This window comes from Mauremys mutica, chromosome 13 (genome assembly GCF_020497125.1).
Source record: "Mauremys mutica isolate MM-2020 ecotype Southern chromosome 13, ASM2049712v1, whole genome shotgun sequence".
Classification (NCBI taxonomy): domain Eukaryota; kingdom Metazoa; phylum Chordata; order Testudines; family Geoemydidae; genus Mauremys; species Mauremys mutica.
The window spans coordinates 42,511,314-42,583,402 of NC_059084.1; the positions used below are offsets into that span (position 1 = coordinate 42,511,314).

Below are 72,089 nucleotides of genomic sequence, written 5' to 3' on the forward strand. Positions count from 1 at the left end.
TTACTATAGAGAGGTTCAAGGGCATGGAGAGAGGAATCCCCTGTCATCTAGTGAAAAGGTTCCTCCAGGCCAGGGGAGAGGCACATTTCCAGGGCGTGGCACTTAGGGGAAGATTACACAGCAGCTAATTGGGCTTCTCTGTGTTCTACTGAAAAATGTGAGACTTCAGACCGTTGGGCTTATGATCTGGCCTCTTCATATTGGGGTGATACAAAGGAAAACAGCAGACAAGGGGACATGACAAAACTGTGAGTCTTAAGGCTGGTATATGCAGAGGAGTGTAAGGGCGACAGGTGACTGGTCTCCACTTGTGCGGCCAATGGGTGTTTGGCAGTTAATTTCCTCAAGCCACTCTGAAAATCCCTGTCACAGCTCACAGTCTGGAGCAAGAGTCTATTTTATTGCCCCACATTCTGCAGCACCCACATCCCCTTGTTTCTGCTCTAATTGCACAGTATTCTGCAGAGTCACTTACAGGTCTCTCCACAGTGCCAAGCCCATCCCTGGTGACTCTACATGAAATCAGTTTATTTGTACCCAGGATACATTAGGTCGATTCTGTTGAGTTGTTCTCTACTCACTCGCCTGCTAATGCTTGCGGGAGATAATCACATCTCTATGGCCCTCATCGGCATTTCATGGTGGATTCCCACTTGGTCCAATAGTCTGATTTCTTTGGTTGCTATCAATAGCTGAACTCCTGGTCTGCTGTTATGTCCTTTGCACAGCAGGCAGAAGCTAAATGCAGTGGCAAGGCCAGGGACTTCAATGTGTCCCAAAAAAGCATCTTTAGGGACAGGACAATTCCTGGCCTTAGGGTCCCTGGACATTTGAAAGGAAATGAGGTCTCAGTTCACACCCCATTCCCATGTGAATGCTACAGACAGCGCAGAGTACTTTGGCATGGGGTAGCTCTGAAGATAAGCTATGAAATCCCTACTTTCATCTCCAAGTTCTCTCTTCAACTCCAGAGGCAGTGGTTCTGTGTCATTCCTGCTTCTGACCTCTGTGAAAAGGGAAGATTTGTGTCTCAGGGAGTGCACTAGACATAAATCTAGAAGAACTTGATTCAGTCCCAGGTTTTTAGCACCTAACTCCCATGGGCCTTGGCTCATTGATTTGCCACTGGCATATGTAGTGACTTTGGGCAATAGCCAATACTTAATGCATCACAGTAAGACTAGAAGTAACCTGACCCATTTACAATCTATAAATTTTGTGTCCCTAATCCAGCAATCAACTTCTACACTTTTCACTCACCCCAATAAGGTTATTCCTCATCTATTCAGCATAACAATCTTTCACCTCAACTAAGCAATCCAGTCATGCTACCTCTTCAATCCACCACTTCAAGGAAAAATTGCAAGAATGAGTAAGCCTCAGGGCACATCCTGAAGGTCAAGAGATTTGGGCTGTAGCATGAGAAGGCAATTCCAGTGTCAATGAACTACCACCTATTTTTGCAAGTGTCTCAGCAAATAATAATGACCTGGTGTTCAATGAGCATCACTATTGAAATATATAGCACAGCATTGCACCAAAGGAAACTTCAAAGGAGTTGGAGTTTTAAATTCATAATTATTGAGTGTTTGGACAAGAAGCTACAATTGTATGGTACCTCCCATAAGGCTTTATGGAAATATGCTTAGAATGTGTTTTATGCTACATATGCCATGTAACATATGTCAAAGGTTATGATCTACTGACCGCATTAATCCTATTAGTATGCATGTATCATTTTTGTATTCAAGTTATGAATGTTATAAATGTTGGCTATGTACTGGCTTGATTTCTAAATAACCTTGGTAGAGCATTTGGTCAGTTCCTGGAGAAAGGAATGCTGAAATTAAGTACCTAATCGAGAAACACTTAAAGGACAATGGATTTTGAAGTGCTCCAATCCACATAAGAAGTTGACTTAAGGACCTTCAAGGTAGCATGTAAAGAATGGATGCTACCAGTAAAAACTGTGAGTCATGCATGGACATGTGACTTGCCCAGGTGACTCCTAAACTCCATCTTGGAGCTGGACTTTGCATAAGGGTGAGGAGGGGGTCTCCACCCACAAAAGAAAGTCTATTTAAACCCCTTGGAGACCCCTCCATTTTGTCTCCAGATGGCTAAAGAGAGAGCCTCCCAACCCCCCAGGATACTTGGAAGCAACTGGATCAAAGGGCAGTGACAGCAAGGAGTGTAAGTGATTGCTGGACCCAGGCTAAAAGGAGATTAGTCTGAAAAAGGGAGCATTCTGGAACCGGTGAGGATCTTATCTGTATTCAGTTTGATTAGACATAGATTTGCGTATTTTATTTTATTTTGCTCTGTAACTTACTTTGTTCTGTCTGTTACTACAGGGAACCACTTAAATCCTACTTTCTGTATTTAATAAATTCAGAATATGTATTAATACCTGGGGGAACAAACAACTGTGCCTCTCTCTCTATCAGTGTTATAGAGGGCGAACAATTTAGGAGTTTATCCTTTATAAGCTTTATACTTTGTATAACAGATTTAAATAGGATTAGACCCCTTTGGGAGTTTGGCGTCTGAGTGTAAAAGACAGGCAAACTTCTGTTAGCTGCTTCCAGGTAAACCTGCAGCTTTGGGGCAAGTAATTCAGCCCCTAGGTCTTTGTTGGAGCAGACAGGAGTGTCTGGCTCTGGCAGTACAGGGTGCTGGTGCCACAAGTGGACAGGGAAGGCAGGGGTAGAAGTAGTCTTGGCACATAGGGTGGCAGCTTCCAAAGGGGTTTCTGTGATCCAACCCATTACAACTATGATTTAGACCAATTGGGAAGCTTTTTTTTTAAAGAAAACTCATTGTATGCAATGAGGCAAAGAAACATTAATATAATGTATTAATTTAAAAATGCTCAAAGCTCCCAGGCAGTGCAAGTAATGAAGTTCTTGTAAAAGAGAAATTGAGTAAGAAATATTCAATGAAATAACAACAAATAAAAAATAGTCACTGGAAAATCATGAGTTGGACATCAGCAGTCATAGACATAAAAAGAGGCATGATAAATTTGCATTGATTTTTCTCTATCTATCTATCTATCTATCTATCTATCTATCTATCTATCTATCTATCTACATAATCTTATTTTATCTATTGTATATGTAGTACAGAAAACCATGCACATACAAGGTTTAATAAATATTAATTAATGATAAAAACAGCAGCCAGCTTTGGAGATCTCGACACATTTGTATACTTGTGTGGATGAGAGATGAATGGCTACATACAAAGGTACACGTTGAAGTGAATGGCTAATTCCCAATTGTTATGATTAAAAGGTTAGCTGAACCTCTTCTCCCCGCTCTGATCTCTTACTTCAAACTCTCTGGTCTAAGCATTGTGCCTATCTCTGTCTTAGGGTGGAATCTTGTGATTCTCCATCTCTCAAATTGGGTCCGAACCGTGATTTCTTCAACTGTGTTTGGTACCTGCATTCTTCCCACAGGAGCTGTGACAAGTAGTAAGTTGAGTGACTAGACGTCTTCAACATGCAAAGTGTAATTTATTTACCACAATAGGAACAAAGCACAAGAAAAGAGAAAATATGAGCACTTCCAGATGGATCACTGCAGTAGTTTTGTGGAATCAAAATTTAGCCTTATTATTCAGACCTAGTTTAGGAACCATTTTAAAACCTTTCCACCATAGGAAGAACAATACAGTATTTATTTATTTTAAAAAATTTAAATAAATAACAATAATACATACAGTTATATAAGGCTCTAGGTGCCCTAACACATCATATGTGACACAATAAAATCCCATCAGCATTAAAATCATCACTTAGACACCGGCAGAAACTTTTTTTCAATTCTTTATCAATGGAGATAGCAAAACTTGAAGTCACTCAGAAAACCCCATCAAGATGATTCTGACATTGACACCTTGAATAGGTGACCAAATAAATGGATACCACCATTTAGTCAGACATACTCCACCCTCCCAAGTCCCTCCCTCCCCCCCAAAAAGCCACATGAAACAAAGAACCAACTCAACGAATGAATCAACAAAATAAAAAAAATGGAAACGAAACAAGCAAACACACATGCCAAAACTCTCATATCCCAGGCTACAGGAGCCCTATAAATCCCTATGATAGATAGATAGGTGCATATGTAGATAGATTCTGATCTTATGTACACCGGTGTAATCTTATTCTAACTCATTTGACTTCAGTGAAGCTAGTCCAGATTTCATGATTTCATCAACATATTGCACCCTATGCTCTCCAAGAAACAATTTTGTCATCAGTTGATTATATCTACAAAGAAACTCAGAATGAAAATAAAGTCAAGTTGCATTGATGGACATTTTAATTCTTGGTGAATAAACTCCACACAACCAGTTTCTTCAATGCAGCTTTGATTTCCTTGTTCCTCATGCTGTAGATGATGGGATTCATCACCGGAGGAACCAGGGAATAGAGAACACCCACCACAAGGCCCAGACCTGATGCTGAGCTGGAGGTAGGTTTCAAGTAGGCAAAGATGCAAGTGAAAACCATCAAAGAGACCACAGTGAGGTGAGGCAGGCAGGTGGAGAAGGCTTTATGCCGGCCCTGCTCAGAGGGGATTCTCAGCACTGTTTTGAAGATCTAAACATAAGACACAATTATAAAAACAAAGCAGTTTAACGCTAAAAACACACCTAAGGCAATACCCCAAACTTCACTGAGGTACAAATCAGAACAGGTGAGCTTGAGTAGTTGGGGGATTTCACAGAAGAACTGGTTGATGTCATCAGACTGACAGAAGGGTAACCTGAAGGTGTTGCCAGTGTGCAGGGCAGAGTAGACAATACCAGTAATCCAGGCACTGGCTGCCATCTGGACACAAGCTCTCCTGTTCATCACTCTCTCATAGTACAGTGGTTGGCAGATGGCGACATATCGGTCGTATGCCATGATGGTGAGTAAGGCAAGATCAGTTGCAGCGAAGAGGAGAAAGAGAAAGACTTGGGTGACACATCCAGGATAAGAAATCACCCTGGTGTTCATGAGGGAGTTGGCCATGGACTTGGGGATGGTAACAGAGATGGAGCCAAAATCTAGGATGGACAGATTCACCAGGAAGAAGTACATGGGGGTTTGAAGATGGGGGTTGAGGGCTACGGCTGTGATGATGAGAAGATTCCCCATCAGGGCTGCCAGGTAAATCAGCAAGAACACCACAAAATGCAAAATCTGCAGCTCCCGAACATCAGAGAATCCCAGAAGAAGGAACTCATTCAGGGTGGTTTGGTTGGACATTTTCTTTCTCAGTTCATTGTGTGATGGCTGTGGAGGGAAGGAGAAAGACAGTGGGGGAATTACAGTAACAGAGGGAGTGGCCCTGATTTCCTAAAGCAATATGAAATGAGTGTCAACAATGCACAGTATTCATCACTGCTATTTGCTAGCAGTGGTGACTTTTCGCATGAATGTAAATTGACGAAGCTCCCTTAAAGTCAATGAAGCTGCAGCAGTTTGCACCATCTGAAGATCCGGCTCAGGATGCAATTTAATAAAATACTGTGTGAAGGATGGAGCAAAGAACAATCTCAATGTAACAATTCTAGCCAAGAGGCATCCCCTACTGCTACAAGCAGCAGTCTCTGGACTTGGGCAACACTGCCTGTTATCCTCTTTTCGTGGAAATACGAGATGGACTTGGCATTGTGTATGACAGCTCGCCTGTAACGATTTCACTGCAACGCCACGTAGATGGCCAGCTGCCTGAAAATGTATTGATTTATGACACCAGATCCTGACTGCATTTCCATCTCTGTGTACCGATGGGCTAGCAGCATCGCTCTGCTACCTCTCTGCTGTGTCATTTGCCTCTGTCACTTTATGGGTCTGGGGGTCAGTGGCCATTAGGAGACTTGGGTTCTGTTCTTGGCTCTGCTGCTGACCTGCTCTGTGACCTTGGTCCAGTCACTTCCCCTCCCTGTGCCTCTGTTTCCCCTCCATCCATTTCTCTGTCTTGTCTTCTTGGACTTTGAGTTCTGTGGGGGATGAGCTGTGTCTTATTATATCTATGTTCACTGTCCCCGTTTACAGCATTTGTGTTTAGCGGGAAGCACTGTGGGACAGCGGATATGGCACTAGAGCAGAATATCTCAGTTCTAATCCCATTGACATGGTCTATGTCCTTGGGCAGGGATAAGAGAGACAGGCTTTGGCTGGGGACTTCAATTCACTGTTCTCTCTCTTTAATACCCATGATGTTTCCTGCCAACTTTGCTGTTTACTAAGTTTTACCATTCAACAAGTGTCCCTTTGAAACAGAAATAAACACAGTTGCAATAGAGTGACTGGGTTCAAATTGTACAATTATTGGACTATATCAGTGTTCCTACCCCCCTTGAAATCTACATGTTCAATCTGGTGAATTCAGACATTTTCAGTTTAAATTATTTCAAAGGAAAACTAGATTTTAAACTGATACATGCTCCAAGGAAGTCTCTGCTATTCTTGAAAAACAATCTATGTACTGGAAAAGTCCAAACATTTTTATTTTTAAATCAGTGACAATGTTTCTGTTTTAAGCAGTTTACCTGAAATTTGTCTGGTTCTCAATGAACAAAAAGAAAAAAAGTTTTGGTTTTCAAAATTTCTATGAAAAGTCAACTATTGTTTCCTGGGCGGGGTGGCTTTGGCTGGGGGCTTTAGCTGTCTCTACCTAAGTCTAAAGGTGCCTACATGTATAACGCATATTCTGTGGGTATCAACTTTGCTCTCTACACAGTTTTACCATCCTGCAAGTAACAGTATGAAACAGCAATTAAACACGATTCCAATATAGCGAATGGGTTTGTAATTGTGGTGTTATTGGAGAATATTAATGTTAGCATGCTGGCTTAATTATAGATTTCCAATCTGGGCTAAATTTTCAATCTGTTTCCAATCTGTTTGTTTTCATTCTAAGTTTCCAGTGCATTTAAATTATTCCAAAGGAAAACTGGATTTTCAATTGAAAACATTTTCCTACGAAGTCTTTGCTATCCATAAAAAACAATATATGTATTGGCAAAATCAAAACTTGTATTTTTTCAAAAAAACAATGATTTTTTCCCAGATTTCTTCAGTTTTTAACAGCAATTGTTTGGTTCTTGATACACAAAAGTAAAAAACTGCTTTGGTTTCCACGATTTCTTAGAAAAATAAGCTCTAGATGTTTATTAAATGATTGTAAAATACTTACAGTTTCAATGTAATTCATAGTTCTATTATAATATTATCTCCAGTATATTAAAACCCAAATCTATTAACTGAAATAGAAAACTTACAGTGTTGGTCTTTGTGGAATGTGGAATGTTTCCCAGCCTGAGAAGCATTTGATAGTCCACTGTCAGGATTCTCAGTCATTGTCTGTTTCTCTATCGCTCAATAATGCCCCCACCACTGTGTTATCCAGCAGCTGTTTCCCTGCCCCGTCACCATATTCCCTCAGAGGCTGGGTCTCTGCAGTTCCGGACAGTCAGGGACCTACTCCACAGATGACCACTCCTTGCTCCCCTCCTGGGACAGACTTGGTTGAGAGATGAATTACTAAATAGGATGGGGGACTGAAAGCCCTTCCAACTCTAGAGCTGATCCTGGGTTATGTAGAATTCAGATATGATCACAGCGCAGGATGTACCTGCCCTGGGGTTAAATAGCTGAATCTGGTCCCCAGAGATGTAAGTGCAGCTCTAATCTCACCTTGGGATGAAACCACCCTGATAACCAGCCCTAACCAAACCTAATCCCCAGAGGAGGAAATGGCCCACCCTGAATCTCATATGATGGCAGCATCCCTGGAAGGACTCTTGGCCAGGAACAAGATAGGGCTGAATGACAAGTGGCATCCCAAGGAGACTGCAGACTAAAATAGGTATTTGAAGCACAGACATGTGACCTACAATATCTCAGAGTCTAGTGGCCCCAGAGCCCCAGCTGGCCTGGAATAGACTGTTCCTTCAATAATGCCACATAAACAGCTCTTGGAGAGCAGAGATGTTTTTCTCTGCATTTCATCAGCAGCTCTTGGGATGCAGCCACCACAGGGAGCCACAGCTCCGGCTGCCCTGGCTGCTTGATGTTGGTCACTAGGAACTAGCCAGAGGCAAACACTAAAAGCTCCTAGCTAAGGCCTAAACTGTTATTAATTGATACAGTTCCATTGAGTTCTGAGTAGTAGGGCTGTTTACGCCAAGTGGAGATGTGACCCTTTGATTTCCACACAGCAACTTTGATTTAAACTAGCTGGCGATGAGATGCAGATGAACTATGTAGTTTTCACCAGCGTGGGGAATTAGGCCTCATTAACTCCAGTGGAGCTACTGGGGATTTACACCAGCTGGTAATCTGGCCCATTCTTCAGTTTCAAATACATACGCTTTGCCTGGGAATCTGAAGAGGAGACAAAAGATAACCAGTCTGCACATTCTTAACTCTTTGCCCCAGTGGAATTCAATTCAAGAATGGAACTTTCAATGTCTAAGGAGCATTTCTTTCCCACTGGGGAGAGAACTTTGGAGGAATTCAGTGTTGCTTTGATTTTCTGAATCTGATTTTCAATTTCTAAAATGGATGAATGGACCCACTTTCTTTCTTTCTTTCTTTCTTTCTTTCTTTCTTTCTTTCTTTCTTTCTTTCTTTCTTTCTTTCTTAACAATTATATGGTTTCTTTCTCCAAACATCACTAAAATAAAAGACTCATTAGGCTGAAGATGCAATGCTATATGACATCTTAAAAATGTTTATTTCACACTGATTGTAGGTATGACAGAGAGACTGAACAATGACGAAGGGTCAGATCCTCATCTGGTGTAAATCAATTGTAGCTCCATTGGTGTTAAGGAGTAAAATCCACATACCACCCCCACACAAACCTTGCGTAAAACTGCCATAATGCAGTTAGAGTCAATGAGACCAGATCTCTGGATGCTGTAAATTGGCATAGTGGTATGGAGCTATTTCAGTTGATGTGAACTCAGTATCTGTACCATGATGCCTGGTTTTATGTTTGTTCCAGTATATTAGATTCTCATTGCTTAGAAACTCTATCCCATTTTAATTACCATAAAATATTCTGTATCAAAGGGGTAGCCGTGTTAGTCTGGATCTGTAAAAGCAGCAAAGAGTCCTGTGGTACCTTATAGACTAACAGATGTTTTGGATCATAAGCGCTCGTGGGTGAATACCCACTTCGTCACATGCATAAGGTGCCACAGGACTCTTTGCTGATAAAATATTCTAAAATCTTGAGATTATAGTTCATAGAGAGAAATCTGTGAGATGTGCTCCTTGTTGGTAAATTGGCTGCTAAATATATAGACACTAGGTCTGGGGCCCAAAGGTAAAATGACAGTGATGGTGAGAGATGAGAGACCAGAAAAATGCCCAGTTTGAGACACCCAGCCAGAGGAAGGACCTACTCCGGCTGGAGGAGGGCCACCTTAGAGGCACCCCCGGAGAGAGTGGGGAGAAGTGATGCCGTGTTTGTAAAAAACTGGGTTCTATCTCCCCAAATTGTCCCATCTGTCCACCAATGGTGAGAGCAATCCTGGAGCAGCAGCATTCCCCTCAACCTTATGTAGTTATCTTTGTGACTGGTTCAGGGTCTCTGCACATTCAGGCAGTTGTAGGTGCATCAGTCAAACCCAAAGCAGTTTTCCTTCTCAGACCTATTGTCTCAAGCTTTCTGTAGATTCTGGGAGGTGGAGTTAACATAGAGGTCATTTAATGACCTGCGAGAAACAGAAGGTCTGATTATCTAATTGTCTGGTTAGGAACCCCGATATGTAAAATGATTATGCACTGAGGGCACATGAAAACATTAAACAATTTTATTAGAACATTTAGTAAAGATACAAACACTCCAAATTACATTAAAAGACAACAGTAATGTGAAATTAAGCTGATCATTTGCATCATCTCTTAAATAGTATCCCACCCTTTCTTGGGGTTCTGGGGGTCAGAGAGAAAAAAGATGTGAAAGGGTGTGAAAAGATCAGTTAAGGGAACTCTTAGAGGGCTTACTCCTTCACCCTCCCACTTCCCTTGTCCTTGTGTGAACAGAGAACAACAATACCTGAAGTCTGAAGGTGCAAACAATTTGATGTCTATTGGGTTGAACTTCCAGCAAGTTTAAATCCAGGTTCCTTTTTCCTTATTTTGGAATCACAACTTACTTCCTGTTTGTGCCTAATTTATATTACAATATTCTCAGCTATACCTTAACCAAACATTTTACTGAAATCTATCTAACCAATCCTAACAGATTGTAACATAATTCTCTAACCAATTATATCCCACTACCCTAATTAGAAATGAGGGTATCACAACCACAACTATTGAGAAGATTCAGAGGGGTGTTATTCTGGATCTAATGAAGTGGGTATTCACCCATGAAAGCTTATGCTGTTAGTCTATAAGGTTCCAGAGGACTCTTTGTAGCTCTTGAGAAGTGATTTCTTCCCAGACATGATGCTATGAAACTAACCATAAGATTAGAAGGGACCTCAGGAAGTCATCTAGTTTGGACTCTGAGGATGTGACCGTACCTTCCCAGCTTATGGCTGCTTCTGCTGCTTAGCCAAAGGCCTTAGCCTAAGAACCAGGCCTAGTACTATCCTCGTGAGTGAAGGCCCATACACAGGAGGACTGTGATTTTGATTCTTTGTTTTATACCCCTCTAACTATCTAAGTGATAAAAATAAACCTAAGTTCTTAAAGCCCCACCCCTTCTGTCCCGCCTCCCCCATCAGTCAGGGGACAAGGATCAGGGTGGGTTGGATGGGGGGGGTTCTGAGGGGAGCAGTCAGGGTGTGAGAAGTTGGAGGGGGCGGGGGCCAGGCTGCTTGGGGAGGCACAGGTTTCGCTTCCCATCCCTCCATACCATTTCACAACCCCAATGTGGCCCTTGGGCCAAAAGGTTTGCCCACCCCTCTCATAAAGACTATAATCAGGTTCCTTCATATGGGTCTTCTCCTGAAATTAAAATAACTATAATTTCAGATTGAAGGTTTAGAATCTCAAAGCTGCCTCAGGGATTAAACATGCCTAAATCCCTTGAAAATTTGAGCATTTAGATACCTAAGAAAGCTTGGAAGGTTTTAGAGAGGCAAAACACACAGCTGGCCTGCAAAACAAATCTGTTAGAAGTTTGCTTTCCTCCTTGAGCACAGGAACCTTCCCATTAACCTCTTAATGGTGCTTTTCAACTCAGTGTTCCTCAGGGTGTAGATCATTGGGTTCAGCATTGGAGTGAGCACTGTGTACAGCATAGACACTGCCTTGTCCACTATGCTGGTCATAGATGAAGACAAAAGGCATATGAAGACTATTTTGATGACTATGGGGACATCGCATTAGAAACCGTCTAGTGTGTTGGGTGCGCAGAAGGGCAGTTGGATGATCAGTGCAAGCTGGACAATAGAATGGACAAAGCCACCCAGCCATGCCCTTGCCCCCAGCCCCATGCACATACTTCTGTTCGTGATAGACAGGTAGTGCAATGGCTTATAAATGGCCACATACCGATCAGCCGCCATCACTACTAGGAAGAAGACCACAGTGCCCCCGATGAAGTGGAAGAAGAACATCTGGATCAGACACCCATTGAATGAGATGGTTTTGTGCTGGTACAAGAGGTCCTTTAGCATCTTGGGGGCAGTCACCGAGGACTAACTGAGGTCCAGGAAAGCCAAGTTGGCCAACAGGAGGTATATGGGTGTGTGGATGTGAGGGTCAGCGATCACGTTGGTGATGATGATGATGATGAGGTTCCCAAGGCATGTAGTCCCATAGACTAGGAAGAAGACCAGAAAGAGGAAGTGCTAGAGCTCAGTGCTCTAAGAGATGCCCCCAGAATAAATTCTGTCGTTGGGCTGGTGAGATTCTCCTGTTCTGTTTAGGGTTATACTTATATATATAAACTATACCTGCAGGCAGGACATTGATGAGAATGATGAACTCCTTGACGTTCTTGCTGTTAAATTACTGGTAACCACTCACAACCTTAACAAAGTTTTTGTTTTGTGCATTATTTTGCTTAGGAATTCCCTTTCTGATTGGGAAAGCACACACAAAAAAAAACAATAGTGTAACTTCAGTGGAAAAGTGTAGATGGTTAATTAGGTACCTATGACCCCCTATTTGTGGTGGCTCACATGCTAGGTGAGTGTATGAACTACTGGGCGGTAGCGTCCCAGGCCCATTGTCTTTCATAATGGCACTTCATAGTGATTCTTAGTATTTGTGACAGAAAACTGGTGAGAATGATTCTGTAGCCTGGTGGTTAAGGTCGTCATGGGGATACTCAAAATCAAATCCTTTCTCCTGTCTATCTTTAAGTATTTACACAAAATAGCAGAGCTTTAAGAGTGGAGATTGAGTAAACCCCAGACCCCAATATCCCATAACCCAGACCATGCTCCTCTGTTATGGAAGACCTAAATTCAAACCCTTTCTCTGTATTAGGGAAAAAGGGAAATAAAACCCAGTTGTCCCACCCCACAGGTAAGTCTGCAAACCACTAAGCTTCAGCTTATAACAGAGGCACCACCTTCCCGAACTCTTTTGAAATTTTTGATCCAGCAACAACTTCTGAAAAATATGTTCACTTGCTTTTTTGTATTACTATTCTTCAGTTACTGGTAACAACTGTCAGTCATAACTCCTGCTTGGCAATGTTTTTGTTTCTTGTTGTCATTTTTTCTTTAGGAATTCCCTTCTTTCCACCACCACTGTGAAGTCAACTGCTCCTGGAAACTCAGACAGGAGACGAAATCCTAGGCACTTTAAGAAATTACACATTGCTGCATTCCTTTCACCTTTCTCTCTCGTGTTGGTCATAGTCAGAGATCTCTACTCAAAGTAAAATCATCAGATGATTCCTATACTCTAACCGTATGTAAATTCAACAGTGCTAGGAGGTTTGTGTGTGCAGAGATGCTAGCACTGAATCTAGAAGCATTTGTATAACTTGTGGCACATGGAATGGGTGAGGATGTTGTGAATACCGTCCGTCATTCTCACTAATCAGAACTTATTGATGCATGTCTTCATCTATGTATAATGTATTTCCTAGACAGAGTCAACAAAATCACTGTCCAATAAAGAGTAAAGCACAGTGGAGTGCATGAACCATGATAAATAAATCCCCTTTAGATGGATGAGTGAGGCTGTGTCTACACTACAAGCTATGCCACTGCAGTGTAGATGCTTACTACAGTCAAAGAAAGGGATTTTCCATCACTGTAGTAAATGTACCCTCTTGAGACTCGGTATCTACATTGATAGAAGAATTCTTCCATCAACCATGGTGTGGCTATAGTGGGGGTTAGGTTGATCTAACTATGTCACACAGAGCATGACCACTTTCACAGCTCTGAATGATGTAGCTAGGCTGACCTCCATTTTAGGTATACAAGGCGTAAGACTCTCCCAGAATGCATGTTTCATTATTTCAGAATGAAGCCAAAGGGGGAGGGTTAAGGTTGTTTGGCTCTTTGGAACTGATCATTTTAATTCTTTCAAATACTGGGTTTCTTTTTAAGTTCTAACTTAACACTGAATTTCTCTTTATCCACCATGACTTCAATCTGTCAATGACTTTTTTTTTCTCCTTTTCCTTTGGAATTAATGCTGGGACTTACAGAAGAGCCAGATTGTTAAAGATCTTTAGGTGCCTAGTGGGATTTTCAAAAGAGCCTAGGTGTCTAATTTACAACAAAATCATTGTGTTTTAGGGACCTAGGATGGGATTCACAAAGGTATTTAGATTAGGGTGACCAGACGTCCCGATTTTATCGGGACTGTCCCGATATTTGCTTGTTTGTCCCGCGTCCCGACCAATGTTAGGTCGGGACACTGGACAAACAAGCAAAGGCTCCGGAGCCCAAAGGGCTCGCGCCCTCCCCTGCCCCGACTCCGCCCCCTACTTCCCCCATTGGATCCTTCCCCAAATCCTCGCCCCCATCCCCGCCCCCTCGCTGCCCCACTGTCTCCCTCCCCAAATCCCCGCCTCTTTCCAAGCATGCCATGCCCAGGAGACTCAGGGGAGTGCGGGGCCGGGGTCAGTGTGAGTCTGGCCTGGCCCCGAGCAGGCAGGACTCGGGCGCGGTACCTGGAGGGAGAGTAGGGGGGCGGCCCGTGGGACTAGGTGGCGGCTGTTCTCCCCACCTGGGCAGGGGACTCGGGAGCAACCGCTGCTGCAGCTCCCACTGCTGTGGGGGGAGGAAGTGGCCAAGCACGTGGCGCTCAGCGGCTGCGGCTTTGGTGCCCGGGCCCGAACCCCCCGAGCCCGGGCCTGCTGCGGGGCAGCGCGCACACTGCACTCAGCCCCTGGCCAGTCGCGTCTGGCCTGGCTGCCCGGCTGGTGCAATCCTGTGTGCGGAGGCATCGGCAGCCCAGTCCCGTTCGTTCCCCTGCAGGACCCGAGCGGGATGCGGGGGGCTGGGGCCTGCTGCCCCCACTCCGAGGCCACCCGCAGGATTGCACCAGCTGGGCAGCCAGCCCAGACGCGAGTGGCCAGGGGCTGGGTATGCGCAGCGTGCGCGCTGGGTCCCCGCAGCAGGCCCGGGCTCAGGGGGTTCGTGGGCGCCAGAGCCGCAGCTGCCGAGCTTGGCCAGCGGCCGCTTCCTCCCCCCGCGGCAGTGGGAGCTGCAGCAGCGGCTGCTCCCGAGTCCTGCTGCCCAGGTGGGGAGAACAGCCGCTGCCTGGCCCCGCAGGCCACTCCGTACTCTCCCTCCAGGTACCGCGCCTGAGTCCTGCCTGCTCGGGGCCAGGCTGGACTCACACTCACCCCAGCCCCGCGCTCCCCTGAGTCTCCCGGGCCTCCCTCCAGCGCTTGCGGAGGGAGGAGGAATCGGGGGTGGGGGATTTTTTTTTTTTTGCTCTGCCCCCGCCCCCCCCCCCGCGTCCCGATATTTGACTTGGGTGATCTGGTCACCCTAATTTAGATGCATTTTCAAAAGTGCCTAAAGGCCAAGTTTTTAAAAGTACTTAGGCATTGAAAAAGGCAGATAGGTGCCTAGTGGAATTTTCAGAAACACCTAAGCAGGTTAGACACCTAATTCTTGTTGAAATCAATGGAAGGTATTTCTGCTATCTGCATCTTTCGGTGCATAAATACTTTTGAAAATCTGTCCCTTTTAAATTTTTGAAAATCCCACTTTAGGTCTAATGGAAGGGACTGAGCGCCAGTGACTGATCCCAGACCCAACTCTGTGAAATCAGGGTAAAGATTGGCACCGAATGCCCAGTTTTTCAAAGCAGCCTAAGGGTGTCAGACATCCACTCCTTTAAAATCTAGGGCTAAACTCAGCAGTGCTGAGAACAAGCAGTGTAGACCATGAACTTTCAATGAGAATTAGGCTCCTAAGGATATATGTACACTGAAGCTTGGTGCAAGGTAGCACATTAAGATTATCAGTGTGGATGTTGCAGTGCGGGATCTAAAGTCCACCTGACTCTCCTGGGTCTGAGCTCGGGTAGCAAATGTTAGGATATGGGACCTGGGCTCTTAAATCATGAAGATAACTTGGAACAATTTACCCTTAGACTGAGGTATGTCGGGCTTCCAGGCTAAGATTTCCAAAGCTGGTTAGAGGAGTCAGGGACCCAATTCCCAGTACAAGCAGCTGAACATTGAACTCCACCAGGGAGCATTAATCTTAGTCAATAAAAGCCAGATTTGTAAAGGTATTTAGGTTCCAGATGATGCAGATAGGTGTTTAGTGGGGTTTCAAAAGCACCTCTGCAACCAAACATTGAAATCTATGGGAGTTAGGCACTTATGACATCTCCACTGGGCTCCTGTGTACATCTTTGGGTGTCTAAATATCTTAAGTATCAGAGGGGTAGCCGTGTTAGTCTGGATCTGTAAAAGCAGCAAAGAATCCTGTGGCGCCTTAAGGAAACTACAATGCATTGGTGACCTTCCAGAAAACACCATCCTATCCTCCATGGATGTAGAGGCTCTCTACACAAACATCCCTCACACAGATGGAATACAAGCTGTCAGGAACAGTATCCCTGATGATGCCACAGCACAACTGGTTGCTGAGCTCTGTGCCTTTATCCTCACACACAACTATTTCATATTTGATGACAATATATATCTCCAGATCAGTGAAACCGCTATGGGCACCCGCATGGCCCCGCAATATGCCAATATTTTTATGGCCGACCTGGAAGAACGCTTCCTCAACTCCCGTCCACTCACCCCCCTTTTCTACCTATGCTACATTGATGACATCTTCATCATCTGGACCCATGGGAAGGAGACTCTGGAAAAATTCCATCAACCTCAGCCTGGACCAATCTACACGGGAGGTCCACCTTGTACATACCACGGTGCAAATAAGTGATGGTCACATTAACACCACCCTATACCGAAAACCTACCGACCACTATGCCTACCTTCATGCCTCCAGCTTCCATCCCGGGCACACCACAAGATCCATTGTCTACAGCCAAGCACTGAGGTACAACCGCATCTGCTCTAACCCCTCAGACAGAGACCAACACCTACAAAATCTCCACCAAGCATTCTCAAAACTACAGTACCCGCACGAGGAAATAAGGAGACAGATCAACAGAGCCAGACGTGTACCCAGAAGCCTCCTACTGCAAGACAAACCCAAGAAAGAAACCAACAGGACTCCACTGGCCATCACATACAGTCCCCAGCTAAAACCGCTCCAATGCATCATCAGGGATCTACAACCCATCCTGGACAATGATCCCACACTTTCACAGGCCTTGGGTGGCAGGCCAGTCCTCGCCCACAGACAACCTGCCAACCTGAAGCATATTCTGACCAGTAACTGCACACCGCACCATAGTAACTCTAGCTCAGTAACCAATCCATGCAACAAACCTCGATGCCAACTCTGCCCACATATCTACACCAGTGACACCATCACAGGACCTAACCAGATCAGCCACACCATCACTGGTTCATTCACCTGCACGTCCACCAATGTAATATACGCCATCATATGCCAGCAATGCCCCTCTGCTATGTACATCGGCCAAACTGGACAGTCTCTAAGGAAAAGGATAAATGGACACAAATCAAATATTAGGAATGGCAATATACAAAAACCTGCAGGAGAACACTTCAACAACCCTGGCCACACAATAGCAGATCTTAAGGTGGCCATCCTACAGCAAAAAAACTTCAGGACCAGACTTCAAAGAGAAACTGCTGAGCTTCAGTTCATCTGCTAATTTGACACCATCAGCTCAGGATTAAACAAAGACTGTGAATGGCTTGCCAACTACAGAACCAGTTTCTCCTCCCTTGGTTTTCACACCTCTACTGCTAGAACAGGGCCTCATCCTCCCTGATTGAACTAACCTCATTATCTCTAGCTTGCTTCTTGCATATATATATATATATATATATATATATATACCTGCCCCTGGAAATTTCCACTACTTGCATCTGAAGAAGTGGGTATTCACCCACGAAAGCTCATGCTGCAAAACGTCTGTTAGTCTATAAGGTGCCACAGGATTCTTTGCTGCTTTTAAATATCTTAAAAAAACCTGGCCCTAATTCCTAAAATGCACAGAACATCTCAGTAACTGAGGATCCAGTTGCCAATTAAAATCCTGATGTATTTGAACAATTGTCCCATATTAAACAAATGCTGGCAAACAAGCACATCCAGGTGGAGGCAACAGGGCTCCACTTCTCCTGCTACAGAATACAGAGAGGGAAAGGATGTGACTCTCTATGCAGGCCAGCTTTACATGGAGGATTCTTATTAGCAGCTTCTATCCCCTGACTCCACTGGTCTTGGTGAATTTACACTCTGCAGCCATTGCACAGACCTGGGAAGCAAACTCTCATTCCCATCCTCCCATGGGAACCATCCCTGCCCCAAAGCAGCAGATATTTCATGGCTTCAGTTAAAGTCTTCTCCTTAGTGGGGAAAGTTGGTCCAAAGGTTTGAGCACTAGGCTGGGACTTGGCAAACCAGCATTCAGTTCCTTGCTCCTCCATTTGCATCCTGTGTTTGACTGGCCTGGTACTGAGTCACTCTGCCCCACTTCCCTGTTGGACACTGTCCCTCCAAACAGCACCTGCCACTTGCCAGTGGAAGTTGTGCCTGGTATTTAGATGGCCAAGGATGCTCAACGGCTGTGTGCTATGAGGTACACAACAGCTACTTGTTTCAAAAGAATTACTGCCAAAACTCATACACCTGGCACAAGATACTCACGTAAATCAGCTTCACACAGAGCACTAAGTGAGACATCAGGAATGTTGCTAAGGGCCCAGCATTTGCTGGGTCAATCAGTATCAGTCCTATCCTCTCAGCAGATGAGGAAGGATGATCGAGTCCTTAGTATAGCAGCCTGCCACTGCTGAGATGCAGGTTTCATTCCCTGTACTGTCACACGTGCCCTGTCTAGCCTTACAGGAATCACTTACAGCACGTTTTTAAAGGTGTTCGGCCTTCTTAAGGCAGCTGAGCACTTCTGAAAATCCCACTGGGCACCTGTTAACATTTCAGGGGTCTGACCATCTTTAGAAGCCTGCCCTTAACCTCTCTGTGCTTCAGTTTGCCATCCCAATGGGAATAATGCTACTTCCTTAACTCACTGGACAGTATTAAGACAACTACTTTAAATATCTTGAGATTCTCACATACTGCAGCTATGGGGCTGATAGAAAGACTTTAAATACATGATTCCAACTACAAAGGCTGAGATTTTCCTGGGTCTCTAGGGGACTGGGATGCCAAATTACCAGTAAATTGAATGGGGGTGGGGCATTCACCTCCTAGAGTTGGCTTTGAAAATCTCAGCCAAAGTGACTATGGGTCACTTGTTTCTGTCTTTTTAAAGCCATTCCTGTGGCTATGCAAAGCACATTGCTAGTATTCCCAGCCAGGATCCCAGTGTCTGAGAATGTTTTCATCAATATTTTAAAATTTATGATTAAAAATTGCAAAAAAAAAGTTGGAAATTTCAAAAGTTTTAATGAAACTGCTGTTAGGATCCTCGGCCAGCTCCAAAGCTAAAGTACCATCTGCTAAAACCAGATCTGAATGACTAGTTTTTTTTAACTCTTCAGTCTAACAGATAACGGTATATGATTTACCTCTATTTGACATTGGTGAGGCCTCATCTGGAGAACTCTGCCCAGCTTTGGGCCCCACACTACCAGAAGGATGTGGACAAATTGGAAAGAATCCTATGGGGGGCAACAGAAGTGAGTAGGGGGCTGGGGCACATGACTTATGAGGAGAGGCTGAGGGAACTGGGATTGTTTAGTCTGCAGAAGAGAAGAATGAGGGGGGATTTGATAGCTATTTTCAACTACCTGAAAGCAAATTTCAAAGAGGATGGATCTAGACTGCTCTCAGTGGTAGCAGATGACAGAACAAGGAGTCATGATTTCAAGTTGCAGTGGGGGAGGTTAAGGTTGGATATTAGAAAAAACTTTTTCAGTAGGAGGTTGGTGAAGCACTGTAATGGGTTACCTAGGGAGGTGGTGGAATCTCCTTTCTTCAAGGTTTTTAATTTCAGGCATGACAAAGCCCTGGCTGGGATGATTTAGTTGGGAATTGGTCCTGCTTTGAGCAGGGGCTTGGGCTAGATACCTCCTGAGGTCCCTTCCAACCCTGATATTCTAGGATCACTTTGACAGACTTTTCCTAGTGAGCCACAGTTTCGCTTTACATAATGATCAAGGGGTGGAAAAGAGGTTTCTGTGCAGCTGAATTTCGTTGAATTTATGTCAGACTTCTGGGATATTACTGTATTACTGATTATATGCTAAATGGCCTAGTGTCTTTATTATTAGTAGTAGTAGTAGTAGTAGTAGTTTTAAAAATAACTACAAGTTATATCTTGCTAGGTTGGAAGAGGCTATTTTGATGAGGAAGGATTCCTGTTGTTTCCCGAAGAATATCTGACTTGTAATACGAGGCCACATCTGGATCCCAGTGTAGTCACTGGGGTTTAGCCTTTCACTTCAAAGAGATCAGGAATTGGACAATGGCTTGGAAATGAAGACTCAGTTTTTTCTAATGTCACCCTAGAGAAAGTCAGTGTGACAGAGATGTAAGGGTAAAATTTCCCGTGTTATCTGTACTAGCGCCAAATCAGAGAAGTTCCATTGACATCAACATTTTAAAGCCAAAGAAGTTGTGGCCAAAGATTAGGGGCTAAACTCAGTATTGCTACCTCTGCAAGTGAAGTGTAAAAGTATTATTAGGTAGGCCAAACAATAGAACAAGAGCACTTCACAGTGTGAACCCATGGCACAGAGATGGGGGCCTATTGAACAGCGGGGTTCTGTTCTGTGCAAGGAGGGGCTGACCGTGGCCAGAAGTAAGAAGGACTTGCTGAGAGGAAGTTAGACTCTGCCCAGGTGGAAACACTGATGGATTTCCTTTTCCCAGAAGGGGTGAGACAAGAGCAAGGGAGGGGACATCTCAGGACACTGTTCTGGTCAAATAATATCTAAGACACAAGAGCTTTAAAAGTAAAGTTACTGTATTTAAGAAATCCTTTAGCTCAGCCTGTATTCCCTGTTTTGCAGCTACATTGTCCTTGAAAGGGTTAAACTAGATGCCTAAAGTCACCACAATCTAGGTGGAGCTTTGGGCGGCGGAGGATGTGTGTGAAAGCTGCTGGGGGGGTTGGAAGAACTCCGAAACTTTTTTTGAGGTCCAGGGCAGATGGATGGTGAAAAAGCTACACCCCTGAATGACTCAGCCCCACTTGTGGACAGTGCTATGTTGACAGGAACCACTTTTTCTGCCAACATAGCTACTGCTGCTTGGGAAAGTGGATTAACTACGCCAATGGAAGAAGCTCTCCTGTCATTGTAGAAGCATCTTAACTTCAGCACTAAAGTGCTGCATCGGGGCACCTATGCCGATGCAGAGTTTTAAGTGTAGACTTGCAGTTAGGTACCTGTTAGAGGGTGTGGCTTAGCACACACCTGTCTGATCAGCATCTCCCATAGTTTAGTTAGGTGCCTCCCTACAAAGCATACTGGCTTAGCTGGATCCCATTCTTCAGTGTCTGTCTCTCCCTCTTCATTTAGAGGAGCCTGGGCACCTTACTCAGGGTTTGCAAATCCCGGTGATTTTCTAGGTGCCCAAAGATTAAGTGCTGAGATGTTCAGAGCTGCAACACAAAATGGCCAACTTTCTAAATGTTTTTGGGTGCCTTGTGGGATTTCCAAAAGCTGCTAGGTACTCAACACCCTTGAAAACTATGAGTTTTCAGTACCTCAGTCCTTTTGAAAATCCTTTTTGGCATCTAAAAACCTTTGATATTGTGGCACCCAAGTCCTTTTGTGAATCTATCCGTGAGTGTCTGAAATCCCCTAAGAGGCTTTGAACATATAAGCCTGGACAATTAGAGAGAGATCCAAAACCTTCCCAATATTGAGTGCTTTGGAAACTTCATCTGGGTATTACCAATGGCTCCTTTCTTAGTAATGGGCAGAACACAGACTCCAGTATCAAATACACATGAGCTTTGGGCATTCAAAATTCAGGACAGAAAAGTGAAGGTAAACTTTCCTGCTGCAAGTTCTGGAGGAACCAACTAGGGCAGAGTTCTTCTTGACCTGCTCCGCACAAACAGGGAAGAATTTGAAGGGTAGGCAAAAGTGCATAGGAACGTGGGAGCACAGAATGGAGAGGAGGTGACCAGCCCTCTGCGGAGAAAGGAGAGGTTCAGGACCATTTTGAAAAGCTGCATGAGCACATGAAGCCAGATGTGCTGCATCCAAGGGTGCTAAAGGAGATGGCGAATGTGATTGTAGAGCTATTGGCCATTATATTTGAAAATTTGTGGTGATCCAGGGAGGTCCTGTATCAATGGAAAAACCTCCCCACCCCCCAGGATACGTGGAAGCAACCGGAACAAAGGGCAGTGACTGCAAGGGGTGTGAGTGATTGCTGGACCCAGGCTAAAAGTTAGTCTATAAAAGGGAGCATTCTGGAACTGGTGAGGCTCATATCTGTATTCAGTTTGATTAGCCAAAGAATTGCACATTTTATTTTATTTTCCTCTGTAACTTACTTTGTTCTGTCTGTTACTACAGGGAACCACTGAAATCCTACTTTCTGTATTTAATAAAATCAGAGTATGTATTAATACCTGGGGGAGCAAACAACTGTGCATATCTCTCTATCAGTGTTATAGAGGGCGAACAATTTATGAAACTGATATATTTGGGTTTAGACCCCATTGGGAGTTGGACGTCTGAGTGTTAAAGACAGGAACACTTTTGTTAGCTGCTTTCAGGTAAACCTGCAGCTTTGGGGCAAGTAATTCAGCCCCTGGGTCTTTGTTGGAGCAGACGGGAGTATCTGGCTCTGGCAGGACAGGGTGCTGGGGCCCTGAGCTGGCAGGGAAGGCGGGGTAGAGGTAGTTTTGGCACATCGGGTGGCAGCTCCCAAGGGAGTATCTGTGATCCAACCCATCACAACTATGATTTAGCCCAACTGAGTAGCTTTGTTTTTAAGATAACTCATTGTATCCAATCAGGCAAAGAAATGGAGCATGTTATAATGTATTACTTTAAAATGGCTCAAAGCTCCCAAGCAGTGCAAGTAATGAAATTCTTGTAAAAGAGTAATGGAGTAAGAAATATTCAAAGAAATAACAACAAATAATAAATATTCACAGGAAAATCATGAGTTGGACATCAACAGTCATAGACAGAAAAAGAGGCACAATAAATTGGCATTGATTTTTCATGATCTATCTAATCTATCTCTCTATCTATTTACATGATCTTTTTTTATCTATTGTATATGTAATATACACAACCATGAACAAACATGGTTTAATAAATATTAATTAATAATAATAACAGCAATCAGCTTTGGAGATCTAGACACATTTGGATACTTGTGTGAATGAGAGACTAATGGCTCCATACAAAGCTACACGTTGAAGTGAATGGCTATATCCCAATTGTTATGATTAAAAGGTTAGCTCAACCTCTTCTTCCCACGTTGGTCCCTTGCGTCAAACTCTCTGGTCTAAGTTTTGTGCCTATCCCTGTCTTAGAGTGGAATCATGTGATTCTCCATCTCTCAAACTCAGTCCCAACCGTGATTTCTCCAACTGCGTTTGGGGCCTGCAGTTCTTCCCACGGGTGCTGAAACATACAAACCAGTAGTATGTTGAGTGAATAATTGTCTTCACCTTGAAATGTATTACCGGTATTTATTTATCACAGTAGGAACAAAGCATTACATAAGAGAAAATATGAGCACTTCCAGATGGATCACTGCAGTAGTTTGGTGGAATCAATTTTGGCTTTATTATTCAGACTTAGTTTGTCTTTAGGAACCATTTTAATACCTTTCTCTTCCAAATACCTTTCCACCATAGGAAGAACAATACAGTATTTATTTATTTTAATAAATTTAAATAAATAAAAATAATGCATACAGTCATATAAGGCTCTAGGTGCCCTAACACATCATGCATGACACAATAAAATCCCATCAGCATTAAAATCATCACTTGAACAGACACCTGCAGAAACTTTTTTTCAATTCTTCATCAATGGGAAAAGCAAAACTTCAGGTCTCTGAGAAAACTCTATCAAGGTGATTATGACATTGACAGCTTGAATAGATGACAAAACAAATGGATACCACCATTTACTCAAACATACTCCACTCTCCCAAGTTCCTCCCTCCCCCAAAAAAGCCACCTGAAACAAAGAAACAAGTCAACCAATGAATCGACAAAATCAAACAAAATGAAAAAGAAACAAGCAAACACACAAGCCAAAACTCTCATATCCCAGGCTACAGGAGCCCTATAAATCCCTATGATAGATAGTTAGGTGCCTACGTAGATAGATTCTGATCTTATGTACACTGGTGGAATCTTATACTAACTCGTTTGACTTCAGTGAAGCTAGTCCAGATTTTGTGATTTCATAAACAGATTCCACCCTATGTTCTCAAAGAGACAATTTTGTCATCTGTTGATTATATCTACAAAGAGACTCAGAATGAAATCACAGTCAAGTTGCAGGGATGGACATTTTAACTCTTGGTGACTAACCTCCACACAATCAGTTTCTTCAATACAGCTTTGATCTCCTTGTTCCTCATGCTGTAGATGATCGGATTCATCACTGGAGGCACCAGGGAATAGAGAACACCCACCAAAAGGTCCAGACCTGATGCTGAGCTGGAGGTGGGTTTCAGGTAGGCAAAGATGCCAGTGAAAAGGAACAAAGAGACCACAGTGAGGTGAGGAAGGCAGGTGGAGAACGCTTTATGCCGGCCCTCCTCAGAAGGGATTCTCCTCACAGTTTTGAAGATCTGAACATAAGACACAATTATAAAAACAAAGCAGTTTAACGCTAAAAACACACCTAAGGCAATAACCCCAACTTCACTTAGGTATGAGTCAGAGCAGGTGAGCTTGAGTAGTTGGGGGATTTCACAGAAGAACTGTTTGATGATATTGGACTGGCAGAAGGGTAACCTGAAGGTGCTTCCAGTGTGCAGGGCAGAGTAGACAATACCAGTAATCCAAGCACTGGCTGCCATTTGGACACAAGCTCTCCTGTTCATTATGCTCTCATAGTGCAGTGGTTGGCAGATGGCGACATATCGGTCGTATGCCATGATGGTGAGCAAGGCAAGATCAGTTGCAGCGAAGAGGATAAAGAGAAAGACTTGGGTGACACATCCAGGATAATAAATCATCCTGGTGTTCATGAGAGAATTGGCCATGGATTTGGGGATGGTAACGGAGATGGAGCCGAAGTCTAGGATGGACAGATTCACCAGGAATAAATACATGGGGGTTTGAAGATGGGTGTTGAGGGGTACGGCTGTGATGATGAGAACATTCCCCATCAAGGCTGTCAGGTAAATCACCAGGAACACCACAAAGTGCAAAATCTGCAGCTCTCGAATATCAGAGAATCCCAGGAGAAGGAACTCGGTCAGGGTGGTTTGGTTGGACATTTTCTTTCTCAGTTCATTGTGTGATGGCTGTGGAGGGAAGGACAAAGACAGTGGGGGAATTACAGTGACAGAGGGAGTGGCCCTGATTTCCCACAACAATATGATGTGAGTGTCAACAATGCACAGCATTGGTCACTGCTATTAACTAGGAGTGGTGAGTTTTCACATGAATTTAAATTGGTGCAGTTCCCTTAAGGTCAATGGAGCTGCATCAGTTTGCACCATCTGAAGATCTGGATCATGATGTGGCTTAATAAAATGTTGTCTGAAGGATGGAGCAAAGTACAATCCCAGTACAACAATTCTAGCCAAGATGGATCCCCTATTGCTACAAACAGCAGGCTCTGCACTTGGGCAAGAAACTAAAATGCTAAAATGCCAACACTACCTGATATCCTCTTTTCGTCGAAATACGAGATGGACTTGGCTCTGCAACTGACCTGCTCTGTGACCTTGGGCCAGTCACTTCCCCTCCCCTCTTTTTCTCCTCCATCCATTTCTCTGCCTTGTCTTCTTGGACTGTGAGTTCTGTGGGGGATGGGCTGTGTCTTATTATATGGATGTTGACTGCCCCAATTTACAAAATATGTGTTTAGCGGGCAGCACTTTGGGGCAGCGGATATGGTGCTAGAGCAGAATATCTCAGTTCTAATCCCATTGACGTGCTCTATGTCCTTGGGCAGGTATAAGAGAGACAGGCTTTGGCTGGGGTCTTCAATTCACTGTTCTCTATCTAAGGGGAAAGTATGTATAATACGTATGATGTTTCCTGCCAACTTTGCTGCTTACGAAGTTTTACCATTCGACAAGTGTCCCTTTGAAACAGAAATAAACACAGTAGCAACAGAGTGACTGGGTTCAAATTGTACAATTATTGGACTATATCAGTGTTCCTACCCCCCTTGAAAACTAGATGTTCAAACTGGTGTATTCAGACATTTTCAGTTTAAATTATTTAAAAGGAAAACTGGATTTTAAACTGATACATGCTCCAAGGTAGTCTCTGCTATTCTTGAAAAACAACCTATGTACTGGAAAAGTCCAAACATTTTTTTTTTATTCAGTGACAATGTTTCTGTTTTCAGCAGTTTACCTGAAATTGTCTGGTTCTCAACGAACAAAAAGAAAAAAAGTTTTTGTTTTCACAATTTCTATGAAAAGTCAACTATTGTTTCCTTGGCGGGGTGGCTTTGGCTGGGGGCTTTAGCTGTCTCTGCCTAAGTCTAAAGGTGCCTACATGTATAATGCATATTCTGTGGGTATCAATTTTGCTATTTACCATTTTGCAACTAACTGTATGAAACAGCAATTAAACCCGATTCCAATAGAGTGAATCCGTTTGTAATAGTGGTGTTATTGGAGAATATTAATGTTAGCACGCTGGCTTAATTATAGATTTCCAATCTGGGCTAAATTTTCAATCTCTTTCCAATCTGTTTGTTTTCAATCTAAGATTCCAATCTCTTTAAATTATTCCAAAGGAAAACTGGATTTTCATTTGAAAACATTTTTCTACAAACTTTTTCCTATACCTTAAAATACAACATATGTATTTGCAAAATCAAAACTTTTTTAAAAAAAATAGTGATTTTTCCCCAGAATTGAAAAAATTCAATGATTTTTTCCCCAGATTTCAGCAGTTTTTAACAGCAAATGTTTGGTTCTTGATGCACAAAACTAAAAAATATTTTGGTTTCAACAATTGCTATAAAACAATTTCTGTTAAGAAAAAATTAGCTCTAGATGTTTTATTAAATGATTGTAAAAGACTTACAGTTTCAATGTAATTCATATTTCTATCATTACATTTCCTCCAATATATTAAACCCCAAACATATTAACTGAAATAGCAAACTTACAATGTTTGTCTTTGTGGAATGTGGAATGTTTCCCAGCCTGAGAAGCATTTGATAGTCCACTGCCAGAACTCTCAGTCATTGTCTGTCTCTATATCTCTCAATAATGCCCCCACCACTGTGTTATCCAGCAGCTGTTTCCCTCCCCGTCACCATATTCCCTCAGAGGCTGGGTCTCTGCGGTTCCCGACAGACAGGGACCCACTTCACAGACGACCACTCCCTTCTTCCCTCCTGGGGCAGGCTTGGTTGAGAGGTGAAGGACTAAACAGGATGGGGGATTGAAAGCCTCTCCCAACTCTAGAGCTGATCCTGGGTTGTGTGGGATTCAGGTATGATCACAGCCCAGGATGTACCTGCCCTGGGGTTAAATAGCTGAATCTGGTCTCCAGGGATGTAAGCCCAGCTCAGATCTCACCTTGGGAAGAAACCACCCTGATAACCAGCCCTAACCAATCCTAACCCCCCAGAGGAGGAAATGGCCCACTCTGAATCTCATAGGATGGCAGCATCCCTGGAAGGACTCTTGGCCAGAAACAAAGCAGGGCTGAATGACAAGTGGCATCCCAAGGAGACTGCAGAATAAAATATGTATTTGATGCACAGACATGTGACCTACAATAGCTCAGAGCCCAGTGGCACCAGAGCCCCAGCTGGTCTGGAATAACCTGTTCCTTCAATAACGCCACATAAACAGCTCTTGGAGAGCAGAGATGTTTTTCTCCTGCATTTCATCAGCAACTCTTGGGATGAAGCCAACACAGGAAGCCACAGCTCAGGCTGCCTTGGCTGTTTGATGTTGATTACTAAGAAGCAGCCAGAGGCAAACAATAAAAACTCCTAGCTATGGCCTAAATTGTTATTAATTGATACAGTTCCATTGAGTTCCAAGTAATTAGGGCTGTTTACGCCAAGTGGAGATATGAACCTTTAATTTACACTAGCTGGGGATGAGATGCAGAAGGACTATGTAGTTTTCACCAGCTGGGGAATTAGGCCTCATTAACTCCAATGGAGCTACTGGGGATTTACACCAGCAGGCGATCTGGCCCATTCTTCAGTTTCAAATACATATTCTTTGTCTGTGAATCTGAAGAAGAGACTAAAGTTCCTAACCAGTCTGCATGTTCTTAACTCTTTGCCCCATGGGATTAATTTCAAGAATGGAACTTTTAATGGCTAAGAAGCATTTCTTTCCCACTGGAAAGAAAACTTTGGAGGAATTCAGTGTTGCTTTGATTTTCCGTATCTGATTTTCAATTTATATCTGGATGAATGGACCGACATTCTTTCTTTCTTTCTTTCTTTCTTTCTTTCTTTCTTTCTCAGCAATTATATGGTTTCTTTCTGCAGACATCACTAAAATAGAAGACTCATTAGGGTGAAGGTGCAATGCTACATTACGTCTTAAAAATGTTTATTTCACACTGATTGTAGGTATGACAGAGAGACTGAACAATGACGAAGGGTCAGATCCTCATCTGGTATAAATCAATTGCAGCTCCATGTGGTGATTTTCAGGAAAGGACTGTATTCCTAAGAGCCCAATAACACCTTATTTCAATGTGACTAGTTTCGTCTGTGAAGATGTGACCATTCCTTCCCAACTTATGGCTGCTTCTGCTGCTTAGGCAAAGGCCGTAGCCTAAGAAACAGGCCTCATACTATCCTAGTGAGTGAAGGACCATACTCAAGCAGACTGTGATTTTGATCCTTTGTTTTATACCCCTCTAACTAGCTAAGTGATAAAAATAAACACAAATTCTTAAAATAAATGCCTTTACAGACAGGCCTGAACATCTATATCCTAACAAGAACTAACTTGGCAGTGTCGAGACCTGCGTTGATTCCCTTCATCCTCTGGGGACTTCTGTAATTTTGGGCAAATCATTTAATCTCTTTCTTCCTCAATTCCCCTTCTGTATAACAGGGACAATGGCATTTGCCTACTACACAAGGGTGTTGTGAGGACTATGGGTTGTGCAGTGCTCAGATACTCTGTTATGGAGGCCATATACGTACATAAAATTGAATGAATAAAAATCTTGGCCAACAATTCTATCTCATAGAGCAGAGGTGGGCAAACTATGGCCTGCGGGCCACATCTGGCCTGCGGAACCAACCTGCCTGGTCCTTGAGCTCCCAGCTGTGGAGGCTAGCCCCCAGCCCCTCCCTTGCTGTTCCCCCTCCCCCACAGTCAGGGGACAAGGAGCAGGGTGGGTTGGATTGGGGGATTCTGAGGGGAGCAGTCAGGGAGAGAGAAGTCAGAGGGGGAGGGGGCCAGGCTGCTTGGGAAGGCACAGGTTTCCCTACACAGCCCTCCATACTGTTTCACAACCCGAATGTCGACTTGGGCCAAAAAGTTTGCCCACCCCTGTCATAAAGACTATAATTAGGTTCTTTCATGTGGGTCTTCTCCTGAAATTAAAATAAATATAATTTCAGATTGAAGGTTTAGAATCTCAAATCTGGCTAAGGAACTAAACAGGCCTAAATCCCATGAAAATTTGATCATCTAGATACCTAAGAAGGCTTGGAAGTATTTAGAAAAGCAAAACATGCAGCTGGCCTGCAACACAAATCTGTTAGAAGTTTGCTTTCCTCCTTGAGCACAGGAACCTTCCCATTAACCTTCTGATGGCGCTTTTCAACTCAGTGTTCCTCAGGGTGTAGATTATTGGGTTCAGCATTGGAGTGACCACAGTGTAGAGCACAAACACTGCCTTGTCCACTGTGAATTTCTGGAAAGACTGGTCATAGATGAAGACACAAGGAGTGTGCAGAGCAGTTTGATGACTTGGGGGACATCGCATTAGAAACTGTCTAGTGTTTTGGGTCCACAGAAGGGCAATTGGATGATCAGGGCAAACTGGATAATAGAATGGACAAAGCCACCCAGCCATGACCTTGTCCCCAGCCGCATGCACATACTTCTGTTCGTGATAGCCAGGTAGTGCAATGGCTTATAGATGGCCACATACCGATCAGCTGCCATTACTACTGGGGAGAAGACCACAGTGCCCCCGATGAAGTGGAAGAAGAACATTTGGGTCAGACACCCTGTGACGGGTCTGGTACCCCAGCACCCCCTAGTGGCAGGGGCGAGCTGGGGCCTAGCGCCGCGCCACTCCCTTCTCCTTCGGTCTGCCCTGGTAACCGGCGTATTAGGGCCTACTGGCCAGAGTTCATGTAAACACCCCCTCTCGGAGCGGGGTAGCACGGCCTAGGGGCCGGAGTCCAACAACACCCCCTTCGGAGCGGGGTAGCATGGCCTAGTGGCCGGAGTCCTACAACCCCCCCCTTCGGGGCGGGGTAGCACGGCCTAGTGGCCGGAGTCCTACAACCCCCCCCCTTCGGGGCGGGGTAGCACGGCCTAGTGGCCGGAGTCCTACAACCCCCTCTTCGGGGCGGGGTAGCACGGCCTAGCGGCCGGAGTCCAACAACACCCCCTTCGGAGCGGGGTAGCACGGCCTAGCGGCCAGAGTCCTACAACACCCCCTTCAGAGCGGGGTATAAGGGGTGGGGGTGGGGGAACTCGGGCCCGCCCTCTCCACCGAGCCCCGACCCAGGGCTCTGTTTGTGGCAAGCTCTCCTTGCCACCCACTCGGCGGGGATCCGCCCGCAACACGCCGAGCGGTACTGCAGCTTTAAGGCTGTCAGTCTCTACAATCCCCTGGGTCACTTCCTACCCTGTCTAGCCGGACGTCGGCGTTGTGGGAGCGGTCCCCCCGTAGGTCCCCTCCGGCAGGCGTCCTTCCCCGGGGTCTCCGGTACGGCCTCTGCTCGGCTGACGTCCCGGTCCAGGCTCACTGGCTCTCCTCCTGCAGGAGCTGACGGTCTGCGTCCTTCTCCCCCGGTGGTCAGCCCCGACTGAGCAGACCTGAAGGCTTTTATACCGGTCTGCCAGTTGGAGCATGCCCAGCAGAGCTTCCTGGGTGTGGCTTCCTCTGCTATCAAAGAAGGGTTAACCCCTGCTGTACCGGTGCGGGGCTGTCCCGCCCCGTCACACACCCACTGCATGAGATGGTTTTATGCTGGTACAGGAGGTCCTTTAGCATCTTGGGGGCAGTCACCGAGGACTCACTGATGTCCAGGAAAGCCAAGTTGGCCTACAGGAGGTATATGGGCATGTGGAGGTGAGGGTCAGAGATCACGGTGATGATGATGATGAGGTTCCCAAGGCATGTAGTCCCATATACTAGGAAGAAGACCAGAAAGAGGAAGTGCTAGAGCTCAGTGCTCTGAGAGATGCCCCCCAAATGTTTGGAAATTTTTGATCCAGCAACAACTTATGAAAAATACGTTCACTTGCTTTTTTGTATTACTATTCTTCAATTACTTGTAACAACTGTCAATCTTAACTCCAGCTTGGCAACGTTTCTTGTTGTCGTTTTTTCCTTTAGGAATTCCCTTCTTTCCCCCATCACTGTGAAGTGACTGTGAGCATTTCCATTCTTTCAAATAGTGGGTTTCTTTTTAAGTTCAGTCTTAACACTGAATTTCCCTGAAACTCTATGTCCCATTATCCACCATGACTTCCATCTGTCAATGACTTTCTTGTCCCTTTCCTTAGGAATTAATGCTGGGACTTACAGCAGAGCCGGATTGTTAAACTTCTTTAGGTGCCTAGTGGGATTTTCAAAAGAGCCTAGGTATCTAATATACAATGACATCATTCTGTTTTACGGACTTAGACTGGGATTCACAAAGGTATTTAGATGCATTTTCAAAAGTGCTTAATGGCCAAGTTTTAAAAAGCATTTAGGCTTCAAAAAACGCAGATAGGTGCCTAGTGGAATTTCCAGAAACACCTAAGCAGGTTAGACACCTACTTTTTCTTAAAAGCAATGGAAGTTAGGCATGTATGAAGTTTAGGCATTTTTGAAAATCCCACTTGGACCCTATCTGCATCTTTAGGTGCATAAATACTTTTGAAAATCTGGCCCTTTTAAATTTTTGAAAATCCCACTTTAGGTCTAATGGAAGAGACTGAGAGCCAGGGACTGATCCCAGACCCGATTCTGTGAAATCAGGGTAAGGTTTGGCACCAAATCCCCAGTTTTTCAAAGCAGCCTAAGGGTGTCAGACATCCACTCCTTTTGAAAATCCAGGGCTAAACCCAGCAGTGCTGAGAACAAGCAGGGTAGACCATGAACTTTCAATGAAAATTAGGCTCCTAAGGGTATATCTACACTGCAGCTTGGAGCAAACTAGCACATTGACATTATCAGTGTGGATGTTGCAGTGTGGGTCTCAAGCCCACCTGACTCTCCTGGGTCTGAGCTCGGGTGGCTAATGTTAGGAGATGCGACCTGGGCTCCTAAATCATGAAGATAGCTTGGAACAATGTACCCTTAGGCTGAGATATGTCGGGCTTCCAGGCTAAGATTTCCAAAGCTGTTTAGAGGAGTCAGGCACCAAATTCCCAGTACAAGCAGCTGAACATTGAACTCCACCAGGGAGCATAAATCTTAGTTAATAGGAGCCAGATTTGTAAAGGTATTTAGGTTCCAGATGATGCAGATAGGTGCTTAGTGGGGTTTCAGAAGCACCTCTGCACCCAACACTTAAATCTCTTGGAGTTAGGCACTTATGAAATCTCCACTACGCTCCTATGTGCATCTTTGGGTGTCTAAATGTCTTAAAATAACCTGGCCCTAATTCCTGAAATGCACAGAACATCTCAGTAACTGAGGATCCAGTTGCCAATTAAAGTCCTGTTGTATTTGCACAATTGTCCCATGTCAAACAAATGCTGACAAACAAACACAGCCAGGTGGAGGCAACATGGCTCCACTTCTCCTGCTACCGAATACAGAGAGGGAAAGGATGTGACTCTCTATGCAGGCCGACTTTACTTGAAGGATTCTTATTATCAGCTTCTATCCCCTGACTCCACTGGTCTTGGTGAGTTTATGGTCCGCAGCCATTGCACAGACCTGGGAAGCAAATTCCCATTACCATCCGCCCGTGGGATCCATCCTTGCCCCAAAGCAGCAGATATTTCATTGCTTCGTTTAAAGTCTTCTACTTAGTGGGGAAGGGTGGGCCAATGGTTAGAGCACTAGGCTGGGACTTGGCAAACCAGCATTCAGTTCCTTGCTCCTCCATTTGCATCCTGTGTTTGACTGGCCTGGTACTGAGTCACTCTGCCCAACTTCCCTGTTGGACACTGTCCCTCCAAACAGCACCTGCCACTCGCCAGTGGAAGTTGTGCCTGGTACTTAGATGCCGAAGGATGCTCGATGGCTGTGTGTTATGAGGTACACACCAGCTACTTGTTCCAAAAGAATTACAGCCAAAACACATACACCTGGCACATGATACTCACGGAAATCAGCTTCACACAGAGCACTGGGTGAGACATCAGGAATGTTGCTAAGGGCCGAGTATGTGCTGGGTCAATCAGCCTCAGCCCTATCCTCTCAGCAGATGAGGAAGGATGATCGAGTCCTTAGGATAGCAGCCTGCCACTGCAGAGATGCAGGTTTCATTCCCTGCGCTGTCACACATGCCCTGTCCGACCTTACACACGTCACTTATAGCACATTTTTAAAGGTGTTTGGGCTTCTTAAGGCAGCTGAGCACTCCTGAATATCCCACTGGGCACCTGTCTACATTTTTGGGGTCTGAGCACCTTTAGAAGCCTGTCCCTTATCCTCTCTGTGCCTCAGATTCCCATCCCAATGGGGATAATGCTGCTTCCTTACCTCACTGGACTGTATTAAGATAATTACTTTAAATATCTTGAGATTCTCATGTACTGCAGCTTGTGGAGCTGCTAGAAATACTTTAAATACCTGATTCCAAATACAAAGGCTGAGATTTTCCTTTGTCTCTAGGGGACTGAGATGCCAAATTCCCATTAAAATGAATGGGGGTTGGGGGTTCACCTCCTAGAGCTGGCTTTGAAAATCTCAGACAAAGTGACTGTGGGTCACTTTGTTTGTGTCCATTTAACGCCATTTGTGGCTATGCAAAGCACATTGCTAATATTCCCAGCCTGGATACCAGTGTCTGAGAATGTTTTCATCTATATTTTAAAATGTATGATTAAAAAGTTTTAATGAAACTGCAGTTAGGTTCCTCGGTCAGCTCTAAAGCTAAAATATCATCTGCTAAAACCAGATCTGAAGGACCAGATTGTTTTCTGTACTCTTCAGTCTAAAAGATAACGGTATATCATTCCCCTCTATTTGACATTGGTGAGGCCTCATCTGGAGAACTGTGCCCAGTTTTCGGCCCCAAACTACAAAAAGGATGTGGAAAAATTGGAAACAGTCCAGTGGAGGGCAACAAAAATGAGTAGGAGACTGGGGCACATGACTTATGAGGAGAGGCTAAGGTAACTGGGATTGTTTAGTCTTCAGAAGAGAAGAATGAGGGGGGATTTGGTAGCTGCTTTCAACTACCTGAAAGGGGGTTCCAAAGAGGATGGATCTAAACTGTTCTCAGTGGTACCTGATGAAAGAACAAGGAGTAATGGTTTCAAGTTGCAGTGGGGGAGGTTTAGGTTGGATATTAGGAAAAACTTTTTCACTATAATGGCGGTGAAACAATGCAATGGGTTACCTAGGGAGGTGGTGGAATCTCCTTTCTTAGAGGTTTTTAAGATTCAGCAGAACATTTGGGTCAGACACCCATTGAATGAGTTGGTTTTGCACTGGTACAGGAGGTCCTTTAGCATCTTGGGGGCAGGGTCAGGCTTGACAAAGCCCTAGCTGAGATGATTTATTTGGGGATTGGTCCTACTTTGAGCAGGGGTTGGACTAGATAACCTCCTGAGGTCCCTTCCAACCCTGATATTCTACTATCACTTTGACAGGGTTTTCCGAGTGTGCCATAGGTTTGATTTCCACAATGACCAAGGTCATTCAAAATCTAGGACCGAACAGTGAAGGGAAATTTTTCCTGCTGCAAGTGCTGGAGGAACCAACTAGGGGCAGATTTCTTCTTGACCTGCTGCTCACAAACAGGGAAGAGTTAGTAGGGGAAGCAAAAATGGATGGGAACCAGGGAGGCAGTGACCATGAGATGGTCGAGTCAGGATCCTGACTCCAAGAAGAAAGGAAAGCAGCAGAATACGGACACTGGACTTCAGAAAAGCAGACTTTGACTCCCTCAGGGAACTGATGGGCAGGATCCCCTGGGAGAATAATACGAGGGGTAAAGGAGTCCAGGAGAGCTGGCTGTATTTTAAAGAATCCTTATTGAGGTTTCAGGAAGAAACCATCCCGATGTGTAGAAAGAATAGTAAATATGGCAGGCAACCAGCTTGGCTTAACAGTGAAATCCTTGCTGATCTTCAACACAAAAAAGAAGCTTACAAGAATTGGAAGCTTGGACAAATGACCAAGTAGAAGAATAAAACTATTGCTCAGGCATGCAGGAGTGAAAACAAGAAGGCCAAATCACACTTGGAGTTGCAGCTAGCAAGGGATGTTAAGAGTAACAAGATTGTTTTCTTCAGGTATTTTAGAAACAAGAAGAAGGTCAGGGAAAGTGTGAGCCCCTTACTGAATGTAGGAGGCAACCCAGTGAGAGAGGATACTCAATGCTCAATGCTCAATGCTTTTTTTGCCTATGTCTTCACAAACAAGGTCAGCTCCCAGACTACTCCACTGGGCAGCACAGTATGGAGAGGAGGTGACCATCCCTCTGTGGAGAAAGAAGAGGTTCTGGACCATTTTGAAAAGCTGGACGAGCACATGGAGCCAGATCTGCTGCATCCGAGGGTGCTAACGAAGTTGGCGGATGTGATTGTAGAGCCATTGGCCATTATCTTTGAAAAATCATGGCAATCGGGGGAGGTCCCAGATGACTGGAAAAAGGCTAATGTAGTGCCCATCTTTAAAAACAGGAAGAAGGAGGATCCGGGGAACTACAGGCTAGTCAGCCTCACCTCAGTCTCTGGAAAAATCATGAAGCAGGTGCTCAAGGAATCAATTTTGAAGCACTTAGAGGAGAGGAAAGTGATCAGGAACAGTCAGCATGGATTCACCATGGGCAAGTCATGCCTGACTAACCTAATTGCCTTCTAAGAGTGTTGCAATAAATAAAGCCAAGTCCGTCAGTCTGTTCCAGTGGAGCGCCCCAAGCGGGGGTTTTTCACGTCCTTTTATTATAATGGTTACATAAATCATTCTATTATGCGCATGTGCAACCCCAATCCAACTCCTCGACCCCTCCCCGATTGGTGCTCTATGCATTGCGTGTTCCAGTGGTACACACCTGGTCGGCGCTTAATCTGTGTGTCTTCTGATCGAGTGTGGGGGGGTGGGAACCACTTCAGCCGCTCTAAATTCGGGGTCGGTTTTCCAACCCCCTTAGTGCTTGAGAAGTGTAAAGTTCCTACATAAGAGGAGATAACTGGGTCTGTGGATGAGCGGAAATCAGTGCATGTTTTGTTATTCCTTGACTTTAGCAAAGCTTTTGATACGGTCTAGCACAGTATTCTTGCCAGCAAGTTAAAGAAGTATGGACTGGATGAATGGACTATAAGATGGATAGAAAGCTGGCCAGATCATCGGGCCCAATCGGTAGTGATCAGTGGTTCCTTGTCTAATTGGCAGCCCTGGATACCCCTCCATTTTGTCTTCAGCTGGCTAAAGAGAGAGCCTCCCCCACCACCCAAGATACATGGAAGCAACTGGAACAAAGGGCAGTGACTGCAAGGGCTATGAGTGATTGCTGGACCCAGGCTAAAAGTTCGTCTATAAAAGGGAGCATTCTGGAACTGGTGAGGCTCATATCTGTATTCAGTTTGATTAGACAAAGAATTGCACATTTTATTTTATTTTGCTCTGTGACTTACTTTGTTCTGCCTGTTACTACAGGGAGCCACTTAATTCCTACTTTCTGTATTTAATAAAATCAGAGTATGTATTAATACCTGGGCAGGAAACAACTGTGCATAAATCTCTATCAGTGTTGTAGAGGGCGAACAATTTATTAAACTGATTTATTTGGGTTTAGACCCCGTTGGGAGTTGGGCGTCTGAGAGTTAAAGACGGGAACATTCTGTTAGCTGCTTTCAGGTAAACCTGCAGGTTTGGGGCAAGTAATTCAGCCCCTGGGTCTTTGTTGAAGCAGACAGGAGTCTCTGGCTCCGGCAGGACAGGGTGCTGGGGCCCCGAGCTGACAGGGAAGGCAGGGATAGAAGTAGCCTTGGCACATCGGGTGGCAGCTCCCAAGGGGGTTTCTGCGATCCAACCCATCACAACTATGATTTAGACGAACTGAGTAGATTTGTTTTTAAGAAAATTCATTGTATCAAATCAGGCAAAGAAACAGAGCATGTTATAATGTATTAATTTAAAATGGCTCAAAGCTCCCAAGCAGTGCATGTAATAAAGTTCTTGTAAGAGTAATGGAGTTAGAAATATTCAAAGAAATAACAACAAATAATGAATAGTCACAGGAAAAGCATGAGTTGGAGATCAACAGTCACAGATAGAAAAAGAGGCACGATGAATTGGCACTGATTTTTTCATGATCTATCTATCTATCTATCTATCTATCTATCTATCTATCTATCTATCTATCTATCTATCTACCTTCATGATCTTATTTTATCTATTGTATATGTAATGCACAAAACCATGCACAAACATGGTTTAATAAATATTAATTAATAATAATAACAGCAACCAGCTTTGGAGATCTAGACAAATTAGGATAGTTGTGTAGATGAGAGACGAATGGCTCCATACAAAGCTACACATTGAAGTGAATGGCTATATCCCAATTGTTATGATTAAAAGATTAGCTAAACCTCCCCACTCTGGTCTCTTACTTCAAACCCTCTGGTCTAAGCTCTGTGCCTATCCTTGTCTTAGGGTGGAATCATGTGATTCCCCATCTCTCAAACTGGGTCCCAACCATGATTTCTCCAACTGTGTTTGGTACTTGCAGTTCTTCCCACAGGAGCTGTCACCAGCAGAAAGTTGAGTGACTAGACATCTTCAACATGCAAAATGTAATTTATTTACCACAATAGGAACAAAGCACAAGATAAGAGAAAATATGAGCACTTCCAGATGGATCACTGCAGTAGTTTGGTGTAATCAAAATTTAACCTTATTTTTTAGACTTAGTTTGTCTTTAGGAATCATTTAAATACCTTTCTCTTCCAAATACCTTTCCACCATAGGAAGAACAATACAGTATTTATTTATTTAAATAAATAACAATAAAGCATACAGTTATATACGGCTCTAGGTGCCCTAACACATCATACATGACACAAAAAAAACCCATCAGCATTAAAATCATCACTTGAACAGACACTGGCAGAAACTTTTTTTCAATTCTTCCTCAATGGGGAAAGCAAAACTTCAAGTATCTCAGAAAACCCCATCAAGGTGATTCTGACATTGACAGCTTGAATAGATGACAAAACAAATGGATATCAACATTTAGTCAGACATAATCCACCCTCCCAAGCTCATCCCTCTCCCCAAAAAAGCCACCTGAAACAAAGAAACAAGTCAATGAATGAATCAAAAAAATCAAACAAAATGAAAAAGAAACAAGCAAACACTTAAGCCAAACCTCTCATACCCCAGGCTACAGGAGCCCTATAAATCCCTATGATAGATAGATAGGTGCCTACGTAGATAGATTCTGATCTTATGTACACTGGTGTAATCTTATACTAACACATATGACTTCAGTGAAGCTAGTCCAGATTTTGTGATTTCATAAAGAGATTCCACCCTATGTTCTCAAAGAGACAATTTTGTCATCTGTTGATTATATCTACAAAGAAACTCAGAATGAAATCACATTCAAGTTGCAGGGATGGACATTTAAACTCTTGGTGAATAACCGTCACACAATCAGTTTCTTCAACGCAGCTTTGATCTCCTTGTTCCTCATGCTGTAGATGATCGGATTCATCACTGGAGGCACCAGGGAATAGAGAACACCCACCACAAGGTCCAGACCTGATGCTGAGCTGGAGGTGGGTTTCAGGTAGGCAAAGATGACAGTGAAAATCAACAAAGAGACCACAGTGAGGTGAGGCAGGCAGGTGGAGAAGGCTTTATGCCGGCCCTGCTCAGAAGGGATTCTTAGCACAGTTTTGAAAATCTGAACATAAGACACAATTATAAAAACAAAGCAGTTTAATCCTAAAAACACACCTAAGGCAAGAGCCCAAACTTCACTGAGGTATGAGTCAGAGCAGGTGAGCTTGAGTAGTTGGGGGATTTCACAGAAGAACTGGTTGATAACATTAGACTGGCAGAAGGGTAACCTGAAGGTATTGCCAGTGTGCAGGGCAGAGTAGACAATACAAGTAATCCAGGCACTGGCTGCCATTTGGACACAAGCTCTCCTGTTCATCACTCTCTCATAGTGCAGTGGTTGGCAGATGGCGACATATCGGTCGTATGCCATGATGGTGAGTAAGGCAAGATCAGTTGCAGCGAAGAGGAAAAAGAGAAAGACTTGGGCAACACATCCAGGATAAGAAATCACCCTGGTGTTCATGAGGGAGTTGGCCATGGATTTGGGGATAGTAACGGAGATGGAGCCAAAGTCTAGGATAGACAGATTCACCAGGAAGAAGTACATGGGGGTTTGAAGATGGGGGTTGAGGGCTATGGCTGTGATGATGAGAAGATTCCCCATCAGGGCTGCCAGGTAAATCACCAGGAACACCACAAAGTGCATAATCTGCAGCTCCCGAACGTCAGAGAATCCCAGAAGAAGGAACTCGGTCAGGGTGGTTTGGTTGGACATTTTCTTTCTCAGTTCATTGTGTGATGGCTGCAGAGGGAAGGATAAAGACAGTGGGGAATTATAGAGACAGAGGGAGTGGCCCTGATTTCCGGCAACAATATTATGTGAGTGTCAACAATGCACAGCATTCGTCACTGCTATTAACTACGAGTGGTTTCTTATCATATGAATGTAAATTGGCGCAGCTCCCTTAAAGTCAATGGAGCTTCATCAGTTTGCACCATCTGAAGATCTGGCTCAAAATGTTTTGGTTTCCACAAAATCTATAAAAAATATTTTTTCTGCTAAGAAAAGAAAATATGAGCTCTAGATGTTTTATTAAATGATTTTAAAAGTCTCAGAGTTTCAATTTAATTCATAGTTCCTATTATTATTACATTTCCTCCAGTATATTAAACCCCAAACATATTAACTGAAATAGCAAACTTACGGTGCTGGTCTTTGTGGAATGTTTCCCAGCCTGAGAAGCATTTGATAGTCCACTGCCAGGATTCTCAGTCATTGTCTGTCTCTATGTCGCTCAATAATGCCCCCACCACTGTGTTATCCAGCAGCTGTTTCCCTGCCCCGTCACCATATTCCCTCAGAGGTTGGGTCTCTGCGGTTCCCGATAGACAGGGACCCACTCCACAGATGACCACTCTCTGCTCTCCTGCTCGGGCAGGCTTGCTTGAGAGGTAAAGGACTAAATAGGATGGGGGATTGAAAGCCCCTCCCAACTCTTGAGCTGATCCTGGGTTGTGAGGGATTCAGGTATGATCACAGCCCAGCACGTACCTGCCCTGGGGTTAAATAGCTCAATCTGATCTCGGCTCTGGAAGTAACCACCTTGATCACCAGCCCTAACCAAACCTAACTGCCCAAAGGAGGAAATGACTCATCCTGAATCTCAGATGTTGGCATCATCCCTGGAAGGACTATTGGCCAGGAACAAGGCAGGGCTGAATGACAAGTGGCATCCCAAGGAGACTGAAGAATAAAATATATGTTTGAAGCACAGACATGTGACCTACAATAGCTCAGATCTCAATTGCACCAGAGACTCAGCTGGCCTGGAATAGCCTGTTCCTTCAATAACACCACATAAACAGCTCTTGGAGAGCAGAGATGTTTTGCTCTGCATTTTATCAGCAGCTTTTGGGATGCAGCCACCACAGGGAGCCACAGCTCAGGCTACCCTGGCTGTTTGATGTTGGTCACTAAGAAGCAGCCAGAGGCAAACACTAAAAGATCCTAGCTAAGGCCTAAACTGGTGTAAATTGATACAGTTCCATTGAGTTCTGAGCAGTTTCAAATTCATATTCTTTGCCTGTGAATCTGAAGAGGAGATAAAAGTTCCTAACCAGTCTGCATGTTCTTAACTCTTTTCCCCCATGGGATTAAATTCAAGAATAGAACTTTTAATGGCTAAGCAGCATTTCTTTTCCCCTGGGGAGAGAACTTTGGAGGATTTCAGTGTTGCTTTGATTTTCTGTATCTGATTTTCAATTTCTATTTGCATGAATGGAACCACTTTCTTTCTTTCTTTCTTTCTTTCTTTCTTTCTCAACAATTATATGGTTTCTTTCTGCTGACATCACTAAAATAAAAGACTTATTAGGCTGAAGATGCAATGCTATATGACATATGTTTATTTCACACTGATTGTAGGTATGACAGAGAGACTGAACAATGACGAAGGGTCAGATCCTCATCTGATGAAAATCAATTGTAGCTCCATTTGCGTTAAGGGATCAAATCCGCACAGCATCTACTCCGGCTGGAGGAGGGCCACCTTAGAGGCACCCCCGTCGAGAGTGGGGAAAAGTGAGGCCGTGTTTGTAAAAAACTGGGTTCTAGCTCCCCAAATTGTCCACCAATGGTGAGAGCAATCCTGGAGCAGCAGCCTGCCCCTCAACCTTTTGTAGTTATCTTTGTGACTGGTTCAGGGTCTCTGAGCATTCAGGCAGCTGTAGCTGCATCAGTCAAACTCAAAGCAGTTTCCCTTCTCAGAGCTATTGTCTCCAGCTTTCTATAGATTCTGGGAGGTGAGGTTAACATAGAGGTCATTGGGTGGTACTTGATGACCTGTGATAAACAGAAGGTCTGATTGTCTAATTGTCTGGTTAGGAATCCCGATATGTAGAATGATGATTCACTGAGGGCAAATGAAAACATTAAAGAATTTTATTAGAACATTTAGTAAAGATACAAAGACTCCAAATTACATAAAAGACATCCGAAGAAGTGGGCTGTAGCCCACGACAGCTTATGCTCAAATAAATGTGTTACTCTCTAAGGTGCCACAAGTACTCCTGTTCTTTTTGCGGATACAGACTAATGCGGCTGCTGCTCTGAAACCTGTCATAAAAAGACAGCAGTAATGTGAAATTAAACTGACCTTTTGCATCATCTCTTACATAGAATCACACCCTTTCTTGGGGTTCTGGTGGTTAGAGAGAAAAGGGATGAGAAAAGTGTGAAAGGATCAGATTAGGGAACTCTTGGAAGACTTACTCCTTCACCCTCCCACTTCCCTGGTCCTTCTTATGTGAACAGGGAACAACAATATCTGAAGTGTGAAGGTGCAAACAATTGGCCTGCAACACAAATCTGTTAGAAGTTCGCTTTTGTCCTTCAGCACAGGAACCTTCCCATTAAGACACAAGGCCCAAAATACAAACTCACCACTGTGATTTGAGCTGTGCAGGTGGACAGGGGTTTGTGTTTCCCTTCCATGACATGTGTCCTTATCTTGACCAGGAGGATGGTGTGGATATGAGCAATGCAATGAAGGCTCCGGTGGTGACAAGCCCATTGTTGGAAACCATCAGCAACTCCATCATGTATGTGTCTGTGCAGGCCAGTTTGATGACTTAGGGGACATAGCAGTAGAAACTGTCTAGTGTGTTGTGTTCACAGAAGGACAGTTGGATGATCAGTGGAAGCTGGAAAATGGAATGGACAAAGCCACCCGTCCATGCCCCTGCCCAGGGGAGGCAGCTTATATGGGCTCGAGGTGCTTAAGCACCAGGAATATTCAAGGCTGAGGACTCTGCTCCACCAATATTTGGAGTTGGGTTTCTCCCCTGCCACCGCCTCAGAGCTTCCCTGCCTGAAAGAAAACAGCCAGTGCCTCTGTCCTTTGTTTGTGCTGCTTCTGCCTAAGGCTATAGAGATCAGTGGCCAGCAGCCTCTTGGAGCACTGAGGGAGGGGAAGAGGGAGAGAGGAGGAGGAAGGAGGCACACAGGTGCTTGGGAGCTCTCTCCCCCACCCCACCCCCGGCACCCAGGGGCAGCAGCAGGAGTGGGGAGGCCACACATGATGGCAACCCCCCGCCCCGGTGTGACGAACTGGGAATGTTCTTAATGTTTTCTCTGAATACTGTGTGGGTGCCTCAGTTTCCCCTATGCATTTCTCAGGGATCTAGATGGTGGGATAAGGGGGTGTGATTGTTGTAGAGCCCTAGAGGGCCAGTGTGATGCTGTCTGCACAGAGAATGGCCGAAACCCTGTCTGTGGGCAACTGATGGCCTGGGCCGCTCTCCTGCAAGCTGCCAACTGAAGGTGTTGGAGAACAAAGAGATCAGGTGGCCTCCTAATGCCTGGAAAAGAGACAAAGGCCAGAGGAGGGAGTGTCAGTGCCTGTGCAGACTTCCGGGAAGTGCATCGTGTGGAAGGGGATGCTGGGATGCTTTGGAACTACTCCATACAAAGCCAGTCAGGACTCTGGGGGAGCCTCCTCTCTCTGAGTAGACTGTCTCCAGGGCAAGAAGCTTACACCTTCCTGGGTCTGACCTCAGAGCATTCAGCATGCCCTTCCACATCATGCACTTTCAGCAGTGAGTCTGCCCAGGCAGGTCCTGGGGCAACCAGAGGTCCCTGCACCCCAGCTCTGCAGTTAGACGTAACTCTCAGCCAGCTGGTAAAAACAGAAGGTTTATTAGACGACAGGATCACAGTCTAAAACAGAGCTTGTAGGTACAGAAAACAGGACTCCTCAGTCAGGTCCATCTTGGGGGGTGGGGAGCCCAGACCCAAGTTCTGGGCCTCTCCCCATTTCCCCAGCCAGCTCCAAACTGACAATCCCCCCTCTAACCTTTGTGTCTTTTCCGGACAAGGAGGCCACCTGATCTCTTTGTCCCCAACACCTTCAGTTGGAACCTTGCAGGGGAAACTGAGGCACCCACATAGTATTCAGAGAAAACATTAAGAACATTCCCACTTTGTCACAACAGGTGCAACAAAATTTAATACTGTATATTGAAGCAGGCAAGTGCTGCTTCTGACTTTCCACGTTTAATTGACCCTTGTAACCTTGTGGTGCCAACGCGTTGTAGCTTCATTTTATATCGGCTTACAGGGCAAGAGCGGGGGGGAGGGGGGACGACCACCATTTTGGGCACCGCCAAAAATTATACAAACCTGCCGCCTATACCCCTGCCACCAGCCCTATGCACATACTTCTTTTTTGTATTACTATTCTTAAATTACTAGTAACAACTGTCAATCTTGACTCCAACTTGGCATCGTTTTTGTTTCTTGTCGTTTTTTACTTTAGGAATTCCCTTCTTTCCCCCATCACTGTGAAGTCAACTGCTCCTGCAAACTCAGGAAAGAGACATAATCCCGGGCACATTAAGTAATTACACATTGCTGCATTCCTTTCACTTTTCTCTCTGGTGTTGGTCATAGACAGAGAACTAAAAGTAAAATCATCAGATGATTCCTATATTCTGACAGTATGTAAATTCAACAGTGCTAGGGGGTTTGTGTGTGCAGAGATGCTAGCAGTGAATCTAGAAGCATTTGTATAACTTGTTGCACATGGAAGGGGCGAGGATGTTGTGAATATCTTCCGTCCATCTCACTAATCAGAAATTATTGATGCATGCCTTCATCTATGCATAGTGTGTTTCCTAGGCAGAGTCAACAAAACCACTGTCCAATAAAGAGTAAAGCACAGTGGAATGCATGAACACTGATAAATAAATCCCCTATTTATGGATGAATGAGGGTGTGTCTACACTACAAGCTATGCCACTGCAGTGTAGATGCTTATTACAGTCACAGAATGGAATTTTCCATCACTGTAGTAAATGTACCCTCTTCAGACTCAGTAGCTACATTGATAGAAGAATTCTTCCATCAACCACGGTGTGGTTACAGTAGGTGTTAGGTCGATCTAACTATGTCACACAGGGCATGACATTTTCACAGCTCTGAATGATGTAGCTAGGCTGACCTCTATTTTAGGTGAATACCAGGCCTAAGACTCTCCCAGAATGCATGTTTCATTCTTTCACAATGAAGCCAGAGGGGGAGAGTTAAGGTTATGTGGCTGTTTTGAACTGAGCATTTCAATTCTTTCAAATATTGGGTTTCTTTTTAAGTTCAAACTTAACACTGAATTTCCCTGAAGATCTATGTCTCGTTATCCACCATGACTTCCATCTGTCAATGACTTTCTTCTCCCTTTCCTTTGGCATTAATGCTGGGACTTAGAGAAGAGCCAGACTGTTAAAGTTCTTTAGGTGCCTAGTAGGATTTTCAAAAGAGCCTAGGTGTCTTATATACAATGAAATCATTCTGTTTTACGGACCTAGAGTGGGTTAGGGTTTTACCGTTCGACAAGTGTCCCTTTGAAACAGAAATAAACACAGTTTCAGTAGAATGACTGGGTTCAAACTGTACAATTATTGGACTATATCAGTGTTCCTACCCCCGTTGAAATCTACATGTCCAATCTGGGGTATTCAGACATTTTCCGTTTAAATTATTTCAGAGGAAAACTGGATTTTGCACTGAAACATGTTCCAAGGAGGTCTCTGCTATTCTTGAAAAACAACTTAAGTACAGGAAAAGTCAAAACATTTCTTTTTAAATTCAGTGACAATGTTTCTGTTTTAAGCAGTTTACCTGAAATTGTCTGGTTCTCAATGAACAAAAATGTAAAAGTTTTGGTTTTCACAATATCTATGAAAAGTCAACTGTTGTCTGCTGGGGGGAAAAAGAAAAGACACTGAGGAGCTCTAAATATATTTAAATATAACGATATTTAATTGCACATAGCAAACTTACTGTGTTGTCTCTGTGGAATATTCTCTAATTTGTGATGCATTTGACACTCCACCACGAGGATTCTTCAATCATTGCCTGTTTGTGTACCTGTCAATAATGCCCCATTACTGATTTATCCAGCTGCTGTTTCTCTGCCCCTTCACCATATTTCCTGTGATGCTGGGTCTTTCTGCAGTTCCCAGAAGACAGGGACCCACTCCACAGATGGGAGATCCCTGCTCTCCTCCTCAGACAGGCTTGGTTGAGGGGTGAAGCCTCTCCAAGCTGTATAGCAAATCACAGCTTCTGCACTCTTCAAACATGGACACAACTCAGTATGTGGTTGTTGGGTGCTGAACTCCCATTGGAAGTCGCTCAGAGTTTCATGTCAAACATGATCACAGCTCAGTATGTGCTTGTTCTGCGGCTAAAGTGCTGAACCCAGAATTCAGGGCTGTGAGGCCAGCTCTGATCTAATCTCAGGATCAAACCACCCTGACATCCTGCCCTAGCTGACCCTATCCCCACAGAGAGGGGACAGCACCTGCCCTGGATCTCACACGATCGCAGCATGCCTGGAAGGACCCTTGGCTAAAGAAAAGGCAGGGCTGATGCCCCACACAAGTCCCAAGGAGACTGAAGAATAGACTATATATTTGTAACAGAGACATGCTCACAATAGCTCAGAGCCCAGTGGTGTCAGATCCCCAGCCAGCCTGGAATAGCCTGTTCCTTCATTAATGCCACATAATCAGCTCTGAGAGAGCAGAAATGTTTTTCCCCCTATGTTGCATTAGAAACTCTTGGGATGCAGCCATCAGTGGAACCCACAGCTCAGGCTGCTCGGGCTGTTTGATGTTGGTCACAAAGACGCTGCCAGAGGCAAATACAAAAAGCTCAGTGCAACCTCCTCAATCATGTAAATTGATACAATTGCAAAGAATTTGGGCTCTTTAAGCCAAGTGGAGATGTGGCCTTTTGATTTCAATGGAGCTTCTTTGATTTACGTTAGGTGGGGATCTGGCTCTAAGACGTCCATGGAAATATGTCCGTTTTCACCAGCTGGGGAATCTGGCTTCATTAACTCTGATGGTGCTACTGCAGACCTACACCAGCTGGGGATTGGGCCCATAAACAGTTTCAAATCCATATTCTTTGCCTGCGAATCTGATCTGAGGAGACAAAAGTTCCAAACCCGTCTGCATTTTCTTTGCTCTTGACGGAAGGGATTAATTGCAAGGATGGCACATTTAACAGTTACAGAGTGGTTAATTCCTCCTGGGACAGATCAGTGGAGGAATTCATTGTTGCAGACAGCTTCTCTATCTGATTTTCAGCTTATCTGAAAATCAGGCTCAGGTGGTAAACTTGAATGTGGAGGTGAAATCCGCACTCCACCCCCACACAAACCTTGCGTAAATCAGCCATAACGCAGATAGAGTCAATCTCTGGATGCTGTAAATTAGCATAGTGCTACGGAGCTATTCCAGTTGACGTGAGCTCAGTCTCTGTACCATGACACCTGGTTTTATGTTTGTTCCAGTATATGATAGTTTCATTGCTTAAAACCTCTATCCCATTTTAATAAAAATAAAGTATTCTAAAATCTCGAGATTATAGTTCACAGACAGAAATCTGTGAGATGTGCTCCCTGCTGGTAAATTGGCTGCTAAATATATAGACACTAGGTCTGGGGCCTTAGGTAAAATGACAGTGATGGTGAGAGATCAGAGACCAGAAAAATGCCCAGTTTGAGACACCCAGCCAGAGGAAGGACCTACTCCGGCAGGAGGAGGGCCACCTTAGAGGCACCCCGGAGAGAGTGGGGAGAAGTGATGCCTTGATAGTAAAAACACTGGGTTCCATCTCCCCAAATTGTCCCATCTCTCCACCAATGGTGAGAGCAGCAGCCTGCCCCTCAACCTTGTGTAGTTATCTTTGTGACTGGTTCAGGGTCTCTGCACTTTCAGGCCGATGTAGCTGCATCAGTCACACCCAAAGCAGTTTCCTTTCTCAGATCTATTGTCTCAAGCTTTCTGTAGATTCTGGGAGGTGGGGTCATTTAGTCCAACCCCCTTCTCAAAGCAGAACAATCCCCAGACACATTTTTACCCCAGTTCCCTAAGTGGTCCTTTCAAGGATTGAGCTCACAACTGTGGGTTTAGTAGGCGAATATTCAAACCACTGAACTATCCGCCCCATCTTTAGCTCTCTTTATCTGGTGTTGATTTTCAGGAAAGGACTGTATTCCTAAGAGCCCAATAACACCTTATTTCAATGTGACAAGTTTTGACTGTGAAGATGTGACCGTACGTTCCCAACTTAGGGATGCTTCTGCTGCTTAGCCAAACGGGAGTCATACTATCCTAGTGAGTGAAGGACCCTACTCAAGCGGACTGTGATTTTGATTCTTCGTTTTATACCCCTCTAACTAGCTAAGTGATAAAAATAAACCCAAATTCTTAAAATATATGCCTTTACTTACAGGCCTGAATATCTATATCCTAACAAGAACTAACTTGGCAGTCTCGAGACCTGTGTTGATCCCCTTCATCCTCCAGGGACGACTTCTGTAATATTGGGCAAATCATTTAATCTCTTTCTTCCTCAATTCCCCTTCTGTATAACAGGGACAATGGCATTTGTCTACTACACAAGGGTGTTGTGAGGACTAAGGGTTGTGCAGTGCTCAGATACTCTTTTATGGAGGTCATATATGTACATAAATTTAATGAATGAAAATCTTCACCAACAATTCTATCTCATAGAGCAGAGGTGGGCAAACTATGGCCTGTGGGCCACATCTGGCCTGTGGGACCGTCCTGCCTTTCCCTTGAGCTCCCAGCTGGGGAGGCAAGCCCCCTGCCCCTCCCCTGCTGTTCCCCCTCCCTCAAAGTCAGGGGACAAGGAGCAGGGTCGGTTGGATGGGGTGGGGGTTGAGGGAAGTAGTCAGGGAGAGAGAAGTTGGAGAGGGTGGGGGCCAGGCTGTTTGGGGAGGCACAGGTATCTCTACACAGCCCTTCATACCGTTTCACAACCCCAATGTGGGCCTTGGGCCAAAAAGTTTGCCCACCCCTGTCATAAAGAGTATAATCAGATTCCTTCATGTGGGTCTTCTCCTGAAATTAAAATAAATATAATTTCAGATTGAAGGTTTAGAATCTCAAAGCTGGCTAACGGATTAAACATGCCTAAATCCCATGAAAATTTGAGCATCTAGAAACCTAAGAAAGCTTGGAAGTATTTAAAAAAGCAAAACATGCCGCTGGCCTGCAACACAAATCTGTTAGAAGTTTGTGTTCCTCCTTGAGCACAGGAACCTTCCCATTAACCTCTTGATGGTGCTTTTCAACTCAGTTTTCCTCAGGGTGTAGATCATTGGGTTCAGCATTGAAGTGACCACTGTGTAGAGCACAGACACTGCCTTGTCCACTGTGAATTTCTCGAAAGGCTGGTCATAGATGAAGACACAAGGAGTGTGCAGAACAGTTCTATGACTTGGGGGACATCGCATTAGAAAGTGTCTAGTGTGTTGGTTCCACAGAAGGGCAATTTTATGATCAGTGCAAGCTGGACAAAGAATGGAGAAAGCCACCCAGCCATGCCCTTGCCCCCAGCCCCATGCACATACTTCTGTTCGTGATAGACAGGTAGTGCAATGGTTTATAGATGGCCACATACCGATCAGCTGCCATCACTACTAGGAAGAAGACCACAGTGCCCCCGATGAAGTGGAATAACCTCTGGGTCAGACACCCATTGAATGAGATGGTTTTATGCTGGTACAGGAGGTCCTTTAGCATCTTGGGGGCAGTCACTGAGGACTCACTGAGGTCCAGAAAAGCCAAGTTGGCCTACAGGAGGTATATGGGCGTGTGGATGTGAGGGTCAGAGATCACGGTGATGATGATGATGAGGTTCCCAAGGCATGTAGTCCCATAGACTAGGAAGGAGACCAGAAGAGGAAATGCTAGAGCTCAGTGCTCTGAGAGATGCCCCCCAAAATAAATTCTGTCATAGGGCTGTTGAGATTCTCCTGTTCCATTTAGGGTCCTTAAACTATACCTGCAGGGAGGACATTAATGAGAATGATGAACACTTTGAAGTTCTTGCTGTAAAGTTATTAGTAACCACTCACAACCTTAACAAAATTTTTGTTTTGTGCATTATTTTGCTTAGGAATTCCCTTTTTGATTGGGAAAGCATGCACAAAAAACCCAACAGTGTAACTTCAGTGGAAAAGGGTAGATGGTTAATTAGGTACCTAGGACCCACTATTTGTGGTGGCTCACATGCTAGGTGAGTGTATGAACTACTGGGCGGTAGCGTTCCATGCCCATTGTCTTTCATAATGGCAATTCATAGTGATTCTTAGTATTTGTGGCAGAAAGCTGGTGAGAATGATTCTATACTCTGGTGGTTAAGGTAGTCATGGGGATACTCAAAATCAAATCCTTTCTCCAGTCTATCTTTAAGTATTTACACAAAATAGCAGAGCTTTAAGAGTGGAGATTGAGTAAACCCCATATTCCAATATCCCATAACTCAAGGCGTGCTCCTCTCTTATGTAAGACCTAAATACAAACCCTTTCTCTGTATTAGGGAAAAAGGGAAATCAAACCCAGTTGTCCCACCCCACAGGTAACTATGCGAAACACTAAGCTTCAGCTTATAACAGAGGCACCACCTCCCCGAAATGTTTGGAAATTTTTGATCAAGCAACAACTTCTGAAAAATATGTTCACTTGCTTTTTTGTATTACTATGCTTCAATTACTGGTAACAGCTGTCAATCTTAACTCCAGCCTGGCAACGTTTCTTGTTGTCGTTTTTTCCTTCTTTTCCCCATCACTGTGAAGTGACTGTGAGCATTTCCATTCTTTCAAATAGTGAGTTTCTTTTTAAGTTCAGTCTTAACACTGAATTTCCCTGAAACTCTATGTCCCATTATCCGCCATGACTTCCCTCTGTCAATGACTTTCTTCTCCCTTCCCTTAGGAATTAATACTGGGACTTACAGCAGAGCTGGATTGTTAAAGTTCTTTAGGTGCCTAGTGGGATTTTCAAAAGAGCCTAGGTGTCTAATATACAATGAAATCATTCTGTTTTACGGACTTAGAGTGGGATTCACAAAGGTATTTAGATGCATTTTCAAAAGTGGGTAATGGCCAAGTTTTTAAAAGTATTTAGGATTCGAAAAATGCAGATAGGTGCCTAGTGGAATTTCCAGAAACACCTAAGCAGGTTAGACACCTAATTCTTGTCGAAATCAATGGAAGTTTAGGCATGTATGAAGTTTATGCACTTTTGAAAATCCCACTAGGACCCTATCTGCATCTTTAGGTGCATAAATACTTTTGAAAATCTGGCCCTTTTCAATTTTTGAAAATCCCACTTTACGTCTAATGGAAAGGACTGAGAGCCAGGGACTGATCCCAGACCCGACTCTGTGAAATCAGGGTAAGGTTGGGCACCAAATCCCCAGTTTTTCAAAGCAGCCTAAGGGTGTCATACATCCACTCCTTTGAAAATCCAGGGCTAAACCCAGCAGTGCTGAGAACAAGCGGGGTAGACCATGAACTTTCAATGAGAATTAGGCTCCTAAGGGTATATCTACAATGCAGCTTGGAGCAAACTAGCACATAGACATTATCAGTGTGGATGTTGCAGTGCGGGTCTCAAGCCCACCTGACTCTCCTGGGTCTGAGCTCAGGTGGCTAATGTTAGGAGATGGGACCTGGGCTCCTAAATCATGAAGATAGCTTGGAACAATGTACCCTTAGGCTGAGATATGTCAGGCTTCCAAGCTAAGATTTCCAAAGCTGTTTAGAGGAGTTAGGCACCCAATTCCCAGTAAAGCAGCTGAACATTGAACTCCACCAGGGAGCATTAATCTTAATCAATAAAAGAGAGATTTGTAAAGGTATTTAGGTTCCAGATGATGCAGATAGGTGCTTAGTGGGGTTTCAGAAGCACCTCTGCACCCAAACACTTAAATCTATGGGAGTTAGGCACTTACGAAATCTCCACTAGGCTCCTATGTGCATCATTGGGTGTCTACATATCTTAAAATAACTTGGCCCTAATTCCTAAAATGCACAGAACATCTCAGTAACTGAGGATCCAGTTGCCAATTAATGTCCTGTTGTATTTGTTAAATTGTCCCCTGTCAAACAAATACAGACAGGTGGAAGCAACTGGGCTCCACTTCTCCTACTACAGAATACAGAGAGGGAAAGGATGTGACTCTCTATGCAGGCCGACTTTACATGAAGGATTCTTATTATCAGCTTCTATCCCCTGACTCCAGTGGTCTTGGTGAGTTTATGGTCAGCAGCCATTGCACAGACCTGGGAAGCAAATTCCCATTACCATCCACCCGCGGGATCCATCCTTGCCCCAAAGCAGCAGATATTTCATTGCTTCGTTTAAAGTCTTCTACTTAGTGGGGAAGGCTGGCCCAATGGTTAGAGCACTAGGCTGGGACTTGGCAAACCAGCATTGAGTTCCTTGCTCCTCTATTTGCATCCTGTGTTTGACTGGCCTGGTACTGAATCACACTGCCCAACTTCCCTGTTGGACACTGTCCCTCCAAACAGCACCTGCCACTCGCCAGTGCAAGTTGTGCCTGGTATTTAGATGCCCAAGGATGCTCGAAGGCTGTGTGCTATGAGGTACACACCAGCTACTTGTTCCAAAAGAATTACAGCCAAAACTCATTCACCTGGCACATGATACTAATGGAAATCAGCTTCACACAGAGCACTCGGTGAGACATCAGGAATGTTGCTAAGGGCCGAGTATGTGCTGGGTCAATCAGCATCAGCCCTATCCTCTCAGAAGATGAGGAAGGATGATCGTGTCTTTAGGATAGCAGTCTGCCACTGCAAATATGCAGGTTTCATTCCCTGTGCTGACACACACGCCCTGTCCGACCTGACAGAAGTCACTTACAGCACGTTTTTAAAGGTGTTTGGACTTCTTAAGGCAGCTGAGCACTCCTGAAAATCCCACTGGGCACCTGTCTACATTTTTGGGGTCTGACCATTTTTAGAAGCCTGTCCCTTAGCCTCTCTGTGCCTCAGTTTCCCATCCCAGTGGGGATCACTGCAGTAGTTTGGTGGAATCAAAATTTGACCTTATTTTTTTGGACTTAGTTTGTCTTTAGGAATCATTTAAATACCTTTCTCTTCCAAATACCTTTCCACCATAGGAAGAACAATACAGTATTTATTTATTTTAATAAATAACAATAATACATACAGTTATATACAGCTCTAGGTGCTCTAACACATCATACATGACACAAAAAAACCCCATCAGCATTAAAATTATCACTTGAACAGACACCAGCAGAAACTTTTTTTCAATTCTTCATCAATGCGGAAAGCAAAACTTCAAGTCTCTCAGAAAACCCCATCGATTCTGACATTGACTCCTTGAATAGATGACAAAATAAGTGGATATCACCATTTAGTCCAACATACTCCACCCTCCCAAGCTCCTCCCTCCCCGCAAAAAGCCACCTGAAACAAAGAAACAAGTCAACGAATGAATCAACAAAATCAAACAAAATGAAAAAGAAACAAGCAAACACACAAGCCAAACCTCTCATACCCCAGGCTACAGGAGCCCTATAAATCCCTATGATAGATAGATAGGTGCCTACATATATAGATTCTGATCTTATGTACACTGGTGGAATCTTATACTAACTCATATGACTTCAGTGAAGCTAGTCCAGATTTTGTGATTTCATAAACAGATTCCACCCTATGTTCTCAAAGAGACAATTTTGTCATCTGTTGATTATATCTACAAAGAAACTCAGAATGAAATCACATTCAAGTTGCAGGGATGGAGATTTTAACTCTTGGTGAATAACCGCCACACAATCAGTTTCTTCAAAGCAGCTTTGATCCCCTTGTTCCTCATGCTGTAGATGATGGGATTCATCACTGGAGGCACCAGGGAATAGAGAACACCCACCACAAGGTCCAGACCTGATGCTGAGCTGGAGGTGGGTTTCAGGTAGGCAAACATGCCAGTGAAAAGCAACAAAGAGATCACAGTGAGGTGAGGCAGGCAGGTGGAGAAGGCTTTATGACGTCCCTGCTTAGAAGGGATTCTCAACACAGTTTTGAAAATCTGAACATAAGACACAATTATAAAAACAAAGCAGTTTAACCCTAAAAACACACCGAAGGCAAGAGCCCAAACTTCACTTAGGTATGAGTCAGAGCAGGTGAGCTTGAGTAGTTGGGGGATTTCACAGAAGAACTGGTTGATGACATTGGACTGGTAGAAGGGTAACCTGAAGGTGTTGCCAGTGTGCAGGGCAGAGTAGACAATACTAGTAATCCAGGCACTGGCTGCCATTTGGACACAAGCTCTCCTGTTCATCACTCTCTCATAGTGCAGTGGTTGGCAGATGGCGACATATCGGTCGTATGCCATGATGGTGAGTAAGGCAAGATCAGTTGCACCGAAGAGGATAAAGAGAAATACTTGGGCGACACATCCAGGATAAGAAATCACGCCGGTTTTCATGAGGGAGTTGGCCATGGATTTGGGGATAGTAACGGAGATGGAGCCAAAGTCTTGGATAGACAGATTCACCAGGAAGAAGTATATGGGGGTTTGAAGATGGGGGTTGAGGGCTACGGCTGTGATGATGAGAAGATTCCCCATCAGGGCTGCCAGGTAAATCAGCAGGAACACCACAAAGTGCAAAATCTGCAGCTCCCGAACGTCAGAGAATCCCAGAAGAAGGAACTCGGTCAGGGTGGTTTGGTTGGACATTTTCTTTCTCAGTTCATTGTGTGATGGCTGCAGAGGGAAGGACAAAGACAGTGGGGAATTACAGTGACAGAAGGAGTGGCCCTGATTTCCCGCAACAATATTATGTGAGTGTCAACAATGCACAGCATTCATCAATGCTATTTACTAGGAGTGGTGATTTATCACATGAATGTAAATTGGCAGAGCTCCCTTAAAGTCAATGAAGCTGCAGCAGTTTGCACCATCTGAAGATCCGGCTCATTATGTAGTTTAATAAAATGCTGTGTGAAGGATTAAGCAAAGTACAATCTCAATGCAATAATTCTAGCCAAGATGGATTCCCTATTGCTACAGCAGGCTCTGGACTTGGGCAACACTGCCTGATATCCTCTTTTTGTGGAAGTACAAGATGGACTTGGCATTGTGTATGACAGCTCACCTGTTATTATTTCACTCCAACACCACGTAGATGGCTGGCTGCCTGAAAACATATCGATTTATGACACCAAATCCTGACTGCATTTCCATCTCTGTGTACCGATGGGCTAGCAGCATCGCTCCGCTACCTCTCTGCTGTGTCATTTGCCAATGTCACTTTCTGGGTGTGCGGGTGAGTGGCCATCAGGAGATTTGGGTTCTGTTCTTGGCTCTGCCACTGAACTGCTCTTTGACAATGGGACAGTCACTTCCCCTCCCTGTTCCTCTCTTTCCCCTCCATCCATTCTCTGCATTGTCTTCTTGCACTGTGAGTTCTGTGGGGGATGAGCTGTGTCTTATTATATGTATGTTCACTGCCCCCATTTACAACCTTTCTTTTTAGCGGGCAGCACTGTAGGACAGAGAATATGGCGATAGAGCAGAATATCTCAGTTCTAATCCCATGGACATGCTCTGTGTCCTTGGGCAGGGATAAGAGAGACAGGCTTTGGCTGAGGACTTCAATTCACGGTTCTCTGTCTAAGGCGCTAGTATGTTTAATACCCATGCTCTTGGCTGCCAACTTTGCTGCTTACTCAGTTTTATCATTCAACAAGTGTCCCTTTGAAACAGAAATAAACACTGACGGGGAAAAAGAAAAGACTCTGAGGAGCTCTAAATATATTTAAATATAATGACATTTAATTGCACCTGGCAAATTTACTGTGTTGTTTCTGTGGAATATTCTTTAATTTGTGATGCATTTGACACTCCACCACGAGAATACTTCAGTCATTCCCTGTTTGCATGCCTGTCAATAATGCCCCATTACTGATTTATCCAGCTGCTGTTTCTCTGCCCCTTCAAAATGTTTTCTGTGATGCTGGGTCTTTCTGCAGTTCCCAGAAGACAGGGACCCACTCCACAGATGGGAGATCCCTGCTCTCCTCCTCAGACAGGCTTGGTTGAGGGGTGAAGCCTCTCCAAGCTGTATAGCAAATCACAGCTTCTGCACTCTTCAAACATGGACACAACTCAGTATGTGGTTGTGGGATGCTGAACTCCCATTGGAAGTCTCTCAGAGTTTCATGTCAAACATTATCACAGCTCAGTATGTGCTTGTTCTGCGGCTAAAGTGCTGAACCCAGAATTCAGGGCTGTGAGCCCAGCTCTGATCTAATCTCAGGAGCAAACCATCCTGACATCCTGCCCTAGTTGACCCTATCAACACAGAGAGGGACAGCACCTGCCCTGGTTCTCACATGATTGCAGCATGCCTGGAAGGACCCTTGCCTAAAGAAAAGGAAGGGCTGATGCCCCACACGAGTCCCAAGGAGATTAAAGAATAGAATATATATATTTAACACAGACATGCTCACAATAGCTCAGAGCCCAGTGGCATCAGCTCCCCAGCCAGCCTGGAATAGCCTGTTCCTTCATTAATGCCACATAATCAGCTCTGAGAGAGCAGAAATGTTTTTCCCACTATGTTGCATCAGAAGCTCTTGGGATGCAGCCATCAGTAGAACCCACAGCTCAGGCTGCTCGGGCTGTTTGATGCTGGACACAAAGACGCCGCCAGAGGCAAACACTAAAAGCTCAGTGCAACCCCCTCAACCCATGTAAATTGATACAATTGTGAATAATTTGGGCTCTTTACGCCAAGTGGAGATGTGGCCTTTTGATTTCAATGGAGCTTCTTTGATTTACGTTAGGTGGGGATCTGGCTCTAAGACGTCCATGGAAGTATGTCCGTTTTCACCACCTGGGGAATCTGGCTTCATTAACTCTGCTGATGCTACTGCAGATCTACACCAGCTGGGGATTAGGCCCATAAACAGTTTCAAATCCATATTCTTTGCCTGAGAATCTGATCTGAGGAGACCAAAGTTCCAAACCTGTCTGCACTTTCTTTGATCTTTGATGCAAGGGATTAATTACAAGGATGGAACTTTTAATGGTTTCAGAGTGGTTAATTCCTACTGGGACAGAACTGTGGAGGAATTCAGTGTTGCAGAGATCTACTCTATCTGATTTTCAGCTTATCTGAAAATCTGGCTCAGGATGTGGCATGATAAAATACAGTATGAAGAATGGACAAAGCACACCCAAACCCATGAATTCTAGCCAAGATGATTCCCCTCTTAGTCAGACAGCAGGCTGTAAACTTGAATGTGGAGGTAACATACTAAAATGCTAATGGTGCAAGATTGCCACTTTCCAGGGAAATATGACATGGACTCAAAAAGCAACCTATATGACAGCTCGGTTTAAGGATTCCACTGCAACACCACACAGACAGCCTGCTGCCTGCTTCCAAAACTGATTTGTGGCACCAGATCCATTTCCATCTCTCTGTGTTGAGGGGCTAATAGCATTACTCAGCTAATTCTCTGTTGTGTCATAGAATCATAGAATCATAGAATCTCAGGGTTGGAAGGGACATCAGGAGGTCATCTAGTCCAACCCCCTGCTCAAAGCAGGACCAAACCCAACTAAATCATCCCATCCAGGGCTTTGTCAAGCCTGACCTTAAAAACCTCTAAGGAAGGAGATTCCACCACCTCCCTAGCTAACCCATTCCAGTTCTTCATCACCCTACTAGTGAAAAAGGTTTTCCTAATGTCCAACCTAAACCTCCCCCTCTGCAACTTGAGACCATTACTCCTTGTTCTGTCATCGTCTACCACTGAGAACAGTGTTGGTCATTTGCCACTGTGACCTTCTGTCTGTGCTGTGTGGGTCAGTGGCCATCAGGAGATTTGATTGCTATTCCTGGTTCTGCCACTGACCTGCCGTGTGACATGCAGCTGGTCACTTCTCCTGCCTAAGCCTCTGTTTCCCCTCCATCCCTTTCTCTGCTCTGTCTACTTTGGGTTTAAAATCTCTGGGGCATTGGCTGTGTCTTACTATGTGGGTGTGCTGTCTGTTTAGCAGGCATCAGTGTGGGACAGAGGATATGGTGGTAGAGCAGGAGAGCTGGGGTCTAGTCCCACTGCCCTCCTCAGTGTCCTTGGGTAGAGACTGGCTGTAGCTGGGGGCTTCAGCTGTCTGTGCCTAAGTCTAAAGGTACCTGGATGTGTAACGCATATTCTGTGGGTATCAACAATGCTCTCTACTTTACGATTGCAATAGAGTGAATGGATTTGTAATTTTGGTGTTATTGGAAAATATTAATGTTAGCATCCTGGTTTAATTATAGATTTCCAATCAGGGCTAAATTTTCAATCTGTTTCCAATCTGTTTGTTTCCAATCTAAGTTTCCAATCCGTTTAATTTATTCCAAAGGAAAACTGGATTTTCAATTGAAAATATATTCCTGGGAAGTCTTTGCTATCCATAAAAAAAAAATATGTATTGGCAAAATCAAAACTTTTTTTTTTCAAAAAATTAAGGGATTTTTTTTCCTGATTTCAGCAGATTTTAATAACAATTGTTTGGTTCTCGATGCTCAAACCAAAAAAAAAATATTTTGGTTTCCATAATGTCTATAAAAATTGAATTTTTTTCTGCTAGGAAAAAATGAGCTCTAGATGTTTTCTTAAATGATTGCAAAAGTTTTAGCGTTTCAATGTAATTCATAGTTCTATCATTACATTTCCTCCAGTATATTAAACCCCAACCATATTAACTGAAATAGCAAACTTACAGTGTTGGTCTTTGTGGAATGTTTCCCAGCCGGAGAAGCATTTGACAGTCCATTGCCAGGATTCTCAGTCATTGTCTGTCTCTATATCTCTCAATAATGCCCCCACCACTGTGTTATCCAGCAGCTGTTTCCCTGCCGTCACCATATTCCCTCAGAGGCTGGGTCTCTGCAGTTCCTGACAGACAGGGACCCACTCCACAGACGACCACTCTCTGATCTCCTCCTTTGGCAGGATTGGTTGAGAGGTGAAGGACTAAATAGGATGGGGGATTGAAAGCCCCTCCCAACTCTAGAGCTGATCCTGGGTTGTGTGGGATTCAGGTATGATCACAGCCCAGGATGTACCTGCCCTGGGGTTAAATAGCTGAATCTGGTCTCCAGGGCTGTAAGCCCAGCTCTGATCTCACCTGGGGAAGAAACCACCCTGATAACCTGCCCTAACCAAACCTAACCCCCCCAGAGGAGGAAATGGCCCACTCTAAATCTCATATGATGGCAGCATCCCTGGAAGGACTCTTGGCCAGAAACAAGGCAGGGCTGAATGACAAGTGGCATCCCAAGGAGACTGAAGAATAAAATATGTATTTGATGCACTGACATGTGACCTACAATAGCTCAGAGCCCAGTGGCAACAGAGCCCCAGCTGGCCTGGAATAGCCTGTTCCTTCATTAACACCAAATAAACAGCACTTGGAGAGCAGAGATGTTTTTCTCCTGCATTTCATCAGCAACTCTTGGAATGCAGCCCCCACAGGAAGCCACAGCTCAGGCTGCCCTGGCTGTTTGATGTTGATTACTAAGAAGCAGCCAGAGACAAACAGTAAAAGCTCCTAGCTAAGGCCTAAAATGGTGTAAATTGACACAGTTCCATTGAGTTCTGAGTAGTTAGGGATGTTCACACCAAGTGGAGATGAGACCCTTTGATTTCCACAGAGCTACTTTGATGTATACTAGCTGGGGATGAGATGCCGATGGACTATGTAGTTTCCACCAGCTGGGGAATTAGGCCTCATTAACTCCAGTGGAGCTACTGGGGATTTACACCAGCTGGCGATCTGGCCCATTCTTCAGTTTCAAATACATATTCTTTGCCTGTGAATCTGAAGAGGAGACAAAAGTTCCTAACCAGTCTCTATGTTCTCAACTCTTTCCCCCCATGGGATTAATTTCAAGAATGGAACTTTTAATGGCTAAGGAACATTTCTTTCCCACTGGGGAGGGAACTTTGGAGGAATTCAGTGTTGCTTTGATTTTCTGTATCTGATTTTCAATTTCTTTCTTTCTTTCTTTCTTTCTCAGCAATTATATGGTTTCTTTCTGAAGACATCACTAAAATAAAAGACTCATTAGGCTGAAGGTGCAATGCTCCATGACATCTTAAAAATGTTTATTTCACACTGATTGTACATATGGCAGAGAGACTGAACAATGACGAAGGGTCACATCCTCACCTGGTGTAAATCAATTGTAGCTCCATTGGCGTTAAGGGGTCAAATCCGCCCACCACCCCAACACAAACCTTGCCATAATGCAGTTAGAGTCAATCTCTGGATGCTGTAAATTAGCATAGTGGTACGGAACTATTCTAGTTGACGTGACCTCAGTCTCTGTACCATGATGCCTGGTTTTCTGTTTGTTCCAGTATATGAGATTCTCATTGCTTAGAACCTCTGTCCCATTTTCATAAACATAAAATATTCTAAAACCTTGAGATTATGGTTCATGGACAGAAATCTGTGAGATGTGCTCCCTGCTGGTAAGTTGGCTGCTAAATATATAGACACTAGGTCTGGGGCCCCTAGGTAAAATGACAGTGATAGTGAGGGTTGAGAGACCGGGAGAATGCCCAGTTTGAGACACCCAGCCAGAGGAAGGACCTACTCCGGCTGGAGGAGGGCCACCTTAGAAGCACCCCCGGACAGAGGGGGAGAAGTGATGCCGTGTTTGTATAAACACTGTGTTCCATCTCCCCAGATTGTCCCATCTCTCCATCAATGGTGAGAGCAATCCTGGAGCAGCAGCCTGCCCCTCAACCTTATGTATTTATCTTTGTGACTGGTTCAGGGTCTCTGCACTTTCAGGCAGATGTAGCTACATCAGTCAAACCCAAACCAGTTTCCCTTCTCAGACCTATTGTCTCAAGCTTTCCTGTAGATTCTGGGAGGTGGGGTCATCTAGTCCAACCCCCTTCTCAAAGCAGGATCAATCCCCAGACACATTTTTTACCCCAGTTCCCTAAGTGGTCCTTTCAAGGATTGAGCTCACAACTGTGGGTTTAGTAGGCGAATATTCAAACCACTGAACTATCCCCCCCATCTTTAGTTCTCTTTATCTGGTAGTGATTTTCAAGAAAGGACTGTATTCCTAACAGCCCAATAACAACTTATTTCAATGTGACTAGTTTCGACTGTGAGGATGTGACAGTATCATCCCAACTTATGGCTGCTTCTGCTGCTTAGCCAAAGCCACAGGTGGACTGTGATTTTGATCCTTTGTTTTATACCCCTCCAACTATCTAAGTGATAAAAATAAACCCAAATTCTTAAAATATATGCCTTTACAGACAGGCCTGAATATCTATATCCTAACAGGAACTAACTTGGCAGAGTCGAGACCTGTGTTCCTTCCCTTCATCCTCCAAGGACTACTTCTGTAACATTGGGCAAATCATTTAATCTCTTTCTTCCTCAGTTCCCCTTCTGTTTAACAGGGACAATGGCATTTGTCTACTACACAAGGGTGTTGTGAGGACTAAGGGCTGTGAAGTGCTCAGATACTCTGTTATGGAGGCTGTATACGTTCATAAAATTGAATGAATGAAAATCTTTGCCAAGAATTCTATCTCATAGAGCAGAGGTGGGCAAACTATGGCCTGCAGACCACATCTGGCCTGCGGGACTGTCCTGCCTGGCCCTTGAGCTCCCAGCTGGGGAGGCTAGCCCCCAGCCCCTCCCTTGCTGTTCCCCCTCCCCCACAGTCAGGGGACAAGGAGCAGAGTGGATTGGATGGGGGGGGGCTCTGAGTGGAGCAGGGAGAGAGAAGTTGGAAGGGGTGGATGCCAGGCTGCTTGGGAAGGCACAGTTTTCCCTACCCGGCCCTCCATACCGTTTCACAACCTCAATGTGGGCCTTGGGCCAAAACGTTTGCCCACCCCTATAATTAGGTTCTTTCATGTGGGTCTTCTCTTGAAATTAAAATAAATATAATTTCAGATTGAAGATTTAGAATCTCAAAGCTTGCTATGGGATTAAACATGCCTAAATCCTATGAAAATTTGATCATCTAGATACCTAAGAGAGCTTGGAAATATTTAGAAATACACAAAATGCAAAATGCAAAACACACAGCTGGCCTGCAACATAAATCTGTTAGAAGTTTGCTTTCCTCCTTGAGCACAGGAACCTTCCCATTAACCTCTTGATGGTGTTTTTCAACTCAGTTTTCCTCAGGGTGTAGATCAATGGGATCAGCATTGGAGTGACCACTGTGTACAGCACAGACACTGCCTTGTCCAGTATGAATTCTTGGAAATGCTGGTCATAGATGAAGACACAAGGAGTGTGCAGACCAGTTTGATGACTTGTGGGACATCGCATTAGAAACTGTCTAGTGTGTTGGTTCCACAGAAGGGCAGTTGGATGATCAGTGCAAGCTGGACAATAGAATAGACAAAGCCACCAAGCCATGCCCCTGCCACCAACCCCATGCACATACTTTTGTTCATGATAGACAGGTAGTGCAATGGCTTATAGATGGCCACATACCGATCAGCCGCCATTACTACTGGGGAGAAGACCACAGTGCCCCCGATGAAGTGGAAGAAGAACATCTGGGTCAGACACCCATTGAATGCTGGCACAGGAGGTCCTTTAGCATCTTGAGGGCAGTCACCCAGGACTCACTGAGGTCCAGGCCAACAGGAGGTATTTGGGCGTGTGGAGGTGAGGGTCAGAGATCACGGTGATGATGATGATGAGGTTCCCAAGGCATGTAGTCCCATAGACTAGGAAGAAGACCAGAAAGAGGAAGTGCTAGATCTCAGTGCTCTGTGAGATGCCCCCCAAAATAAATTCTGTCATAGAGCTGGTGAGATTCTCCTGTTCCATTTAGAGTCCTAAAACTATACCTGCAGGGAGGACATTAATGAGAATGATGAACACCTTGAAGTTCTTGCTGTGAAGTTACTGGTAACCACTCACTACTGTAACAAAGTTTTTGTTTTGTGCATTATTTTGCTTAGGAATTCCCTTTCTGATTGGGAAAGCGCACACACAAAGAAAACAGTGTAACTTCAGTGGAAAAGTGTAGATGGTTAATTAGGTACCTAGGACCCGCTATTTGTGGTGGCTCACATGCTAGGTGAGTGTATGAACTACTGGGCTGTAGCATCCGAGGCCCATTGTCTTTCACAATGGCAAGTCATAGTGATTCTTAGTATTGGTGGCAGAAAGCTGGTGAGAAGGTTTCTATAGCCTTGTGTTTACTCAAAATCAAATCCTTGCTCCAGTCTATCTTTAAGTATTGACACAAAATAGCAGAGCTTTAAGAGTGGAGATTGAGTAAACCCCAGACCGCAATATCCCATTACTCAGGGCGTGCTCCTCTCTTATGGAAGACCCTTATTCAAACCCTTTCTCTGTATTAGTGAAAAAGGGAAATCAAACCCAGTTGTCCCACCCCACAGGTAAGTCTGCGAACCGCTAAGCTTCAGCTTATAACAGAGGCACCACCTCCCCGAAATGTTTGGAAATTTTTGATCCAGCAACAACTTCTGAAAAATATGTTCACTTGCTTTTTTGTATTACTATTCTTCAATTACTAGTAACAACTGTCAATTTTAACTCCAGCTTGGCAACGTTTCTTGTTGTCGTTTTTTCCTTTAGGAATTCCCTTCTTTCTCCCATCACTGTGAAGTGACTGTGAACATTTCCATTCTTTCAAATATTGGGTTTCTTTTTAAGTTCAGTCTTAACACTGAATTTCCCTGAAGCTCTATGTCCCGTTATCCACCATGACTTCCATCTGTACATGACTTTCTTCTCCCTTTCTTTAGGAATTAATGCTGGGACTTACAGCAGAGCTGGATTGTTAAAGTTCTTGAGGTGCCTAGTGGGATTTTCAAAAGAGCCTAGGTGCCTAATATACAATGAAATCATTCTGTTTTACGGACCTAGAGTGGGATTCACAAAGGTATTTAGATGTATTTTAAAAAGTGGCTAATGGCCAATTTTTTAAAAGTATTTCGGCTTCGAAAAACGCAGATAGGTGCCTAGTGGAATTTTCAGAAATACCTAAGCAGGTTAGACACCTAATTCTTGTTGAAATCAATGGACGTTTAGGGACTTTAGAAAATCCCACTAGGACCCTATCTGCATCTTTAGGTGCATAAATACTTTTGAAAATCTGGCCGTTTTAAATTTTTGAAAATCCCACTTTAGGTCTGATGGAAGGGACTGAGAGCCAGGGACTGATCCCAGACCCGACTCTGTGAAATCAGGGTAAGGTTGGGCACCAAATCCCCAGTTTTTCAAAGCAGCCTAAGGGTGTCATACATCCACTCCTTTGAAAATCTAGGGCTAAACCCAGCAGTGCTGAGAACAAGCAGGGTAGACCAAGAACCTTCAATGAGAATTAGGCTCCTAAGCCTATATCTACACTTCAGCTTGGAGCAAGCTGGCATATTAACATTATCAGTGTAGATGTTGCAGTGCGTAATCTCAAGTCCACCTGACACTCCTGGGTCTGAGCTCGGGTGGCTAATGTTAGGAGATGGGATCTGGGCTCTTAAATCATGAAGACAGCTTGGAACAATTTACCGTTAGGCTGAGGTATTTCAGGCTTCCAGGCTAAGATTTCCAAAGCTGTTTAGAGGAGTCAGGCACCAAATTCCCAGTACAAGCAGCTGAACATTGAACTCCACCAGGGAGCATAAATGTTAGTCAATAGGAGCCAGATTTGTAAAGATATTTAGGTTCCAAATGATGCAGATCAGCACTTAGTGGGGTTTCAAAAACACCTCTGCACCCAAACACTGAAACCTTTGGGAGTTAGGCACTTATGAAATCTCCACTAGGCTCCTATGTGCATCTTTGGGTGTCTAAATATCTTAAAAAGTCTGACCCTAATTCCTAAAATGCTGAAAACATCTCAGTAACTGAGGATCCAGTTGCCGATTAAACTCCTGATGTAGCTGAACAATTGCCCCATGCCAAACAAATGCTGGCAAACAAGGACCGCCAGGTGGAGTCAACTTTACATGGAGGATTCTTATTATCAGTTTCTATCCCCTAACTGCACTGGTCTCGGTGAATTTACGGTCTGCAGCCATTGCACAGACCTGGGAAGCAAACTCTAATTCCCATCCTGCCATGGGAACAATCCCTGCCCCAAAGCAGCAGATATTTCATTGCTTCGGTTAAAGTCTTCTACTTAGTGGGGAAAGTTTGCCCAATGGTTAGAGCACTAGACTAGGACTTAGCAAACTAGCATTCAGTCCCTTGCTCCTCCATTTGCATCCTGGGTTTACTGGCCTGGTATTGAGTCACTCTGCCCCACTTCCCTGGTAGACACTGTCCCTCCAAACAGCACCTGCTACTCGCCGGTGGAAGTTGTGCCTGGTATTTAGATGCTCAAGGATGCTCGATGACTGTGTGCTATGAGGTACACATCAGCTACTTGTTTCAAAAGAATTACAGCCAAAACTCACACACCTGGCACATGATACTCACGGAAATCAGCTTCACACAGAGCACTGAGTGAGATATCAGGAATGTTGCTAAAGGCCCAGCATGTGCTGGGTCAATCAGCATCAGTCCTATCCTCTCAGCAGATGAGGAAGGATGATCATGTGCTTAGGATAGCAGCCTCCCAGTGCAGAGATGCAGGTTTCATTCCCTGTGCTGTCACACATGCCCTGTCCAACCTGACAGGAGTCACTTACAGCACGTTTTTAAAGGTGTCCGGGCTTCTTAAGGCAGCTGAGCACTTCTGAAAATCCCACTGGGCACCTGTTTACATTTTAGGGTTCTGACCATCTTTAGAAGCCTGGCCCTTAACCTCTCTGTGCCTCAGTTTCCCATCCCAATACGAATAATGCTACTTCCTTACCTCACTGGACAGCATTAAGACAACTACTTTAAATATCTTGAGATTCTCACATACTGCAGCCATGGGGCTGCTAGAAATACTTTAAATACATGATTACAAATACAAAGGCTGAGATTTTCCTGGGTCTCTAGGGCACTGGGATGCCAAATTCCCAGTGAAATGAATGGGGGTTGGGCATTCACCTCCTAGAGTTGGCTTTGAAAATCTCAGCCAAAGTGACTATGGGTCACTTGTTTCTGTCTTTTTAAAGCCATTCCTGTGGCTATGCAAAGCACATTGCTAGTATTCCCAGCCTGGATCCCAGTGTCTGAGAATGTTTTCATCAATATTTTAAAATGTATGATTAAAAATTGCAAAACATAAAGTTTGAAATTTCAAAAGTTTTAATGAAACTGCTGTTAGGTTCCTCAGCCAGGTCCAAAGCTAAAGTATCATCTGCTAAAACCAGATCTGAATGAACAGTTTTTTTTTAACTCTTCAGTCTAACAGATAACGGTATATGACTTCCCTCTATTTGACACTGATGAGGCCTCATCTGGAGAACTCTGCCCAGCTTTGGGCCCCACACTACAAGAAGTATGTGGACAAATTGGAAAGAATCCTATGGGAGGCAACAAAAGTGAATAAGGGGCTGAGGCCCATGACTTAGGATTTGAAGCTGAGGAAACTGGGATAGTTTAGTCTGCAGAAGAGAAGAATGAGGGGGGATTTGATAGCTGCTTTCAACTACCTGAAAGTGGATTTCAAAAAGGATGGATCTAGGCTGCTCTCAGTGATGGCAGATGACAGAACAAGGTGTCATGGTTTCAAGTTGCAGTGGGGGAGGTTAAGGTTGGATATTAGGAAAAACTTTTTCAGTAGGAGGGTGGCAAAGCACTGGAATGGGTTACCTAGGGAGGTGGTGGAATCTCCTTCCTTAGAGGTTTTTAATGTCAGGCTTGACAATGCCCTGGCTGGGATGATTTAGTTGGGGTAGGTCCCACTTTGAGCAGGGGTTGGGCTAGATACCTCCTGAGGTCCCTTCCAACCCTGATATTCTAGGATCACTTTGACAGCGTTTTCCTAGTGAGCCATAGGTTTGCTTTCCATAATGACCAAGGGGTGGAAAAGAGGTTTGTGTGTAGCTGAATTATCATTGAATTTATGTCAGACTTCTGGGATATTACTGTATTATTATTGATTATATGCTAAATGGTCTAGTGTCTTTAGTAGTAGTAGTAGTAGTAGTTTTAAAAATAACTACAAGTTGTGTCATTCTTGCTAGGTTGGAAGAGGTTATTTTGATGAGGATGGATTCCTGTTGTTTCCCAAAGAATAACTGACTTGTAATACGAGGCCACATCTGGATCCCAGTGAAGTCACTGGGGTTTAGCCTTTCACTTCAAAGAGATCAGGATTTGGCCAATGGCTTGGAAACGAAGACACAATTTTTTCTATCACCCTGGAGAAAGTCAATGTGAAAGAGACGTAAGGGTAAAATTTCCCGTGTTAGCTATACTAGCGCCAACGCAGAGAAGTTCCATTGTCATCACCATTTTAAAGCCAAAGAAGTTGTGGCCAAAGATTAGGGGCTAAACTCAGTATTGCTACCTCTGTAAGTGAAGTGTTAAAGTATTATTAGGTAGCCCAAACAATAGAACAAGAGCACTTCACAGTGTGAACCCATGGCACAGAGATGGGGGCCTATTGAACAGCGGGGTTCTGTTCTGTGCAAGGAGTGGCCGACCGTGGCCAGAAGTAAGAAGGACTTGCTGAGAGGAAGGAGGACTCTGCCCAGGTGGAAACACTGATGAATTTCCAACTCCCAGAAGGGGTGAGACCAGAGCAAGGGAGGGGACATCTCAGGACACTGTTGTGGTCAGATAATGTCTAACACACAAGAGCTTTAAAAGTAATGTTACTGTATTTAAGAAATTCTTTAGCTCAGCCTGTATTCCCTGTTTTCAGCTACATTGTCCCTAAAGGGGTTAAACTAGATGCCTAAGGTCACCACAATCTAGGTGGAACTTGGGGCGGCGGAGGATGTGTGTGAAAGTTGCTGGGGGGGTTGGAAGAACTCCGAAACTTTTTTTGAAGAGCAGGGCAGATGGATGGTGAAAAATCTACACCCCTGCCCCATTTATGGACAGTGCTATGTTGACAGGAACCACTTTTTCTGTCAACATAGCTACTGCTGCTTGGGATAGTGGATTAACTATGCCAATGGAAGAAGCTCTCCTGTCATTGTAGAAGCATCTTCACTTTGGCACTAAAGTCCTTTTTGGTGTCTAAAAACCTTAGAAAATGTGGCACACAAGTCCTTTTGTGAATCTATCCCTGAGTGTCTGAAATCCCCTAAGAGGCTTTGAACATATAAGCATGGACAATTAGAGAGAGATCCAAAACCTTCCCAATATTGAGGGCTTTGGAAACTTCATCTGGGTGTTACCAATGGCTCCTTTCTTAGTAATGGGCTGAACACAGACTCCAGTATCAAATGCACATGAGATTTGGGCATTCAAAATTCAGGACAGAAAAGTGAAAGTAAAATTTCCTGCTGCAAGTACCGAAGGAACCAATTAGGGCAGAGATCTTCTTGACCTGCTCCGCACAAACAGGGAAGAATTTGAAGGGGAGGCAAAAGTGCATAGGAACCTGGGAGGCCGTTACCATGAGATGGTCGACTTCAGGATCCTGACACAAGGAAGAAAGGAAAGCAGCAGAATACGGACCCTGGACTTCAGAAAAGAAGATTTTTGACTCCCTCAGGGAAGTGATGGGCAGGATCCTCTGGGAGAATAACATGAAGGGGAAAGGAGTCCAGGAGAGCTGGCTGTATTTTAAAGAATCCTTATTGAGGTTGCAGGAACAAACCATCCTGATGTGTAGAAAGAATAGTAAATATGGCAGGCAACCAGCTTTGCTTAACAGTGAAATCCTTGCTGATCTTAAACACAAAAAAGAAGCTTACAAGAAGTGGAAGCTTGGACAAATGACCAGGGAGAAGAATAAAAATATTGCTCAGGCATGCAGGAGTGAAATCAAGAAGGCCAAATCAGACTTGGAGTTCCAGCTAGCAAGAGATGTTAAGAGTAACAAGAAGGGTTTCTTCAGGTACGTTAGCAACAAGATGAAGGTCAGGGAAAGTGTGAGCCTCTTACTGAATGGGGGAGGCAACGTAGTGAGAGAGGATATAGAAAAAGCTAATGTACTCAATGCTCTTTTTGCCTCTGTCTTTATGAACAAGGTCAGCTTCCAGACTACTCTACTGGGCAGCACAGTATGGAGAGGAGGTGACCATCCCTCTGCGGAGAAAGAAGAGGTTCAGGACCATTTTGAAAAGCTGCTTGAGCACATGGAGCCAGATGTGCTGCATCCAAGGGTGCTAAAGGAGTTGGTGAATGTGATTGTAGAACTATTGGCCATTATATTTGAAAACGCGTGGTGATCCAGGGAGATCCCGCATGACTGGGAAAAGGCTAATGTAGTGCACATCGTTTAAAAAGGGAAGAAGGAGGATCCGGGGAACTACAGGCCAGTCAGCCTCACCTCAGTCCCTGGAAAAATCATGGAGCAGGTCATCAAGGAATCAATTCTGAAGCACTTAGTGGAGAGGAAAGTGATCAGAAACAGTCAGCATGGATTCACCAAGGGCAAGTCATGCCTGACTAGTCCTAATTGCCTTCTATGACGAGAAAACTGGGTCTGTGGATGAGGGGAAATCAGTGGACGTGTTGTTGCTTGACTTTAGCAAAGCTTTTGATATGGTCTCCCACAGTATTCTTGCCAGCAAATTAAATAAGTATGGGCTGGATGAATGGACTAGAAGGTGGATAGAAAGCTGGCTAGATCATTGGGCTAAATGGGTAGTGATCATTGGCTCCTTGTCTAATTGGCAGCCTGGGATACCCCTTCATTTTGTTTTCAGCTGGCTAAAGAGAGAGCCTCTCCACCCCCCAGGAGACTGCAGGTTTGGGGCAAGTAATTCAGCCCCTGGGTCTTTGTTGTAGCAGATGGGATTGCCTGGCTCCAGCAGGATAGCGTGCTGGGGCCCCGGGATGACAGGGAAAGCAGGGGTGGAACGGCTCTATACAAAGCTACACGTTGAAGTGAATGGCTATATCCCAATTGTTACGATTAAAAGGTTAGCTCAACCTCTTCTCCCCGCTCTGGTGTTTTTCTTCAAACCCTCTGGTCTAAGCTTTGTGCCTATCCCTGTCTTAGGGTGGAATCATGTGATTCTCCATCTCTCAAACTGGGTCCCAACCGTGATTTCTCCAACTGTGTTTGGTACCTGCAGTTCTTCCCACAGGGGTTGTGACCAGTAGTAGGTTGAGTGACTAGACGTCTTCACCATGCAAAGTGTGATTTATTTACCACAATAGGAACAAAGCAGAACATAAGAGAAAATATGAGCACGTCCAGATGGATATCTGGTGGAATCAAAATTTGGCCTCATTATTCAGACTTAGTTTGTCTTTAGGAAACATTTTAATACCTTTCAATTCCAAATACCTTTCCACCATAGGAAGAACAATACAGTTTTTATTATTTTAATAAATTTAAATAAATAACAATAATACATACAGTTATATAAGGCTCTAGGTGCCCTAACACATCATAAATGACACAATAAAATCCCACCAGCGTTAAAATCATCACTTGAACAGACTCCAGCAGAATCTTTCTTTCAATTCTTCATCAACAGGGTTAAGCGAAACATCAAGTCTCTCAGAAAACCCCACCAAGGTGATTATGACATTGACACCTTAAATAGATGACAAAACAAATGGATACCACCATACTCCACCCTCCCAAGCTCCTCCCTCCCCCCAAAAAGCCACCTGGAACAAAGAAACAAGTCAACGAATGAATCAACAAAAACATTCAAATTGAAGAAAAAAAAAACCAAGCAAACACACAAGCTAAACCTCTCATACCCCAGGCACAATATTTACTCCAAAAAAGTAGAAGAGACACAGACTTCATGAAGTCTACTAGTGACTTAGAAATGGCTGATTATATTCTGTGCAGTAACAGTAGCCCTATAAATGCCTATGACAGATAGACAGGTGCATACGTAGACAGATTCTGATCTTATGCACACTGGTGTAATCTTATACTAACTCATTTGACATCAGTGAAGCTAGTCCACATTTCATGATTTCATACACAGATTACACCCTATTCTCTCAAAGAGACAAATTTGTCATCAGTTGATTATATCTACAAAGAAACTCAGAATGAAATCACATTCAAGCTTCAGTGATCAACATTTTAACTCTTGGTGAATAACCTCCACACAATCAGTTTCTTCAATGCAGCTTTGATTTCCTTGTTCCTCATGCTGTAGATGATGGGATTCATCACTGGAGGCACCAGGGAATAGAGAACACCCACCACAAGGTCCAGACCTGATGCTGAGCTGGAGGTGGGTTTCAGATAGGCAAAGATGACAGTGAAAATCAACAAAGAGACCACAGTGAGGTGAGGCAGGCAGGTGGAGAAGGCTTTATGCCGGCCCTGCTCAGAAGGGATTCTCAGCACAGCTTTGAAGATCTGAACGTAAGACACAATTATAAAAACAAAGCAATTTAGCCCTAAAAACACACCTAAGGCAATAGCCCCAACTTCAGTGAGGTACAAATCAGAGCAGGTGATCTTGAGTAGTTGGGGGATTTCACAAAAGAACTGGTTGATGACATTGGACTGGCAGAATGGTAACCTGAAGGTGTTGCCAGTGTGCAGGGCAGAGTAGACAATACCAGTAATCCAGGCACTGGCTGCCATCTGGACACAAGCTCTCCTGTTCATCACTCTCTCATAGTGCAGTGGTTGGCAGATGGCGACATATCGGTCATATGCCATGATGGTGAGTAAGGCAAGATCAGTTGCAGCGAAGAGGAGAAAGAGAAAGACTTGGGTGACACATGCAGGATAAGAAATCACCCTGGTGTTCATGAGGGAATTGGCCATGGATTTGGGGATGGTAACGGAGATGGAGCCGAAGTCTAGAATGGACAGATTCACCAGGAAGAAGAACATGGGGGTGTGAAGATGGGGGTTGAGGGCTATGGCTGTGATGATGAGAAGATTCCCCATCAGGGCCGCCAGGCAAATCAGCAAGAACACCACAAAGTGCAAAATCAGCAGCTCCCGAACATCAGAGAATCCCAGGAGAAGGAACTCGGTCAGGGTGGTTTGGTTGGACATTTTCTTTCTCAGTTCATTGTGTGATGGCTGTGGAGGGAAGGACAAAGACAATGGGGGAATTACAGTGACAGAGGGTGTGGCCCTGATTTCCCGCAGCAATATGATGTGAGTGTCAACAATGCACAGCACTAGTCATGGCTATTCCTACCCCCGTTGAAATCTACATGTCCAATGTGGTGTATTCAGACATTTTCAGTTTAAATTATTTCAAAGGAACACCGGATTTTAAACTGAAACATGTTCCAAGGAAGTCCCTGCTATTCTTGAAAAATAACCTATGTACTGGAAAAATCAAAACTTTTTTTTTAATTCAGTGACAAT

At 44.3% G+C, this 72,089-nt stretch overlaps 4 protein-coding genes and 1 pseudogene across 4 annotated transcripts; all 5 read right to left on the minus strand.

Moving 5' to 3' along the window:
• Positions 1–4,330: 4,330 nt before the first annotated feature.
• LOC123348011 lies at positions 4,331–5,266 on the minus strand (annotated as a pseudogene).
• An 18,779-nt stretch (positions 5,267–24,045) lies between these two features.
• LOC123348810 (olfactory receptor 14A16-like) lies at positions 24,046–24,981 on the minus strand. The gene has a single exon (XM_044986454.1). It carries the CDS (start codon positions 24,979–24,981, stop codon positions 24,046–24,048), a length of 936 nt encoding a protein of 311 aa, XP_044842389.1.
• Positions 24,982–38,669: 13,688 nt separating this feature from the next.
• On the minus strand, positions 38,670–39,584 carry LOC123348847 (olfactory receptor 14C36-like). The gene has a single exon (XM_044986513.1). It carries the CDS (start codon positions 39,582–39,584, stop codon positions 38,670–38,672), a length of 915 nt encoding a protein of 304 aa, XP_044842448.1.
• Positions 39,585–52,942: 13,358 nt separating this feature from the next.
• Positions 52,943–54,424, minus strand: LOC123347204 (olfactory receptor 14A16-like). The gene has a single exon (XM_044984586.1). It carries the CDS (start codon positions 54,422–54,424, stop codon positions 53,489–53,491), a length of 936 nt encoding a protein of 311 aa, XP_044840521.1. The 3' UTR covers positions 52,943–53,488.
• A 16,104-nt stretch (positions 54,425–70,528) lies between these two features.
• On the minus strand, positions 70,529–71,768 carry LOC123348757 (olfactory receptor 14A16-like). Its single transcript, XM_044986392.1, has one exon. The coding sequence runs from the start codon at positions 71,766–71,768 to the stop codon at positions 70,833–70,835; it is 936 nt and encodes a 311-aa protein (XP_044842327.1). The 3' UTR covers positions 70,529–70,832.
• Between the last annotated feature and the right edge of the window lie 321 nt (positions 71,769–72,089).

Coding starts and splice junctions, on each gene's coding strand:
- LOC123348810 (XM_044986454.1), bottom strand. CDS start 24,981: ATGTCCAACCAAACCACCCTGACCGAGTTCCTTCTCCTGGGATTCTCT.
- LOC123348847 (XM_044986513.1), bottom strand. CDS start 39,584: ATGTCCAACCAAACCACCCTGACCGAGTTCCTTCTTCTGGGATTCTCT.
- LOC123347204 (XM_044984586.1), bottom strand. CDS start 54,424: ATGTCCAACCAAACCACCCTGACCGAGTTCCTTCTTCTGGGATTCTCT.
- LOC123348757 (XM_044986392.1), bottom strand. CDS start 71,768: ATGTCCAACCAAACCACCCTGACCGAGTTCCTTCTCCTGGGATTCTCT.